Below are 72089 nucleotides of genomic sequence, written 5' to 3'. Positions count from 1 at the left end.
AATATTATTTTTTTTCTTTTTAAAAAAAGGAGCCTCAAGGTTTTTGTTTGTTTTTTTGTTTCTCTTTTTTATTTTTGCACTGACGAAATAGTCTTGCCTTCATCATTCCTCGACTCAGATTTTGGCATGTCTTCTTTCCTATCCGCCCCATGCTTAGCTCCTGTTTTTGTGGTGTTCTTAATTTGGATATCACCAGCTCACTTTGGTTAATATCTTAGATGTTAATGGAGAAGAGACTTAATATTTCTTTAAGCACGAGGCCGGCAGAGGGTAAGAGAAAAAAAAGAGATGGTTGAATTAATTACAAAGTTTTATTCCTATCCCCATTTGAAGGTGCTGCACTTTGAGCCCTTATGGTTAAAGGCAACTAGGCTGTGCTCGGAGTAGCACAATAACATGATGCAAGAACAAAGCACGGGACACGAGGAACAATGAATAAAACGAAAGAGCTAGGCCTTGCAGATGGATATGCAGAGTAATAATGGCAGGGAAAAACTCTGCTGAGCTGTCATGCATCAGATCCTGCATCTGTTATGGAAATCACAACCCACGGGGCTCTTTTGTTCGGGGTAAAGCCCTCCCAACAGGGATTTGGACGAAGTAGGTTTTCTTGTTATTAAACATGATTTCTGGCTAGTTGAGAGCAGATGCAGTTACAGCAGTTGGTACTACTATAAGCTAACCTTCAAGCACGCAGCACCCTTTCTGGTGCTCATTGTGGTTTGAAAAGCTAGCTTGGTTACAAAGAAAACACGCTCTGTTCAGTCCCTGTTTTACACATGAATGTATCTGACAGTCAAACATCCTGGTGGCCTTCCAATGCCAGCCAAGCAAGAGATACATGTCCTTGATCACTTGTTCCTTAACAAAGATAAAATGGACAGATTAGAAGATCCAGAAAACAAAGGCCTTGCAATCAAGGTGAGTAGGAATGTCTGAGTTATAACAGGGTAAGGAGAAAATTCTTCACTCAGCCTTGGATTTCAAATAGAAAGCTATTTCTGTTGCAACGATCATTGACATTGTTTTCAGTCTGCTCCTCAAACCTTGCTTCTGTTCCTTATTCAGAAATGGAGAAAAACCGGTATGCAGTTTCAATTCAACCGGGCATCCATTTTGGATCTGGTTTCTAAATAAATCCATCTTTTATTCCGAATGACTCTTAATGAGGGATGCCCAGTCAAGGTTGGTCTTGTTTTGTGAAGCAGTTAAACTATTGGGTTGTTTCTTAATATCTAACTATCTTTCTATCCCTCCAGCTAGAACTTCCTGTGCTACAGTAGAAATGATGGAGAACGTTATGAGTAAAACAGAAGTAGAACAAGCAAGACGTAATCTATAATGTGATTTGCCCATGTACTAGTTACTCAGTTCTTAACATCTTCTTTTAATGAGAACAGAGGTATCCTAGCTGAAAGTCACTATTTTTTTTCTATCTTGAGATATTGTACATTTCATCTGCTAATGTTTTTTATTTAAATTAATCTCATAATTTAGCCACTTAACAGAGATTTAGCTTTATGAATATTTACCTCCAGATTTAGTCTGCATTAATAATCTTTAAAGTTATATGAAGCATGGCCAGCCAGAATAATATGTTAGACACAGGTTTTATTCCCAAATATTTTCCTGAACCACTGATGTAATGTTTCATCTTCTCATATTGTGCTATGAAGTCAATATTCATCTTCTGCATTTATAAGCTATTCAAGCATTAGGGTTTCTATATTGTATTATTTCTCCATGGAGTGGCATTTATGCAAATAAATCCGATTTTTACCAGTTTTATAGAGATCTTTGACAGATTTTACAAATACTCATTGAAAACAATCACAAAGCACTTGAAGAAAATATGTTGGATTGTTCACATTGAGTGCAATTCAACAATAGTCAGGTACACCAAGGATCTAATTCATATTTTAGAGCTTGTTTTGGGAGCTGATAAAAATTCAAGTCTGTAGTGATTACAGTGTGCCAACCATCATTTTTTCAATTTCACCATGTAAACTGCAACCTGAAGGGTGATATCCATATTATATTTCCTCATTCATTGCAATCTAGTCCTACACTATATTAGTTACTATGGTGTGTAAAAGCATTCTACAAGGGTTGGTTATTTCAAAAGCTGAGCTGTATTATACAGTCTCACAAAAATCAGCTATCATGAACCAAGATGAGTTATACATTAAAGTCTTTAATATGTGCTGGTACAGCAGGGACTTTGAAGCATGATGGGATATGCATGGTTTTTTTTTTACATTCTGCTGATTTCTGTGACAATGCTCTGTGATTAAATCACTACCTATGAGGCATAAAACATGGCATTAGCAACACCAAAAGAACAACTTCTCTATGACTACCCCATCAGGATTGCAATAATGGAATCAACACTAGAATTGGTCTCTCTGCTATTATATAGTTGTTATTTGGGGTTTAGTAGCTTATATTTAATAGTTCTGTACTCAACTCTATAAAATTACTGCCCACATTTTAGCAGTGAGGAACTCTGGAAATGATAACAGGAAGGAACAAAAGAAGAGTAATAGGAACAACTGAATAGCTTTAGTTATTCTATTAGAAGTTTTTGGCCAAAATTCTAGACCCACAGCCAAGATACTGGAGTAATATGCCACACTTCACAATGATGATTGCTAAAATGAATACATTTTTGTTGAGATTTGAAATGGAGGAAAAGTAAATTAAAGAATGTATGGTAAAATGTATGGTTATAATATTCAAATGGATGTGTATGAGCGAATGTGATTAAAAATCTTAAATTCTCAGTGTTACAATTTAAAAGAAAGGTTTTTTTTAAAAAAAACAAAACACGATGTACCAGTGGTGTATGAACCAAAGAAATTGTCTAAGATGTATAAAGCTAATTCTAACTACTGTTGAAAATATAAAAATCATGAAGGAACGTTTTATCAGGAAAGTGACTGGAGTCTAAAACATACTGTATAAGGAACAGTTGCTAGATCTGGTCATATCTAGTTTAATGAAAAGAAGGACTAGGGGTAACATTCCTATATCTCAGGGCTTGCCACAAAAAAAGGAGTCAATCTATTATCCAAAGCACCTGAAGGTGTGACAAGAAGCAATGGATGGAAACTAATCATGGAGAGAAGCAACATAGAACTAAGGAGAAATTCCCTGATCTTTAGTACAATTAACCAGTGGAACAACTGACATCCAGAAGTTGTAAATACTCCAAAACTGGAAGTTTTTAAGAAGATATTGGATAACCATTTGTCTGAAACAGTATAGGGTTTCCTGCCTGAGCAGGGGGTTGGACTAGAAGACCTCCAAGATCCCTTCCTATCCTATCCTATCCTCCACGGTGGACTTATAAAAAAGCAAAAAGAAAAAAAAATAATACAAATACATATGGTGATAGAGAGAGTTTTAAAAATTAACTTTCAGATGAAATCGGGATTTTCTTATTAGGATTTATGGATATTCAACTAAAAAGGACTCATGGATGATCGGTTTTATATATTGTAACTGCAGTGAAGCCATTATATTCACAAAGATGAAAGACTACAGAAACACAAAGAAAGAATGGATTATAAAGATGGCTGAATTTGCAAAAATGGCTAAATTAAGTAGTCTGATTAAGGATCTAACTACAATTAGTTTTATAAAGAATTGGAAACCCATTGTGGAGATTTTACTAAAAACAGATAAAAATAAAAAAAATGCTGATTTGGGGATTTATTGATTAAAAAAGTTTTGTTTATGAGAAGAAAGGAATTATGATATGCAATATGGCAGGGTGGACATGTCATGTTTGTAACTGCTGCAGAAAAGATTGGAAATTGTTTCTCCGGCTATCATTCTTTTTCTTGCTTTTTGTTATTCTCTTCTTTTATCTTTTTATAACCCTTTTATGGGCTTTCCTGCTTGAGCAGGAAGTTAGACTAGAATGCCTCTAAGATCCCTTCCAACTCTGTTATTCGAGTTCTCCTTCTATACTTCTGCAATGTTTAAAATCTTTGTACAATTCTTTTTTAATAGAAATTTTTTTTTAAAAAAAAATCCCCACAAAGTAGAAGATGGTTGGAAAGAACATGAGTATACTATACCTACAAAAACATATAACCATGTTTAATTATGTTTATAAAATTAAAAGAGCCCAACTTCCTCTTCATGGTAGACATTCATGAAAATCCCATCCAATCATTATTTGCTCTGCCATCAATGAATTTTTACCGCATCCACAAATGACCTAGTATTTTCATTATAGCTTTTGAGTGGGGAGTGAATGAAATTCTACATATTCTCAGCAATCTATTCTAGGAAGGACAGAAACCAAAGAATCATTTTCACTTCTCATCATAGAAGAATGAACTATGAAATCAAAAATCTAGACATGGGGAGATGGTGTGGACCTCTGAATGCATTAGCCCAGGGGTGTCCAACCTTGGCAATTTAGAGACCTTTGGACTTTAACTCCCCAAGTTCTCCATCCAGCCATGAAGTTCTTTAAATTGCCAAGGTTTAATACCTCTACTTAGTCTCTGAACTTCTCACTAGAAAAAATGTTATTCAGATTTTTTTAACCAAAAAGAGTTCACAAAATACCAATTTATGAGCCATGGTGTCACAGTGGTTAGAATGCTGTATTGCAGGCCAACTCTGCTCATTGCCAGGAGTTCAATTCTCACCAACTCAAGGTTGACTCTACCTTCCATCCTTCCAAGGCGGGTAAAATGTAGACCCAGATTGTTGGAGGCAATATGCTGACTCTGTAAACCTCTTAGAGTAGGCTGTAAAGCACTGTGAAGTGGTATATAAGTCTACATGCTATTACCAATTTTACAATTTGCTTTATTTTTTTTCTTAATGTAATTTGGCTGCTAAACAATTATTAGCAGACAGGACATTTCTTGATAAGGTATTTCTCTGCATTTCATTGTTTTTTTTTTTTATAAAAAATGAGTATTATTTAAAATAAATATTAAATAACTTTATTCCAATTCGATGGTCTTAGACATGAGCCATTGATAAATTAAAATTTGTTGAGGACATTTAATTCTCTGTTTAACTATCCAGCCTTGCCTACAGAATTAAAATATGAATAAAATAGTAATAATATTTGGAAAAATGTCAAATAATGATAAAATCAGCCTGGGCAGCTTTCAAGCCCCCTTGAAAGCAATGAAAATTACTACGTGAGATGTAAAACCAGAAGATCTTATACATTGAAAAAACAATGAAATATTGTATATTTTTAATATTGATGTTCCCACCAAAATCAAAGCTTTTTCCCAAGTTTTTCTTAAGTCTTAGTATTTTATGCATTTGAAAACATATTCTGAATATTGTACCTGACCAACTTCAATTAGAATGGCAACAAATCAAAGTCATTTGTAAAATAACAACAAAGCATGGTATATTTGATTATGTTCCTGCTGTCGTTATTGATCGTTCAATTTCCTGTTCAATAGCTACGTTATCAGATAGCTTTACCCACAGTAGTTGGTATAAAACTCCCATTATCCTTGACTTATACATTGACAGTCAAATCATTTTCCAAATATAGATCTGTGGCCACATGGCATGAAGGAGGATAACAGTAGACTTTAGAGAGTTCCAAAATTTGAAAGTATAAAGAATGTACATATGACACACAGAGAATAAGGGAGATATACATAGACAGGCCCGTGACAGTTGAATATACTTGTTAGTCATGAAATGATGGTTGATTGTTCAGAAGTACAAAGGAAAAACGGGGAGAACAGACTGAAGTATCTTGGAAAAAAGATATTTCAGTAGTTTATTCTTATTCCTGGCACCGATTCTTGACTTTAAGCCATTAAAACCTTGGGACTCTGGGGAGAAGTTTTCCTTCCAAATGTGCTGAAGCTGAGAAGTAGTACAGTGTTTCTCAACTTCAGTCATTTTAAGATATTTGGACTTCCCATTCCCAGAATTCCCCAGCCAGCAACATTGGATGGAGAATTCTGGAAGTTAAAGCCCACACATCTTAAAATGGTTGAGGTTGAGAAACACTGGCTTAGCAGAACTGAAATTTCTCAGAAGACATTTTCTGACTAAATTTGTCTATTTTCTTTTTTCTTTCTTTCTTTTCATCCCTCTAGAAAATGAAAACCAGGTTGAAAAAATGTGTACCAGATGTCAGGTTCTTTTTCCTCCAAATGCATTGTGTGGGACTCTGTAGAGGTTACAAAATGATAGCCGGAATGCCAGTGAAATTACTAGCAGCTTGCAGACTAAGGGTGGAGTGGGGAAATGTAGCAAAGAGGAAAGCAGTTGTAAGTCATCAGCATTTCTAACAATGAATCTCATCCACATCACCAAAACGGGAGGACTTCATAAAAAGAGGAAAATGCTGTCCATTTATGTTCAACTATGAACTCATCAGCTTTATGGGACTTTTCCCCCCTAATTTGGCAATTGTGCTTTTTAGAATAAAATCATTCTTTTAAACACTGTCAATCAGTTCTTTAAATGATAGGCAATACCAACAACTTAAAGAGTGTTGAATAAATTTTGGGCAACCCCAGGAGCAGGAATAATTGAACAAAATGAAGGAACGCTTTTCCCTTAAATGAGGTTTAAAAGGGCAAGGAAAAAGAAGGGGGTAGCCTCTGTTGATTATGTCGAAATTTGTACCGCTAGCTGGGCATTTCTAGCCCATTATTCATCTAGAAAACACAATGTCCTCATAGCCACCAAGATTGCAACCTTCATTTAACACAATCATGAGTAAGCTACATTGAGAAAGTCAATTTAACACTTGCTGAGCAGTGTGGCTGGCAGTGTTTAATCATGAAACACAAATCCATCCACTTAGATTTGTATTTGCCAGCCATCCTTTTGTCCGGTGACATTTCCTATATGATTATGCTCCGGGCTTTTCTGATGCTCAGATAGTTGTCAACACAGTGTCCCATTCAGCATCCACAGTGAGTATCTATTGACATTCTGAAAAGATGTAATGCCATCTAAACCTGGATTCATAAACTGGAAAATAAGAGTTCCTGGTTTAATAAAACACACAAAATATTATGGTGTTGGAAAATATGAGCACTTCAGCCATGTTTATTATAGCACCATAACATTGATTCTATAAAAATGGAGAAAATTGATCTGTGGTGATGGTTAGTGATAAACTTCAAACTAAGCACACTCATAGCATATTTTCATGAAATTCAGCAGAAATTTAAATTGGATCCTGAATCAATATTGTGGCAGATATCAAATTTCATGTACTTTATTAATAATAAGTCTCCTCATTCCCATATTCTCTTTGACGAATTCTATCATGTATCATCTAATCCTGTGATGGTGAATCCATGGCACGTGTGCCAGAGATGGCATGCAGCCCCCTCTCTCATGGCATGTGAGCCGTCGCCCCAGTTCAGCTTACATGCGCATGTGCCTCCTGCCAGTCACTGGTCTTCAGGTCTCTACCGTGCATGTGCGGGGGTGTGGCGCATGAGTGGGGTTGGGCACATTGCATTTTGGGGGTTTGGGCACTCGATCCGGAAAAGGTTAGTCATCACTGATCTAATCCTTAAATTCCAATGTAATTGGCTGCCATATCTTGCTTATGGACGGGAGAAAAGAACCTCAGTTTGGCATATTCATTTAAGCATTTTGTATGTATTTAATACACATTATTTTGTCTAATCTTGGGATGGTCTTAATGGATGCATGGAGCAATTCAACTGATAAATGTTTTCTCCTTGGTTATTCAGGAATCTTGAAAGTGAATAGAAACACATTCTGAATTTGAGCTCTATTTCTGATGATTATGTGGACATAACCATGTCATTTTCTTGGCATCTGTGGAATAGATCTATCCGTGCTCCTTCTGGGATGTTCTTCTGTCTAGCCCAGGAGTCTTCAAATTTGGCAACTTTAAGACTTGTGGATTTTAACTCCCAGAATTATGCAGCCAGCCATGCTGCCTAGCCTACAGTCCTGGTATCTTCAGCCAAGTACTAACCCAGCCTGACCCCAAGTTCAAACAATAAACAAGATAAGCAAGATTATTACCTTCTGAGATCAAGGAGAGGAAAGGAGGAAAAAGAAGGAACAAAAATTGGCTCACTTCTAAGTATGCATATTAAACCAGGGGAACCAAGTTCAAAACTTCACGTAAGGATAAAAAGCTGATTGAATTATCTTAACCCAAAGGGATGCCCTCTAGAAGCAATTCAGAGTTGTCTTGTTCTATAACTCCCCTTTCCATTAATGGGACACCAAAAGCAGTTAACAGTAATATTTGTGACAGTTAAAATCCATTTGAGAGAAAAAAAACAAAATTAAAATATGAGTAACTTACACTGAAAAGATCCAAGTGAAGAAGGAGGTGTGTGTGTGTGTGTGTGTCTGTGTGTGCAACTCCTGAGAAGATTCTTTTTATAACCTGATACCCTGTTACTGAGGACAAATAGGTGTCAGGCCTGAAAGCCATCTTTTGCATGGGGCCTTCTGGCTTGCCACATTTAATGCTGTGGGAAAATGGGAGGGGGATTATATGGAGTATGGGAGTTATATAGTCAAAATAACATTCCTTTCTCAGTCTAGGACACCTTGATCTGCAGCTGCTATGAGGTGACTGGGAGGCATCTCCAGTTTTGGACGGTACTTGATTGGATCATGTGATGGGCATGTGGGTGCTGGGCAACGACCTGAACTTTCTTTTGGGTGTGGAAAACTCGGAAACTTTCAGATTTGGGTTTTTCCAGATGTGCCAATATGACATCTCTAATAAAATGGAACTTTGAAATATCTCAAGCCTTCTTTCGTTGAGGGTCTTACTTGTAACCCTGACATTAGGTTTGCCTATAATACTTATTTTTTTTAACAATGGGTGGAAAACAAGTAGAATGAAGGACAGAGATAAGGGTAAGAGCTGAGTAACTTCAAGAATATTCTGATAATGAAGGATGATTCAGAACAAAAGGAGTCTTTCTTTTCCAGCAGTGAAATGTTCCATTAAACTTCCCATATTTTAGTGGTCATTAAACTTTCCCCATAATTTTATTGTGCCCAAATCTTTCATTCTTCTTCTGCCATTTAATTGTTAGTTTGTTCATTTTGCTCCATTACTACAACAGCCCCAGCAAAAATGTTTACATTTTTCTGGTTTCTGCTATGGTGGCTTTTCTTTTTTGAAATCAATGAGTTTTGATAGCTCTTCCTGTATGATACCCAATTTAAATTTCTGATCTACCATTATACCCATAAGAAAAAAAAAAGAACAACTTGCTGCAGACCTTTTTTTAATGTGCACAAAGAAGGCAAGTATGTATTTGTGAGTTCCATGTTTTTTTTTTAAAAGCCAACACATCTGACATGAGTATCAAATCAAGCATCTTTCTTTAGTATGACTTCTGCAAAAAAAACCCACCAATATATTTTCAAATGTACGTTCCTTATTATAATGTCCCAGACGTGGGTTGCTTCCAACGAATCCCATGATCTAACACTTTAATGAAAAGTTGACAGAAGTTATTATTAGCTTCTCTATTGTCTATTCTACTTTTCTTAGATTACATAGTGGCTCTATTCCTAGGACCTAATATTTAATCTGTCTACTCATTCTTAGCAGCCTGGCCCATTTAGTGCTAATGCATGAGTTTTGACAATGCATTCTTCATTGTTTGGCTGACTTCTTAAAGGGTTTTGCTGACTGCTTGGGATCTGTTCCAAGACCCTCTTTCTATTGGATTCATCTTTAACTTAATTCCTTCTCAAGACAGGTTGCATTGAGTAATTACTATGCACTATTACTAATGGTATTTAGCAAACTTGCTGCAAAGCCATGAATCCATTTGGGTAGCGCTCTAGTCGATGGGGTTAATTTGATGAAACTGCCATCAAAGGACACCTTCTTCTCAAACACAGATAGTAATGCACACTTTAGTCTTCCACTCATCCCTACCCTTTCAGGTTTCATCCAACCTATCCATTCCCTTTGAATGCATATAATGTGGCTTCTAGCATCCCACAAATACAACTATAGCAGTTTTCAAGATGATCACATGCTTGATAGCATAACACATATATAATACATTGTTTGGTGGCGCTGGCTTCAAAAACAATTCAGGAGACACACTACGAGACTCATAAAGTATAAGTACTGCATATCTCTTCTTTAAAGTAGTCCATCTTTTATCAGGCTTCTGAGCCCAAGACAGTTTTCTTCTGAAGCAATTTAAAAGCTTGCACAGCCCTACTGTGTTACATAGACATAAAAAGATGCAAACGTATAAAAGTCAGCATATTTTTTAAAAACGCAGTACAAACATCCAATAAACTCTCATTGAAATTAGGCAAACATGGTTAACCGTGTTTAACTAGCATTTTGTGGATTTCTATATATAATTGCATTTTTCAGCTCCTAATTTTTCAGGTTTTTTTAAGGTTCCCCAGATTTTTTTTGACTTTATACAATTGGTATATATGTAAATGTTGATGAACTTCTTCCTTTGTATCCCCTTCCCTATATCTGCTTTGAAGAATACAGTATGCACAGACATAATGTTTTCTGTATTATATCGGGCTAGGCTTCCTGTTCTTTTGATTTATATAAATCAGTTGAACATCTGGATCGGATGAAGTAAACTGTTTTCCAAAAGAGTCCAATATCCAGCCTATTGCAGTAACCCAGGTAGAAGAGAATTAACACAATGTTCACTGCAACTGGATTATCCAACCAACTCCAGAACAGTTAACACAATCTTAAGTTCTTGGAGGCCACTCAAACATCTAATGATAATGATAGATTCAAAAGCACCCCAAACTACATACTAAGACAGGGGTGTCAAGCTCATGGCATCACATTGTCATCACGTGATGTATTGTGACTTTTTTCTCCTTTGCTAAACTGGGAGGGGGCAGTGCGTGAGGCATCTGGCCTGCGGGCCACGAGTTTGACACCTCTGTACCAGTGGTGGGATTCAAATTTGTTTACTACCAGTTCTGTGGGCATGGCTTGGTGGGCATGGCAGGGGAAGGATACTGTACAATCTCCATTCCCTCCTTACTCCAGGGAAGGGTTACTGCAAAATCCCCATTCCCTCCAGATCAGCTGGGATTCAGGAGGCAGAGAATAGATGGGGTCGGAGCCAGTCAGAGGTGGCATTTACTGATTCACCAAACTACTCAAAATTTCCACTGCCAGTTCTCCAAAACTGGTCAGAACCCGCTGAATACCTCCCCTGCTCTGTACTAAGACTACTGTACTAAGCACAAGGAGAATGCCATTGTTGAGAATATTGCACAGACCTCCACTGAAATTTTATTTGAAAGTAAAATTGGTCTATTTCAAAGTAAAGTTGAAAAGGATTGAGCTGCCTGTTTGAACAGGTTTGCTCTCTATAGAGATAGGGTTAATAGGAGTGCTCTGGATGGATTAATATATTATAAATCATTACATGTACTGTAGCTTCTTTTTAAAAGCAAAAGATCACCTGTTTGTGATTCTCTGTTGCTGATTGAAATTGATTATTCACTGCATGGTGGATGAGAGAATAGGTAAAATAATTCAAAAGGTCCACAGGAACTAAAAGTGTCTCATACATCATTCGATTTTTTAAATATAGCATAAAGGTTGATAGCCTCTTTCTTTTCTCCAGCCATCCTTTGAGTGTCAATGGCTCAAAAGAAACTGCATGATTAATGCAGTTTGGTGAGTATAGGAAACTGAATTAGATGATAGGTAATGGGTGATTATGATGTATATTACTAAAATAACTCAGAAAGAATTATTCGATTTTGAACTATTTCATATCTGAGCAGATAAATCTCTACCATGCTCAGTTAATATAGTTGGATCATGACATGCCTAGAATCCAATCCAGGGCAATCCAACTCCTGCAAACAGACAAGGTCTATATTGACAACTTTAAGACCTGTGGACTTCAATTCCCCCGCCAGCCACCAGCCTTAAAGTTGCCAAAGTTGGACACCCCTGGACTACATTATGTTCCATCCCAACCTCTCCCCAATAGAAAGACATGAGAGCAAAATTATTCTATTGAATTTGGTCTTTGGGGTGTTTTCTTTCTCTTTAGATTGCCATGTAATTCTTGGGATACATTAGAATTTCCTTAACTGATATTGAGTTAAGTGAAGGTAGCTTTGTTTCTTTTCTATTGTATCCCTGACTGTCCTCTGTCTTGTGGAGTCTCCATGTGTTTCAATAATCTCTAGCTAGAAAAAAGCCCTTTAAAAGAAAATTCTTTCTGCTATCTTTCTTTGGGACCCATCTGAAGTATCACAAGACTATGAAACTGTAGACTACTGATGGTAGAATGACAGGGCATTCCTATACAGAACAATCAGACAAATGGCGTATCCAAACCATGATAAATTCATTGAAATTTTCTTCTTCTCCTTTTCATGCTTTTAGAAAGTTTCAGCTGAATACCTAAAGCAAACCTTAATGCATGAAATATGGTTATAAATAGAAAGATATAAAGATGATAGACAGATAGATTGATACATAGAGATTGATAGATAGGTCGCAAAGATATAGATACCAAAAACAAATAGATAGACAGAAAGAGAGGTGATAGATACAATGATAGATAAATGATAGATAGATGGATGAATGGATGGATGGATGGATGGATGGACAGATAGATGATAGATAGATAGATAGATAGATAGATAGATAGATAGATAGATAGATAGATAGATAGATAGAGGAATATATAGGTAAAATACTGCAGTCTCAGTATACCAATTTAGTATTAAAATGATTCCTCCTCCCCCTCCCCCTCCTCCTCCTCCTCCTCCTCCTCCTCCTCCTCCTCCTCCTCCTCCTCCTCCTCCTCCTCCTCCTCCTCCTCCTCCTCCTGACATTTTACCCTTGTTTGTTTCTGACCAAATGCTTCAGGGACAAGTAGAAGCCAAGCAGGAGTAAATCACTGAGTTAAGTGTTTACAGTAATCTAGAATTTAAGAGAATGGGCAGTGATTGGAGGAAGGAAATTTGTTACTCTACCTTTCTCACTGTTCCCCCAGGATCTCCTGACTACCCAATGAAGAAAGCAGCCATTTCTTTGTGGTTATGGGATGGAGGGAATGAAATTGATAATCCCTGATTACTACTTCAGGTTTGATCTTCAGGCTTTGCAGCCCTTCAGCATACCCCTATCTAATATGACCAATTGATGATCTGAACAGGAATGGCTTAAATCTTTATCATTACAGATAATTGTCTAAATGTATGCCTGGAGAGAAGCTCCAAACAACAAAAGCCAATTAAGGAGAGTTGTGACATTAAAGAGGCCTCAGCCAATTTAGAGAGAATTGGTTTTTAAAAAAAATCAATGATAGTCCCTGTGCATATAGAATCTAAAATCCAAATATGTTAACAATTGAGGAAACATATATACTAAAATCTTTTGATGTTACCTGAATCTAAAAGGATGCTTACACACACAGTACTGTAGTACAAAATGTCTGCTTTGCAGCTGCTGAATGATAAAAACCCATCTTTAAGGGAAAGATTTGCCATGTCCCCCTAACTGTGGATGTGTAATTACTTCCTATAACTAAAACGGGCTGCTGTATAAATGTTTTAAATAACTAATGTCAATGGTAAAGCACCTGCTCTTTAAAAGAGAATATTTGTAGGGTTGAAATGAAGGATCTTGGGTGCTCTCTGAGCTTGGTTGTTTTCTTGTGGACATTTCATTACCCAAACTAGGCAACATCATCAGTGCTAGTCCTGATGATGTTGCCTAGTTTGGGTAATGAAATGTCTGCAAGAAAATAACCAAGCTCAGATGTCTATGGAGAGACTCACTCATCCAGGTCAAGACTGTCCCAAAGGGGCTTTTTGAAAAGGCAAGTGGGCTTTGTTTTTCCTTGAAGATGTTTCGCTTCTCATCCAAGAACCGAAGAACGTTGGGACAAGCAAACTCAAAGAACACCAAGGGAACCCCCACCCCAACACAAACAGTGGCTTTCATATTTTTGAACTGAGAAGTCCAGATCCAAATAAGCCATCATGGTAACCGTCTTGTCCAGGGATGGGGTGGGTTCCTGAACCAGTTAGTACTGGTTTAGTTTGACTAAAAATCTCTCTGCACATGCACAGAACCATGCCGGCAACGGCAGAAGACACAGTAGAACCGGTTCAGGGACGTGTCAGACCTGGGTTGCTGCCGGTTCTGCGACCTAGGCCTGAATTCCACTACCGGTTCATCCGAACTGGACCGAACTAGCAGCAATCCACCTTTGATCTTGTCTCTTCCAAACCTGAACTTAGAACAGCTTTACAGAACATTGATGGTAACATCAGCCTCAAAGAGATTCTTCCTCTGTCTTCAGATATCAATTATCTTCAAGAGATGAAGAGTGACAAAGATACTTCTGAAAGTTAGACTATCAGCACTAGTGAGGAGAGTATACAATTATTTCCTGGCTCATTAAATCTGCATTTTTTTTTAAAAAAATGGGCTTATTTATAAATAATGCAGAATAGACAAATTAATGTATAGGGAAATTCCTATGACCCCGTGCACTTTGTTAGGGGAAAAACTTACCTAATTCAATTAAACATGCACAAGTCATTAATATATAGCTATATACCTTTAACAGCTTATGTGTAGAAAAAGTCTTTGTGCAATTTTGGATACTACTCGTAGTTGATATTACATTTAAATGTATATACGTGGAATCATGAAGTTCCTATTATATTCCTATCAGGGAGAAATTATTTAACTTTCTGAGTTGTTTGTCTTGTGAAATTTCAATGTGACTAAGAAAAGAAACTCAATGCACTTGGTGCTGGTCAGCAATTGGAAAACAGATCAAGCTTATTCAGCCATAATTTTCCTGGCTCAAGCATCCTGCTGGACAGGCAGCAGGAGGATCAACTAGCGTTGTTATGATAGTCCTCAGATGACTTCCAATTGTTGACCCCTATAGTTCTAACTCCAGATAAGAGACTAAGAACAAACATTAGGCAATAATATTCATATCATACGATTATGATCTTCCCACTAACTTCTGGCCACTTACTGAAGATAAAGAGTTGGCTACGTACCTTGTTTGATCCAGTAAAACAATAAAAGAATCAGATGTGAGTGCGTAAGAAGGATGTGTTCCTAGCACAGTTGTTCTCCTTAGCATTAGGAAAACAAGCAGAAAAACAAAATCAGGACAGTTCCCTTAAGGCTAAAGATTGCACTGGGAATTCTGGAGGTCTTGTTTTCAATTCCTGACAAAGGAAAAGGCAAACACAATGGTTTAATTGCAAGTTTGCATGGGAATCCCAAAATCAGTTGAGCTTCTCATGTTAAAAATAAAAAAAAAATGTTTCTTGCATTTCTTTTTCTTCCCCTAAAAATAGTTTCTTTAAAAATAAGACAGGTCATTCAGTTGGGAAAAGAAATTTGTGGTAAACCTTTTTTTTTTTGCAACTTTAAAAGCAGGGAAATGGTTGATATTATAACCTTCTTTGGTTCTAGCCCAGAACCCCACAAAAATAGGGCTGACATAGTTTTTCTTGACTTGACAAAAATATTTCCGAATTTCAAAAAATCCACACAAACACTTCATAATTCAATTGTTGCTTCTCTGATTTTTTAAATTATAAATAATTAACAACATTAAAACAGTTGGAAGTCTCAGAAAATTCTAGTGTTATAGTAATTGTCACCCTTGTTATAGAACTCTTTCCATTTGCAAGCAGAGTATGTTTTAGAAAGCAGGTCAATACATTTTAAAAACTTGTTCACCAAAAATGTCCTGACAATGTAACTGCCAATGTCAATTTCCCATGTTTACAGTACCTCAATGCTTTTGGATTTAATATTTAAAAAATTAAAGTGCTTCTGGATTGCATTTTTGAAATGTCAATGTGTTTTTTTTATGAAAAGTGAGTCCTTCCTTTGTTTCTCTCTTTTTATTTTATAAGACTGAGGTGCTTTGCTGATTGAGTGTGTGTGTGTGTGTGTGTGTATGTACTGGGTCTTGTTGTATTCGGGTCTTTTCCCATGTAAGATTGAGATTGTCTTGGCAACGTTTCGGCAAGGTCTCACAACCACACAGCCAATCAATCCACTTACTGAAACAAAGCCAGCACTCCACACCCACCCACTAAGAAAGACGGCAGCTCTGACCACACTTTAAACCGAAAACACCAGCCTTAAAATGGCTAGTGAGACCTCGCCAAAACGTTGCCAAGACAATCTCAATCTACACACACACACATACACACATATATTCAAAATCTAAAACTTATAGAAAAGCACACCCAGTGACTGTGACTGTTCTCAACACTCTTCATTTTAGTCCTTCCAAATCAAAGTCCAAACTGGGGTGTTTTGCAGCCTGAGGCAAAAGAAAGGATGGCACCAACTCATCCCACTCTATCTATAGAAACTGACTTGACTGCTAACTGAATGTCATGTCAAAATTGTTGGCACCACAAAATTCACCATCACACCTGAGGACTTTGGTCTAGCCTAAAGAAGGCAAAGTATAACCCAATACTCTCACTTTGCAACACTTCCAGTATTGCCCAACCACATTTTGCTGGTTGGTAGGACCTGCCCTGACCAATTAACCTTGAACACTCTTCTTCCTCTTTCTTCTCAACCTCCATCCTGATATATTCCAAGCTTTCTTCCTCCTCCAGTTGGTTTTCATACACGCTCTGCTTTAAATCTCCTTTTCCCTCAGGCTGCATATCAACTCTTGAGGGCCTCAGCATTTATTCCTCTTTTGCTCATTTCTTGTTTTTATGCCTGGATTGGCTCCTTAATGGGGAAACAGCTTCAGGTTAAGAAGAAGTTATTTCCTCTTGTTGTATTCGTATTCTCTCTGCCAGCGGCATAATTGGGATATAGCGGTTTGTTTCATAAAGCACATAAATCTATTTTCTTGAAAGCCTTTGTGTAGAGATAGTATGCTCTGTATGGTCTCCATCCTTGGGATCAAGCTTAGGATTTTGTCCCAAATGACTCCAATGGAAAACGGGTAAAGTAGCAGACCTGAAAGTGTCTTATCAACCGGCTGTAACTGGATCAGATTCAAAACTCCTAATAGGTTCCAGGGCTGACAATAGGATTTGGGAAAAACATTTTCCAAAACGTTTCCATCATTTCATCCAAAGAAGTGGTACCTGATGGAGTCTGTTCTGACTTAGCCAGAAGCATCCCTTGATTACTAAGCGAAGTAATAATGTCTGGCCATCTGTGATTACCGATGATTATGCAAACCCACTGTAGATTATGATTAATTGGCCAACACACAACTGCTCTACCTAATACTGTATCTGGCGATGGAAGCTGTTATGTTGGTAATAGTGCCAGTCCCTAGGGTTGGCAAGCTTTCCTGTTTTTATATCCTTTTTCCTTGACGCAGATTTAGACTGTAAAATGGGTGGCAACCCACTTCCTTGCAAGGAAATTGATGGAATGGAATCCCAACAGGTCATTTCTTCCCATTTGTAGGAGGAGGGGGTGACGGCGGAGTTAAGTGCACCGTTAAACTAATTTGCATTCCCTCAAGCGCTCCAAATCCAACCTCTTCTGGATTCCATTGAGCCTTATCTAGCGTCCATTTAGTGTTGAACTTTAGTTGATCAGATTCTTGTGTAAAGACTTGAACAAATCTTCTGTTTTATTTTTTATTCATTTGTATCCCACCTTTATTATTGATACAAATATAACATACAGCTTTCTCCTCCTATTTTCCCCATAACAACAACCCTGTGAGGCAGGGCAGGCTTAGAGAGAATGATTGGCCCAAGATCACTCAGCTGGCTTTCATGGCAAATGGCTAATGTGTCATGGCTAGTCTTCTATGCTGCAACCTTATAAACAGCCCTTCCTTTCTTTGCAAGGAAATCGATAGACTAAATCTCAATGAGTCATTTCTCTCCCTCACCCAACTCAAAATCATTGAATGGGGTGGGTGGGTAGAGAAGCATCCAACAAGTTGATCTAAAAAATATAAATTAAGACAATGGGTTTCCAGTGAGAAATTATCAGTTCTATTTACAACCAGCAATGCTTCACAGGGACTTTAAGACTATGGCAGGTGGGAGCTGTGATTGAGCACTTCTGAAGGAGCCAGTTTGGACAAGGTGATCTTGACATTTCAGGGGCATAAGTATTATTATTTTAATTACGAATGTCAACTATGTGTAATAGCCATTTCTAATCTTTTCAATATGTAAGTTACTTTTCTTGCATGGATGAGGTAAGTCATGAGCAAAGTAAATAAACTGATAATTTGCAACAGATCAGCAATTTTTTCTTCTCCACTAACCAGTCTTACTTCATAATACAGCTGTACTACCAAGCCAACCAAGACAATACATAATTCATGTAATTAGCTGAACAATTTTTAAAGGTAACTTTAGGCTCAAAGCAGCTATTCAGGAAAATTACAGCTTCTCAAAATATGATTGCGTTTGCTGTCATAACTTCCCCGCTCTAAAGTTTCACCACTCAGCTTACTAGAGCTGATAGCACTAAGATAGCACTTCTTCTGCTTGAAAAATCCCACAGTAACAAAATAATTCTTATTCTCCTTCTCTACCCATTTTTTCCATAATTGTAAAAACAACAAATCTCAAAATCCAACTTGCTACCATCATTATCATCATCATATAAATTTCATCACCATTTATATGAAATGAAATTTTTTAATGTTTACTGAAAAAAGATCCGAATCCACTTGTAGGCTTGGTTCTCTACCTTTTCCCAACATCACTGTCCTTCCTTCCTTCCTTCCTTCCTTCCTTCCTTCCTTCCTTCCTTCCTTCCTTCCTTCCTTCCTTCCTTCTCCCTCCCTCCCTCTTTCTTTCTCTTTCCTTTCTTCCTTTTTCTTTGTTTTTCTTTCTTTCTCCTGCCTGTGTCTTTCTTTTCAACAGCATCTATAAAAATCCTATACCAAGCTGCAGGAACAAGCAAAAATGCCAAGCATTTACCACAAATTAACTAAAGTGTTCTGGTGTGGTCTAAACATTCTTACATAAAGGAACCAGACTGCTTGCACCCACCGTCCTGACCTCTCTTCAAACACTGAAACATTTATAAGTTTCTCTTTGATCACCGATCCAAGATTTTTATCTCCGGGTCATCCAAACTGGTCTTTCTGTTCTTTGCCCCTCACAAATATCAGTGGTGGGACAGTATAAAACAACATAGGAACACAGATGTAATCAACGACTAAACATTTTTTTTATTTAAAAGAAAAATAAATACTGCAGAAACAATAACCAAACATACAAAGTGACCATCATTTGTTAAAAAGTGATGTTCTGCTGAAACAGTTAACTCATTTCTCATTTTACAATACTTAAATACGGAAAGCACTTGCCAGCTTTTTTTGTTTCGTTCGCTTGTTTTAATACTGCCATAAGCATACCATTGCGTCAATCAAAAGCGTTATCACGGTGGCAATAGATCTGGACCTTTCGTGTGGAAGTGCTTCAAAAATGAAGCATTGGAGAAAAACGCTGGCTTTGGGCAAGCTAGAGAGACAGCTTCTCAGCAGAGCTCTGCAGCGTCTTCCAAAGCGCAACAACATCTGCAAACTATTTTTGAGATTGGCTTAGTGGATGTAACAATAGTCATCAGTCAGGGAAAAGGAATTTGACAGAATCTGGGTCACCCAAGTAATGTTTAATGATCACTGTCTGGATATGCTTGCATTAGACCTTCAGGATTAATGCAATATCCTGTTTCCACATGGGACCTGTTAAGGCTCCACCATTCTTTGGGCTCCTCCTCCCCCATTTCCTCAGAGTGCTTATTACAAGTAAACAGAAATGTGTAATAAGAGACGGTCATCCATACGCAGCCTTTCTCTCCCTTTCTCTCTCTGAGATACATTTTAATGGAGCTAATTGGAGAAGGTTGGCTCATGTGCTAGCCGAAACAGAAAATACCCAGGACAGAACTGTAGAAAAGGTCATATAGCAAAACAGCACTTAGTCTCTTACACACAGTGCTGTGGTTGGCCTCCTTCACACTAAAAGAGCGGGTTAGGAGGGCAGTAAGACTACGCTCTTTATAACTAACTCTTAGCACCATTTGTTGGATGTTGTTACTCTTCCATCTATGCTATTCTTGTTGTGTACAACTCCTGAAGAAGCCATTGAAATCCAACTTAATTTTCAGCCCATTATCCAAAAGGATGGGTCAAGCATGAAGAGAAAGGTGTCATATCCAAGACAAAGAGATGAAAAAAGATATCCTTAAAACCCTTTTCCTTATCCATCCGTGTTTTCATAACAATAGCTTTTAAAAAGTGTTTAGCTTCCTCCTTCACTCTAGTCCTCTCACACAACATATATTTTTAAAGTCTAAGAGCATTCTTCTCCAGAATAACTCTTCCTATTTTTAAGGTTCAACTAAAAGGCAAAGATATATTCTTTGGAAAAAACTAAAACTGCATCACAAGGCCAAAATTCACAATGAAAGGAGTAGGAAAATCTTGACTTTAGATCTGAGAGTAGATCTTTAGATCTGTTGTTTAGAATGTAATCAGAATCGAAGTTGGTATTCAAAACAGACTGAAAATAAGCTTTCTCCAGAACATCATTTCCTTGGGTGCTACTTAATCCTTTAGCCACATTAACACATTCAAATAGCTTCATTCATATTTGGTATTTCATCCAAGTAGCTTCAACAACCCTTCAGGATCCATCTTTTCCCACTGATTCCCTACATACTGACCCCTCAAGTACAGTTCTTGCCTACTAAGGGGAAACGGTGGCCTTTAAGCATTGGCATGCCCATACAATAGGCCACTTTCACTGGGCACTTCTTGTTGAGTTATCCTCTATCCCCCCAAACACATGGTCCTTTGCCATCTTGAGTGAGAAACTTGAGTCTTCACATCACTGTACAGCTCTTTGCTTTGTCCTTCCGCAGATCTGTGGTGACTGTAGTGAGTTCTGGCCGGCCTGGCATGTGTGAAATTCGTTTTGTTGCCCTCTGCGACTTGTTCCGCTTAACATTTTTATTAGTTTTGTTTACACAGGCTAGGGTCGCCACATGAAAAATGTCTCGTACGCTGTTTTCGGACTGCAAGGCTGAGCATTCAATATAAGTGGCTGCTCCAATCTGTTTGGCCATGTTTGCACCCTAGGAAGAAAAACAAAGGAGAGACAGGTATTAGCCCTCAGTAAAAGTCCGTTCAAACCTAAACCAAGTCCTATTTGCTTTTGGATGAAGCATTTAGGCAAATAAAAATAGACTTCTACACCTGGCTGTCATTCAGATGTGTTAGGACTACAATTCCCAGAATCCCAACCATCACAGCCAATTCTAGGAATATTAACCTCAATGAATTTGGAGGATGCTCAACCAATAAAGGCTGATCCTAGGTCTTATTGTTCACATCACAACCTTAAAGGATCTTTGACAATTTGGACAGTGGAATCTTTAAGCAGTTTGGTAGTCTAACAATAGCCACATTTTTTAAAAAAAGCCCTTACTGAACCCTACCCATTTCAAGACAGTATTTATAGAGAAGTAACAGGGTCAGATGATAAGCAACAATCATCAGGTCCTAAATTCTGGTTCAATGATCTGAATATTTCATGTTCCTTTCAGCAGTCCTACAATGCAGTGTCTGTGTGTCCAGAGCTTGTGGAATGGATTACATATGATCTGCAACAAGTAACAGTGAGGGGAAAAGGAACTAAAGGCTCCTAGCACAATTTTGTATGATATACATAAACCCAACACAGCAGACAAGACACATTTCCCTTCCCATGCTGAGCAAATTGTTTTAACTACTGTGGTACAGACTGCTCTTTATGTAGCAACCAATGTAGGCTTTTGGGTTTGGGCTGTCTGCTACCTTTCCCCCTAAATACAAGGTTGAATAGTTCAACTAGTTCAGATTATGACCTATAGTTGTTGACTTTAAAAACCCAACGGGCTTCAAAAGACGAAGCAAGCCATCCAAATGTGGTGAACTTAAGCCACCTTCTCTGTTCTCTTAAAGAAATAGGGTAGAACTGCTTGAGCTAAGATTCTGGACAGCAGATGGCATCTTTTTTCATCGCTAGTCAAGACTGGTAAAATCTGTAACCTGACTCTAAAATCACACGTATGGGCTTCGACATAGCAAAGTCTAGTATTATACTATGTAGGCAAAGAACAGTGTTTTCCAGAAACCCTCAACTTTCACTAAGCCAACAATTAATAAAGAAACAAACAAACCATAGGTTGTTAATTGATAATCAGATCTATAATTTTATTCCTCTGAGCCATTTAGTGCCCTAAAGCATCAGGGAGGGATACAAGCCACTTAAAACTGGAAGAAAAACAAATATTTGATTTTCCTGTTTGGTAATAATGCTTATTTGCTCAACCTGGACAGGGAAAAATGTTGTTCAACTAGAACTTAGAACAGTTTGCATATTCCGGTTGTACAAATACGAGCCTCACTACTGACGTTAGGAATGGTCTCTTGCACTTTGTCACTTCGTGCCTAATGGAAATGATCTGGAAGACATTCAGAAACCAAAGGTTGTTGGGTCTTTAGATAATAAGAGCTGGAGCTTTGAGTTGACTCTCAGAAGGAAAGCTGGATAATTTTGTGCAAGCTCAATTTTGGCAGAAAAATAAATCAAGATAATTAAATGGCTTGTCTCATTACAACTGAAGGGGCAATCAGATAGTTTCTGGATTATCCAGGATAATCAATCTGCAGTGAGAAAGTTAAACTCACCAGCGCTACATGGGAAACCACAGAGAAGTATTTGTTTCATATGTTATTTTACAAAGCTCCAATTTGGTGCCCACAAAAATGTAGTCCTGAAAGGCATAAGATTGTGGTTGTGCCGTATACCATAAAGCCTGATTCAAGGCCGTATGATTCTAGTTTGAAACTACTATCAAGATCAACCCACCTCTATGAACCAATAAAAGACCCTTTCCCCATTTTATCACAGTATCCATCTATGTTGTCAACTGTAGGTGTTTACTCCTATTTATTCCTATAGATTCTGTAGAGGAAAAAAATCTGTTCATAAGACGCAATCGCAGCTTGATAAAGTTTAGAAAGCAAATGCTGTGTGGGAAAAAAAATCCCAATTATTTTCTTGACAATTCAAATGGAACTAATTCCTGTGTCTTCGGGACAAAAATGGTTTCGTCTGTAATTTTTTTTTAAAATAGGGAGGACTAATACATAAGCTATGTTATTGTTTTGCTTCTCTGCTTTTAGCGGGTATCCCTTTTGAGAAGTAAACATTGGGGGAGGGGGGGGCATGCCAACATTTCATGTGAAAGTTTTGTGAAAACTCAGCACTGTCTAACAAGTCCTTGCAATGATATTGCCAAGATCTCATCAGATGTGATAGACCTAAAAAAAGGTTGACAAATATCCTGAAGCTGTAGGATTTGGAGAAACTGTAGACTGGCAGGGAACCATGTTGTTTTCCAGACATAGCTGGACTGCATCTCCAAACATCATGACTATCAACCATTTGGCTAGGGTTGATGTGTTTTGATGTTCAACAACAAACAGAAATCCCCATATTGTAAACCAGTTGTATGCCGGCTGAAACCAAGTTTTCTTAACAATATAATGACTGTTTTCAATGCCCTTTGAATCCATTTGCCTCGGGGAAATGTTTTGGAAGTGGGTTATTTGATGCTTGTTGTGTTACATCAGATTTAGGTTGATGCAGCTTTATAACAATACAAAAGAGTCCTCTGCCATCTTCATGGGGGAGAAGGGTGGCAATTCCCAGTTTGAGACATTGGTTAGACGCACTCCCTACTTTTTTTGCTTTTTTAAAGAAAAACAGCCGCTTCTGCTTTATTGCTTATCATGACAAAAGGAAATACACATTCAGTTCACTCTTTCCACAAAGGGAGGAGAACCTTTTAAAGCCAAATGGACTCCTGCCCGGTTTAGCTATCCAGCTTCAGCAACACAGAAAAGTGGGAGGGGGACAGAAAGCCTGCAGTTGTTGATAACAAATTCTGCAGATTGTATTCTGAGTTATCAAGGGGAGCAACCCCTATTCCTTTTGAAGAGATCTCTGTTCACACAAAAGCTCTTCCGTGAAGTCCTCAGTTGTGAGTAATTGGATTCCAGTAGGATACGTGCAAACACATTTCTGCTGTTTATGCTTCCTTTATGTATTGCATAGCTTGATTTCAACGCAACATGGAACAAGCAGCAATGGGTAGGTTCATATAAGCCACGACTAGGTTTCACCCAACATGCTAATGAGTGCTGGCTCGCAAATCATTCATGCATAAGACTATTTTATTTGAGCTTCACTATCTATGTAGCGATACTAGCATTGTTCAAGACATTCCTATAAAAGATCATCCATTCTCTCTATCATGTCTTCTGGTCCAATGTGGAGCCTCTGGCACAGGACTGCCTTCCACACTGAGTCAATCCATTACTCCATTTTGCTAACTGACTGGGCAACATTTCATTGGGAGCGTTTGGGCAACCTGCAGCTCAAATTTACTCTTCTCCAGGACTTTATTTGCAGCCGCCATTAGAATGAACGGGACCAAAATTGTAGACTTTCATTTGGGTTTGGGGGAAGTCTTTTAAAGGACAATGGGGATCCAGACCCATGTCTGTCTCCCAAGCAGAACTCAAAGAAAATTTGCAGGCACCCAAATGAAAAAGACTATCTACTGTTGCACTCATAGTTCAGATTTCATTTATCTTGACACTCTACAAATTGAACCTGGGTTTTCTTAATTGCAGGATGAGCTCTGCAACTATGGTAAGCAATGACACTGCGAGCACCGTGAGTCACTAATTCACATTTTCTGGTTTCACAAAATTCCCACTGCCTGTAGTAATTATGAATGATGAAAATCAGTGTAGCGTATGTATCTGTCTTTGCTACACTGTACTATAAAAAGTCTGAAAGTAACAAGCAAAATATGGAATTGTCAGAACTTACCTGGTCATATGACACTGGTGTCTGTCTGTGATTGGACAACTCTACAAGCGTACTAACATCTGTGCGCAGATCAGACTTGCAGCCAACCAAAAGCATTTTGGTGTTGGGGCAAAACTCTTGAATTTCTCCTTTCCACTGTAAAAATAAGACATTCATGATCATGCAATGCCATAATGCAATAATAAAGTAGTGCATCTTGCGCCACTGAGAAGTTTAAAGTGTTAATTCCTATCATGATTAGTTGTACACTTGAAGTGCTATGTAACAGTAAAGTAAAGCATCCAATTAAAGTATTAAATAGTATCGGATTGTAATCCTACACGCCCTTGTCTCTGAGTAAAATCAATCATGGGTAATAAAGCTTTTTTTTTCTGAGCATAGATGCAAAGGATTGTAAGGTTCAGCTTTACTCAGGACTCAAGTCATAAATGCCTTCATTGTGATGTTAGGATGCAGATTCAATCATGTTTACATCATTTACATCATCTGCATCTGCAGATGTCGATCATTTAAATCCTTTTCTTCCAGTCAAATTTATATAAATGCTTAAGTACGTATGGACTAGATCTCAATAGCCTTTCCCCTCCACCCCAGAAATTGAGCTTCTCAACTGCAGATATATAAAAGAGTGAAGGATTAATACAGTCCATGGACCATATGTGGCCCCAATAGCATCCAGGGGAAGAGACAGAGATTTTTAAAAAATCCAGAGTAGTACCAGCATGGTGAACAAAGTTTTGTCCCTGTAAAAAAGGTGGCACTTTGATTTATTTTTTTATTCAATTTAAATGCCATCTATCACATTATCTTGACTGACTCTATGTGGCTTACAGTAGTATATTACTGCTTTGCCAAGACGTCCCTTTCAACATTTCCCCACTTCTGGCCACAGATGTGACCCTAATATCCTTTTTTTCCTCATCTTCTTCCTCCTTCTTTCCCCCAATGTAAAATCTCCCAACTATGCACATTGCCAAATCACAGTAGTAGATGGCTCTAAAGGGGTATATGAAGCCTCTTATAGGTTTGGAAAAGTAAATTTAAAAAAAAAACCTCCCTAAAAATGAGAAACATGGACTGAAAATTCCAAGGCAGCCCTGCATGATGATGTCATTATACCTCTTTCTTTTGCTCCTCCCCCTCTCCCAAAGGGTGCAATCTCGGCTGAGTTTGATCATGCTGTATGTTGGAGGAAGCTCTGAAATGGGGATTTTATTTCCCTAACCTTTGTCCCGGGAACAAAAGTGAAGGATGGCAAGAGGTCTCCACTGCCTCATGAAGTGATGAGAACCTTTAGATTATCAGGAGGTTAGGTAAAGATTCCCTTCGCACATATGTGTAGTCATTTCCGATTCTAGGGGATGGTGCTCATCTTTCAAAGCTGAATAGCCAGCGCTGTCTGATGATGTCTCCGTGGGCATGTGGCCGGCATGACTAAATGCCGAAGGCGCACGGAACACTGATACCTTCCCACCAAATGTGGTCCCTATTTTTCTACTTGCATTACATGCTTTCAAACTGCTAGGTTGGCAGAAGCCGAGGCAAGTAATGGGAGCTCACTCTATTACGCAGTGCTAGGGATTCGAACCGCTGAACTGCTGACCTTTCTGCTCAACAAGCTCAGCGTCTTAGCCATTGAGCCACTGCATCCCTTAGCAGGAGGTTAGAGATGTAAAAGTGTGTGAGAGAGAACGAGAGAAAGGGGGAGAACTAGTCTATAATATCTTCCACTTTCTTTAATTATCCTTAATACATATGTACATCCAAAAGCAGAGAATATATACATATATATGCTCAGGGTTGAACTCTGACGTCTTTGGTGTTCACTGTAGCTAAAAAGCTACCACCCTACCTTGGTGCTACTGTATATACTGCAAATACCACACCTACTAGCCCTGATAATGTTATCTAATTGGGTAATGAAAACAAACAATCAAGCTCAGAGTCCACCAAGGACTACACACACACACACCAGACAGAGATCAGTGGTGGGATTCAACATTTTTTACTACTGGTTCTGTGGGTGTGGCTTGGTGGGTGTGGCATGGCTTAGTAGACATGGCAGGGAAAGGATTCTGTAAAATGTCCATTCCCTCCCCACTCCGGGAGAAGATTACTACAAAATCTCCATTCCCTCCCAATCAGCTGGGACTCGGGAGGCAGAGAATAGATTGGGGTGGGGCCAGGCAGAGGTGGTATTTACCAGTTCTCTGAACTACTCAAAATTTCCACTACTGGTTCTCCAGAACTGGTCAGAACCTGCCGAATACTACCTCTGGTCAGACAGTGTAAGTTATTTAATTGGGACTTTGATTAACTGTCACTAAGGAGAAGCATAACTCAGTCTGATAATTTCAAATATTAGACCACACTTTTATATTCCCTTTCACATGTATAGGGCACTTTAACCACCATCCACATCCCAAATGCCCTTGCCCACCGGTTAGCTTTGCCTGTAGCTGATTATCTTATAGAGCTTACTCATTCTCATAATCGAATTACATAAATCAACTTTTCCTTTTCTTGTGTATTTGTCTTTCAAACTAATTTACATCTCTGAAGTAATCCAGTGGTGGGATTCATTTTTTTTTACTACCGGTTCTGTGGGCATGGCTTGGTAGGTGTCCTATGGCTTGGTGGGCGTGGCAGGGGAAGGATACTGCAAAATCCCCATTTTCTCCCGATCAGCTGGGACTCGGGAGGCAGAGAATAGATGGGGCAGGGCCAGTCAGGGGTGGGATTTACTGGTTCTCCGAACTACTCAAACTTTCCGCTACCGGTTCTCCAGAACTGGCCAGAACCTCCTGAATACCATCTGTGATAGAGATGTGTGTGTATGATATTTACACCTAATATCTCTATATATTTATGTATATGGCACTACCAACACCATTGTGTTTTAATGCAGAGTTGTCTTTTATGGTTCGCCAAAGATCAGAAGCCATCTTAAGGTGAATGGCCTGTCAGGACAAGTCTTGCATCAAAATTAGTGCTGCTAATTTTAAACCCATCCAACTCCAGAGGGCTGAGGAAGAAAGGCTGGCTGGCAACATGAAGCTCAGCATCCCCTGCAGACAGCCCAGCTGCCCTGCATCTGAGTCATCACATCAACCGGCAGCACAGATCTAATCAAGGGAGTTTCTGAGAGAGCAAGTTTCAACTGCTCCTTAAATTTCATGTAGCGTAATCGTTAGATTAAACTGTGGTCCTAACCTGTGTCCCGCACAAAATGCGGTCTGTACTGTGTGAAAATGGGCTTGTTTTTGTCTTTTTAATATAAAGCAGCTTAGCACCAAGCCTAGGTGTGTATTTGCTCCCACTGCAGAAGGTGGAATGGGTTAGATCAGCAGCAATTCTAGAAATGGGCTACCTTCAAAATGCGTATCAGCAAGTCAGTGGGGCGGGGGAGGAAGAATGTAATCTAATTTAGTCACAATTAACCACAGAAAACACGGTTCAGCTACTCCTCGACTTACAACCACAGTTGAGCCCAACATTTCTGTTGCTAAGCGAAACATGTGTTAAGTTCAATTTGCCCTGTTTTAAGACCTTTCAGGCCACAGTTGTTAAATGAATTGCTGCGGTTGTTAGCAACGGAGTGAATCTGGCTTCCCCATTGACTTTGCTGATAAGAAGGTCGCAAAAAGGGATCACGTGACCCCGGGACACTGCAACTGTCGTAAATATGAGTCAGTTGCCAAGCATCTGAATTTTAATCACATGACCAGGGGAATGTTGCAATAGTTGTAAGTGTGAAAAACCATCATAGGTCATTTTTCTCAGTGCTGTTGTAACTTTGCTGTTGTAACTCAGTGCTGTTGTAACAGTCACTAAGTGAACTGTTGTAAGTCGAGGATCATCTGTAATTGAATTGCATTTAAGGCTTGGGCAGTTGTTCTTTTAATATATGTAGAAGATCAAATGTGCATTCCCCTACTTCTCCCTATAGCTGAAGGTTTGCTTAAAACTAAAGGATACCTAATACACATGAATATATTGCTTTTTCAAATCCTTTAGTTCCTGGGATTCCCATCTATTTATATGTAAGGCCTACTGGATATAATAAGCTCAATTTGCTTGATTACATTCCCACTAAAATATCTTCAATTGAGGGGTCATAACTTAAAGGAGTTTAGCACTAACATTTCTCTAAATATTTCTTTTTGGAAAGTAACGAGAGATCTACTTCCATATCAGGCAAGAGGAACTGGGATGCTGTTGAACTGGAATTCTTCACCACACTACTTCTTGGTTCAGCTTGCTTTTTAGGTCTTTGGGAAGCTGAAATTCAGTATCATGGAAGTCTCAAAGGTGCTTTTTTCTTCCAAAGGCAATCGGAATGGGTTTTTTTTCCCCCTGAGGAGGAAGAAGAAAACGTTTTGTTTCTCATCCAAGAAGCTTTATCAGTTCTGATGGAGGGGTGGGGGGTGGAACTGATGAAGCTTATTGGATGAGAAGCAAAACATTTTCTTCTTCTTCCTCAAGGAAAAAAAAACAGTCCAATCACCTTTTGAAGAAAAGAAAAAAACACATTTGAGACAACTATGACCAGGATTGCTAAGAATCTCGACAGAATATCATCTGGAAAAACACAGGTTCCTAACCATTATCCTGTTTCATTAATAAATATAGGAGAACAGTGTTCTTAGGCAAAGGCATTCAAGAAAACTAGAAAATAATGTTTCAAGAATTTCATTGTCTTGAGATCCCACCTTTACACAGTTTAACAAAGACTTGATTAGACATCCCCCTTCTCCTTATAAATTGCATAGAGAAGAGAATCTTCTATCTTTTTTTAGACGGGTTCTTCAAACAGTTTCTTGGTCCCTCCATAATTCAAAGAAATAAAGATGGATCTTTCTAATTTTAGTCCCTTTCAATTACATTTCTGTCTGCTCATATCCTTTTTGTGTCATTTCTTTACTCATCTTCAATTATTTTAAATAATCACCAAAAGCAGACATTCCTTAGTATGTTTTATTTATTCCCACGTTTCCCGTTAGCCTAATATTATATCAAAATGTTATAAAATGTTAGGAAAAAGATAGGCATCAAAATATAGAAAATTATTGAAATTCGGTGGATTGTCAATTTTTCCTAACGTATGAGATGAGAAACAAGTCAGATCATACTGCAATTAATAAAGATAAAATTCTACCCAAATCTAACAGTGGTTAATTTGGGGCCTAGGCTGAGCACTTTCTTTGACTCAACCAAATTAGTTCAGCTTCTGAGACCTTAATTCATGGGTTATTTATCTGATTTCTGTAGCCACCCACCTGAAACAATGACTCTGGGGTGGCATACATCAAAAAATATAGAAACAATTAAAAACAAATGTTATATTTAAGAAGGAAAGATGAAGAAGCAATTTCCTTTAAGAAATAAGCAGCTGTACAAAATTCACCATGTTAGTCAATTAAAAAAGACACGGTTTGCAATTTGTTTAAGAGTCAGATATTAATCTCACCATTCTCCTCCTTTTGAGGGCAGCAGCTGGTTTTGTTGTCAATAAATAGTTTAATAATAAAATTGCTTTACACTAAACCAGAACCAGTGGGAAACCTGTTCCTCTTCAGATATTCCTCAGCTATAATCTGTAGCAGTTCCTCTCAGTTTGGCCAATGGCGAGGATGCTGGGATTTTGACAATCTAGTTTTCCAAAATTCAGATTATATGATCCCCTACTGAGCTATGAGTCCTGGCCAACATATAGATCAAAGAGATAAATATGCTTGGGAAAACAATGAACTATTCTTTTTTTAATATTTTCATAGTAGTCTACATAGTAGCTGCATTTTTCCAATCCCCAGCCTGGATAATATATTTAAATATATATAAATGAAAACCGTAGCGTTTGATAGACATGCACATTTCTAAAACACCTACCTTTTTCAATACGCTGTCAAGAGTTTCTGGACGGCTGATGTCAAAGCAAATTAAGACGGCATCAGAATCTGGATAGGAAAGTGGGCGGACATTATCATAATAAGGAGACCCTGTTAAGAATAAATTAATTCAGGGTTATACAATAGAAAAACACATACATATCACAAAAGTATGTGCCCCAAGAGTTTTAATCATGGCACATGACAATCATTTCTAATCCTGTGCTCCCCAAATGCATTAGATTTCAGTTCTGATGACAGTTGCAACCCAACCCAATTTGGAGAGATTAGAGAACTCTCATGTGTCACAGGTATCATGATTTCCCGATCCTCAACTTCAAGGTTCTTTCATCCATTAGAACGGGGTGTCAAACTCAATTTCACTGAGGGCCGCATCAGGGTTGTGTTTGACCCCAGGGGGCTGGAATGGGCATGGCCAGGGTGGGCATGTTCAGCTTGTTGTCACTCGTGTCGGAGGAGCCTGTGGTGGCCCGAGCACTCTGCCAGAGAAAACGGACTCTCCTCCTGTAACCCTTGTCCAGTGTGTGGCCCTCCCGAGCTCTGTTTTCTCTGGCAAGGGCACCACAGGCCAGTCTTTCACTGTTTCCTGGGTGGCCCCACGGGCCAGATCTAAGCACCCCGTTGGCCGGATTCGGCCCCCGGGCCTTGAGTTTGACACCCCTTCATTAGAATCAGTAGAAGCCAATATTAAAGATCATTTCATTTAGGTCAGCTTCAGCTGAAACAGCCACCATCTTTTGAACTTGTTTTACATTTACTAATAGAGAAGGAATAACCACATAGGGTAACCAATGGGCGTTCAGATCCTCTTCAGCCCATTTCTTATGGGTAAGTCACCTACACATAAATAAAGCATGTGCTTACATGGCTTCCCAGAAACAGCTCTCACGTACAGTTTGGAAGGGAAACAACAATTTGAAATTGTTCTTGTTTCTCCGGAGAATTAAAATATGATTAAGCTCACTAAAATCTCTTACACTTATGCCAAGAGAGCCCAGGAGCTGTCTGCCTTCTTTTTAAAAGGACTACAGCTGTAGTAAAATGACACACACCTCTAATTTTCTGTTCCATGACTAATGTAGTTAGGTTCAGTTTGTTACCTCAGCATTTTTCAGAACTTGATTGAATTCTAGATCTAAACACTATATTAGGTTCACTTTAAGCCTGAACCCTAGAGAAATATATGCTCAGCATTACTTTCGCAATACCCAAGGCGGCCAGTCAGCCAAATGTTCCGAAATTGGAAAATATATACAATGTTTTAGCCTATTCCCATAAAGCTGTCCCCATAAAGCCTTCCCAAGCATTATCTCCCTATGAGATATCCAGCTACTAAACTTTTCATCACTCCAGATCTGCTGGAGTGCTGGGAGATCAGTTGGATGGTTAATTAACTATACCCTGTTTTCATGCCGAATTCATTCATTCATTCAGTGACTGTTCAATAGCACTGAACAAGAGGGACTTACCAGGGGTCCTGCTGTAGCATCCCGCAGTCATGTGACTGTCATTGACAACCTTCACTGCCAGCTTCTGACAAGCAAAGTCAATAGGGAAGCTGGCAGGAGGTCACAAGTAACAATCACGTGACCAGGAGAGGCTGCAACCATATGGGATTCACCTAATACAGCAACTGGGACTGCCACAACTGTCGTTACAGGTTGGTGCAGTCATGTGACACTGCACTTTACAACTGTGTTGCTTAAGTGACGGAGTTGCTGCTACCAGTTGCCATTGCTAAGCAAAGACCTTTCCTTGTAAAGCTCTAGGCACTTGCACCTTTAGCTTGTCACAACTTGTGACCCAATAACGCAACCACCAGAAACTCAACAAACATCTCATTTATGTTTCCTGCCTATGACTGGTATCAACCTAACCAGAGACAACATCTACAAAAGGGAAAAACTCTCTACAGATACAGAAAAGGCATGTTTCACTGGGTTCCACTATATCAGGGGTCCCCAATCCCCAAAAGGTTGGGGACCACGATACTAGATGATAGCCTCTGATCAATGACACCTGGAGCATAGCCCTCTTGCCTGACTTAATAAGAGGTAAAGATAATGAAAGTACAGCATCCCATCTCCACTGTTGAGTGGGCAACAAGAAGCAATGTGTTTGGGGACACAGAAAATAGGACTTCTCTGCTGAAGCTCAGCAGTTAAAGTCAATCAGAATTGAGCTGAAGGGAATTTGGAGGTCTTCTAGTCCAATCTCCTGTTCAAGCAAGAGACCCTATACCATTTCAAACAGGTGGCTGTCTAGTCTTTTCTTGAAAAACCTCCAGTGATTAAGCACCTTCTGAAGACAAAGCTGTTCCACTGGTTAATTGTCCTCACTGTTAGGAAGTTTCTCCTTAATTCCAGGTTGCTTCTCTGTGTACAGTTGACTCTATACTAGGGGTGTCCAAACTTGGGAACTTTAAGACTTGTGGACTTCAACTCCCAGTCCCCAGGCTGGGGAATTCTGGGAGTTGAAGTCCACAAGTCTCCACAAGTCTTAAAGTTCCCAAGTTTGGACACCCCTGCTTTATACAGTCATCATGACAACACTGATATAATGATCAGACTACCCACAGCTTTGTGGATCACCAGATATGCAGCAAGGGTATAACTAAGTCCCTCCACTAAGCAGTTATCTGGCCACAGTCGCCATAAGTCTGGCCTGCCTTTACATGTAACTATTAATTTTCTCCGTCCTACTGTAGGGTCACTTCTATCCTGCATCAGTAAAAGAATCCTTTGGAGCACCCGCAGTTTAATGACCTGCTCAAATCTATCAGAGGTCATTAGAGGGAATTGGTCTTCTGGAATGCAGAATTCCACATCGCCTCCAGCCACACTGTCTTTGCAAGCAGCTCCCATGAAACTTAAAAGCCTGATAGAACTGGCTGTTTCTTGAAGAAGTCAATGGCTTAAGTATTTTTTAAATGGTTGAGTGGTCTTCCTCTCCCAGGAATCTGAAGAATTGGACTGCATCCTTAAAAACACATTTACTCCTGTTTATCATTGACCTGCCACAAAACAGTGTAGAAATAAAATGTCCCTTTTAGTTTAATGACCTGCTCAATCAACCAGCAGGATAATCTGTTCCATAACTCTCTCAGATCCTTTTCTTAACATAAAATAAATGACAATCAGCATATTACTGCATATGCTCAATCCCAGACCAGCTATATTTTATTTCCTGATAGATCCTTATTTTTCCTGATTTTTGTTTTGTTTTTTTGTATAGCACACCCTAGGGTTTTTGAGAGCCAGCCAAATCTTAGCAGGGATGGTGCCGGGCTGACAACCAGGGGGTCTTCTCTTGGCAGACATTCTCTATCACTGTGCTGGATAGTTGGCTGCATACTGTGTGCTGGAAGAGGGGACACAAATATTTGGTGATCAGATCGCCTTTGGCTTTGGGGAACGAGCCATGTTGAATACTTTAAACCTGCAGCATGCTACAGATGAGTGAGGGATTGCATTGATAACTGAGCAGGATAGAGAGGACTCTGCAAAATGCGCCCCCCCCCTTCCTGCTGTTTCAGGGTGTTTAAGGTAAACTGCAAAAGGAACTCATCTGGGGGAAAAAGGCAGCTGGACCAGAAGGAAGGAATTTGAGGAATGCTGCTTTTGAAGGAAACAGGAACATATGGAGCAAAGCTCCGGCCAGGAAAAACTGATCTGCAATTTCCTTTCAAGTTTAATTTGGGGCCTACCTTATGTATTGATTGGAAAAGGTTGCTCCTGGACATAAGCTAATAGATAAGGCACCTCTCCCATGCTAGGAATTGAATGCTCAACAAGCTAAAGTTCTAGAAGAAGAAGGAATTTCCTTAAGGTTTTGTGGGTTTTTTCTCCTACATGACACAATTCCATTAGCCCTCATTCAAACACTACATACAGCAAGGACCAGTTGATGGCACAATTTCCTCATCATTTCTTGTAGTATTACTCCAGATTTTGGATTAGGGAACGGAGAAGCGGTACCCCAAAAGAGAAGCATATGAAGTTGGGCATCTCAAATGATCTTCTACAAGATGTATATTTATACTGTCAACACCAGAGCTAACTTTTATACAGGAACAATAAACCTATAGCCTCTCACTGCTGCTTCACTGGCTCCTGCTGGAATCTGGCAACACGGCCAAACACTTCAGAGGTAGAACAGTTATTACTGCAAATAGGGTTGCTAGAGAGAAAAAATGTGGCCCCCATCTGCAGTTTCCCCAAAGCTAGACTTTCAGGTGCAACTTCTACAGTGACTTATCCCAAATCTAGATGTTCTCCAGATGTGTAAACAATTCCCAGAATTTTCAGGAATGATCAAGCTGGCCAAAGAATTCACATCTAGAGAAGAAAGCCTATGCCGAAGTAACTCCAAAGGGGCTTACCACATTACAATTATTAATGCAATAGAAATGTTTAATAGCCATTAAACGTTTGTGGAATAATGCATTTAGTTAAGCTTAAATGCCAACAGTGAGACAGACAACTCATCCCTCTCTAGGTATGTTCTGTGACCTGACATGGAAAGTTAAAATATAGCCCTCACTCCCAAAAAGGTATTTACTTTTGGAGGATACCGATTGTCTTAAATCAAATGAGAATATTTGCCCATCTAAACTAGGGATGGGCAACTATGGTCTTTTTACAATCTGTGAACTACAATTCCCAGAATCCCTAAACCAGCATAAACCATAAAATGGCCATAGTTCCCCACTCCTGATCTAAAGAAACACAACTAACCCTGCTTAGCACAAATTTACCAAGGACATCTTGCCAAGTTCTTTTCCATAATATGCCACCAAATTCTTTCCCCTTGGATATGGAAGTCAAAGTATTTTGCAATTAAGATAGTGCTATTCTGACCAGAGATGAACTGAGCCAGTTCTGACAGGTGCTGAAGAACCTGTAGCGGAAATTTCGACTAGTTCGGAGAACCGGCAAATAGGCTGGCCCCGTCCCCACTGCCTCCCAGCTGATCTTCTTTTGTTGCCCTGAACAGGAGAACGGAGCTGGAAAACAAGTTAAGTGGGGTGGGAGGGAATGGGGATTTTGCAGTATCCTTCTCCTGCCACGCCCACAAAGCTACATCCACAAAACCATTTCCTGCCCACAAAGCCACGCCCACAGAACCGGTAGTAAAAAAAAAATTGAATCCCACCGCTGGTACTGACCCTACTTTTAAGACATATGTTCTTGTCTGGCTCTTCCTGATGAGATTACTCATCAGGCACCTGCAACTGACATATGCATATATTGTATTCAGATGCAATATCAAACCATGGTTTCTTATGATGAACTCAGCCTCAAAGTGGCCTCTCGTGTCTGTTTTTCAGTAGTGTGGTTGTGGAAAGTTTCTGATGACCTTTCCTGAGCCATAATCAGAGAGCAGATGATCATTCTTTGCTCCTACCAAGGGTTTCTTTCAAGAAAAAGGCACAAACTATTGGATTTAGCCATTACAATCTGTTCTGCCCACTTTTAAAGGGCAAAGTCACTGGTCCCACCTGCCCTTTTCTGATAAAAGAATAGGCAGCCTTTAAGCAACATATATATAACTCAATAATATATATATATTGCTGGCAAGGCCATGGATTGGTGATCACTAATTAGCTGGCCAAAATCTAAGTTGTGCTTTTATGGCACACCTACTGTCTAAAAATGTAACCATGATCACAGTTTTTAAAGCTGGTATTCCAAAACCACTGTTCTCTCAAGTGCAACCCACGGATAACCAGATACTATGCTTTATCACCATGCTATAAAACCTCGACTAACTTCGGGGAAATGCACAATATTTTAATTTCCAACCTACAGCTATTGTGGTAGCTCTTAGCATGGGTGCCACCTTCTCCACATTCTTGAGACAGGCACGGGCATGATGAACCTTTAACTTCCAAGGTTCATTAAACTTTGGAGAGAGATATTGCTTGCATAAGAGAAGAATAAAGCACCTCACCCCAAAAATATAATAACAATTCTTTAGACACATACCTAAGTGTTCAGTCATCACCCAGGAGATCTACATACCTTATATGTACATGTCTATGAATGATATACTGATACGCCAGAGTCACCTTATTTAATTATAAATTTGCTGAATCCAATGATAGTGGAAACCAATCTGGCGTTCTTATCTGGGGGAAAATGTGAGGGAATGACTGAGGAATGTTACTGTATGCTGCATCTTTTAAGAATATATAGTTACATTTTGCTTCCCAAGGAATGTATTTTCTTTCAATAGCCATCCTTTATCTCTGCCCAAGTCAGTCAGCAGTTAGGAACAAAAGCATCAGGATGGAATTCAATAGGGCATTTTATCTTCGCAACCTTTTTTACTTAGAACCAAATCCTCAGAGCTGAGGAATCTTGAGAATGTGTGCAAAATCTAAAAAGTCTCTTTTCAAGAGAACTCAATAGCGGTCTGTTCAATCTTTCCCCAAGATGGTTTTCAAAAACCCTGAAACCCTGCCCAAAACAGAGAAATGGCACAGATTGAGGAGATCACTGTACATCCGATGAATATTTGGATTCAGAATGTATTACATCAATGAAGTTCCCAGAGATTAGCAATCTGCGTATAGTGTCTATATGGTCTTATGAGGCTAAAGTTTACTGCTGGGAAGCTAACATTCCAAGTCAAGCTTGCCTCCTTAACACATTTGTTTCAGTAACCATTTGGGGAAGGGGTGGATTAGGGGCTAAGGTGGGTTCCTACCAGTTTAGTGGTTTGGCAGCCTGGATCGCTGGAACTGGCAGCAACCCAGGCCTGCCACATCCCTGAACCTCCAGTCACCTCCGCCATCTTGTTTATCAGTTCTGCGCATGCGCAGAACAATTTCTATTGCATGCGCATGCAGCGGGTATCAAGTGTGTGTGTGTGTGAAGCACACACACAAGTGAAGCGCGGACATGAGCAAACCAGCAGCAGTGCCAGCCGGAACCCACCCCTGGGTAGGGGGTTGCTCTAGGCAAAAATCATTCTCTGTCCAATCTACATCATACATTGTACATACGTATTACAGGTAGTCCTTAACTTACAACAGCTTGTTTAGTGAGCTTTCAAAGTTACGATGACACTGAAAAAAGTGACTTAGGACCATTTTTCAGAGTTACCTTTGCAGCATCCTCACAATCATGTGATCAAAATTCAGATGCTTGGCCCTACTTGATTCATACTTTGGACCATTGCTGTGTCTCAAGGTGATGTGATCCCCCTTTGCAACCTTCTGACAAGCAAAGTCAACGGGAAAGCCTAGATTCACTTAACAACCCTGCTACTAACATATCAACTGTAATACATCAACAAGCTAGAAATTTCAACGTATTCTGTAATATTTATCAATTGTTTTAAAACTGTTTTATCTAATGCGAAATTTTAGATTACATTTGTACTTTGCTGTTTGATCTTTGGGTCATAAATAAAATGACTACCTGAACAATTTTTGATAGTGAAGTTGTGGTATGACAGCACAAACTCCCTTCTTTATGTATTTGCATGCCAAGTTGCAACACAAATGCGAGTGAGTATATCTTGATCACAACATGCATTCCATATGTTGATATCCTTGTTATTAGGAAAGGACATTTAGGCTTCTCTATACTGACACCTTGATCCCACTTGTCAACCTGACATGGCTAAATGCAGGTTCTCTAGCTTCATGCCAACCATTTTTCTCCCAGGTTTTCCCTCTTGCTGCCTGATGAAAGTTTCCCCTTGTTGCCTTATCAAGGTTTCTAATAAATGTTCAAAAGCTTGTTCAATATTATAGGATCATTGAAAAATTGGTCTAATAAGCACAATAGCAAAAGCACTTAGACTTATATACCACTTCACAGCATTTTACAACTCTAAGCTTTTTACAGAGTCAGCATATTGCCCACCAAAATCTGGGTCCTCCTTTTACTGACCTTGGAAGGATGGAAGGTTGAGTCAACCTTGAACCAGCCAGGACTGAACTGCTGGCAGTGGGCAGAGTCAGCCTGCAATACTGCATTCTAACCACTGAGCCACCATGGTTAATTTTAAACACAAATGTAAAATGAGCACTAAGACCAGCAGAAAATACCATTGCTGCAGAAGTAGTGCCTGATAGTAACTTGTAATAACTGTTAATCACTATTTTGATCAGGGATCTGCCACTGATTTAGAAATGAAAGGCTGACCCATTGCCTCAAGTACCAGTTCCCTAAGCTGAGTGGTGATCAGTTTATATGCTTATCTCCCAGATGTCATTCATGAAAAAGCTTCTTAACCTCAATTAAGTTATCATGGATGGCTTTTATAATCAAATCTAGCCTATATAACAATCCTGGTTATTCAAAGGAATCAGATGGTCTTCACCATATTCTTTTCCGGAAACAGAAAGAGTTACCCAGTTTGAGTTTATTAAGGCCTTTTCTCCAAGACATTTTGGAAGACTGACAATCTGCAATGATTAATATTTTATCTGGGAAACTAGTGGCTAATTGCTAAACTGATCAAGAAGATGAAATGTCCCCTGAAATTATATAATATTTGCAGGCTACTCCAACATTCCAAAAGGCCACAGAATGTTTCAGAAGACAAATTACTTTGACCTATGATAATATTCTTTGAGGATTTATGGGAATTGGAACCCAACCTATCTGGGAAGACTATGTTTGGATTACCCTAGTAGATGAATATCAAAATCAATTAATCTGAAAGTTGTCAAGGCCCCTTGGTATGCCTTCATGTTTTTCTTGTAATTAAAGTTAATTAAAATTCACATATTAGCCACCCTCAATGTCCTATGATTTAGCACTGGGTAACCGTATAACTGTGAAATCTGAACGTCTGAAAACAATTTGAATAAGAGATTATAAAACACATCTGCTAGATGTGATGGATAAGCTATTTAACATAAGAGGGGGAAAACCCAGTAAACAGACATATGGTTTTCATTGGATACACCTTTCAGGTGCTTTGAATTCTTAATAAAATATTGCAAAAATAAAGCTGCTAAAATGAGCTCATTTTCTGTGGCAACAAGCTATATAAGACGACTGTGAAAGAATAAATAATTTGCTACAAATTATTTTCCAGTAACTGCAACAAGGAAGAGTGTCATTGTTCAATCTGGCTAATATACTTCATGTGCAATTTAGATTAATGAGACAATAGAACACTCTCCTATGGTGGAGTGTAAAATTAATATTTTAATGCAGTTTACAGATTATGGCTTACATATTTTTTTTCTTTTTGGTACTTTTGCATATCATGTTGACTCCTCATCACTGCCTGAGCAAAGCCATCCAGTTTTCAGGCAAGAATTTGGAAGTGGTTTGCCCTTATTACCTTCCTAAGGTTGAGAAAAAGAGTGACGGACACAAGGTTACCCAACTGGCTTTGTGGCTCAACTGGGCCAAGAACAGAAGGTCTTCTAGTTTCTAACCTGATGCCTTAACCATTACACCAAGCTGGCTCTCATCTTACAGCATATCAAAAGTCAAGATTGGCGACTTTCAACCCCAGGGTTGTATGCAACTCCAGAGTCCACTTTTTGTGGGGGAGTCTCCTCTGGACAAGGCAACACAATTCTGCACAATTTTGAGTTGGGAAATAATGAGAACCTTAAGGTAAGATATAAAAGAAAGCAGAAGATGGTTTAAAAATAAACAATAGCATTCCCATCAAAAACCAAGGTCACACACATGAATAATGGAGCCTGGTCAACTTTGCTATAGATATCTCTCACCACACTTGGTCTCTAAAGGATTGCCCACCCCTGTCATAAGGGGGTCAATCCGAATCAGGAGCACATAATCAGAGGCTGGGTTCTTAATGGGAAGAGAGAGTTGCTAGGCTGTGTGCTCATAGTATAGATCAGGGGTAGTCAACCTTTTTATAACTACCGCCCACTTTTGTATCTCTGTTAGTAGTAAAATTTTCTAACCGCCCACCGATTCCACGGTAATGGTGATTTATAAAGTAGGAAAGTAACTTTACTTTATAAAATTTATAAAGCAGAGTTACAGCAAACCCCTACTGCCCACCATGAAAGCTGGAACGCCCACTAGTGGGTGGTAGGGACCAGGTTGACTACCACTGGTATAGATGCTTTAAGCATGTCAGAATACTAGTGCTGCCTGTTCCCTAATTTACTAGATTTATGACACAAAAACACTGTGAAGGCTGGACTGCACTCTCTCTCATTTTAAAAATGAGACCTTGGCTTTCACAAAAATGGCTCTAAAGCAACTCTATAGATTCCTATTTGAATGTTTGTAATCCCAACAGCTCTAGGGATAGATTAAAGCATAAAATATTCAGATATTTATTGTACTTGTTGATTTCTAAACCTTTCCATGAATTTTAACCCCAAAGCCAAGATGTGGTCAAACAGCAATTAACCGCTGTTAATTGAGAACACTACTCGTTCAGGAATGCTCATCCCAAATGTACAGTGAAATAAAGTAGACCCACTCACTTAATGAGAACACACGAGACTAAGAGTCATATTGAAATGTTTTGGGAGCCTCAACCAATATTTGAAGGATGAGCACTACCCAAGTGGTATCATTAAAAGTGAAGCATTATTTTCTTGAATTGTGTTCAATTAAACAGTAGACTAGTTCTGGTAGACATGAAGTCTATAAAAATTCACTGCATTTTAGCAATTTCGCATAGTCGTATGCTGTAAATAAAATACATAATGGAACATCACATAATTTTTTCCATACATAAACTCACCCCAACTTTGGGATTTCCTAATGGGAGATTGTCCTTTTGTTCTTTTTATTCTGTTTTGCCATCCTTTTGCCCCAATTATCATCTATAGTCAAGCACCCTGTGGTTAACAGGGTTGATCATGTAACCCTGTAGGTGCTGAAAACCCATTTCCTAGCCAGCACAGCCAGTGATAAAGATGACAATGAAAGTTGGATTCCACTATGAGGATCAAAGGTTGACTACTTCAGACCATTATATTGATATTTATTGCTACTCTGATGTTTGAGCTGATGTTTGATGTTTGTCCTACTCAAGCAGTCAGTCTTTAATGCAAAGTTTATGCAGTTCAAACTAGGCGTAGATTTTGACTTGGAGTCATGCTGCAATCCTATAATCTCTAGATGAGGATAGGTCTAGCAAACAGAACAGTCCTTTCCTCTATAGTAGGCTTGCAAAAGATATGCTAATCTCTAACAAAGATGAGAAGGATAACTTCAGACTACCCAGTAATTCACATGTGTGAGTAATACAGATGAGAATTACTTTTTTAAAGAGTTATAGCCCCTACTTATTGTGCAGCTAAAAAATACCACAGGGCAGTGTAGAAGAGATCTTAGGACACAGATGAGCAAAATAACTCAACATACAGAAACATAATAATTAAGAATTAAGGCAATCTCCTGAAAGTTTTGAAGTCTGTTTCATCATATCCTGTTGGAATTGGAAGGCTATGTTTGATTCATGCCAGGAAAAAATTGTTCTATTTTGTTTAGCAACATAAAAATGCTGGGATAATTAACCCAGTAAATGCCAGATTTTTTTAAACTATTAATTCTCTTCACCTCCAGCTAATAGGGCATTAGGCCAAGAGCAGTGAGAACCACAGCCCAAAATATCTAGGCAGCTGATACTTGACAACTAATTTATAACTCCAAGAATAACTAAAAAATGTCAGTAGGATCCTAATCTGAAGTGGTTGGCTTAGATTTAAAATAAGGCCCATTGGTTTAATGGAATTTAACTCTCACTCATAAAGTTTAAAAACAAAATTATTCCACAGAGCACCCTTAACATGTACCATAGTTTAGGAGATCTCCAACTTTGAATAAAAGCCTAAGTTCTGTGATTTTTTTGTGTTAATTTTCCTTCACTCCCTTTCTCCATTTCATGCTCTTTCTCCTGCTATGGGGTGGAAGGAGAGAATTAAATTTTGCTCTCACAGTGGAGGGAGAAAAGCAGCACGCATTCCTCTGTAGGGGGAGGAGGAAAGAGAAAGAGAATCAGAGCTGTGGGCCTCCCAGCTGTCATCCACATCTGGAAGCTTGCATTCCAATGATGCCAACAGCAGTAATGTGCTGTGAAGATTGCTAAAGCAGAAAGGACTTAATTGTGGTGTCTTCAAAAGAGCTGTAGAAACGTTGCCCAATGTACAAGACAAGCAGACTTGCCATTTGGGGCTTTTATTAACATCCTTTCCCCATCGGACCATTCTTCGTGCCGCAATGTGATTTCATAACGTTGCTTCCAAATGGCAAACAAACATTTGTCCTAATACTTAAAAGTGTTTTTAAAACCAGAAAGAACTTTGTACTTTGTGTGTTAGGCTGTAAAACAGGCAGCCTCTTCAGCAACTCTTTGGGTTTCTTTGCCTCAGAAGAATGCTAACCCACTGGGTGGTCTTACACACACCAGGCTGAAGGCAATACAGACAAGAGTTCAGATTCTCTTGCCATTCATTCTCATCATCCTGTACCCTTCTTTGTCTCCCACCCCTTACCTTCTTTAGTGGCATATTTTTTTAATCATCATAAATAACAGTGAACCAGGAAGATTTTATTTGCTCTGCACACATAATTTTATAGGCCTCATCTCAGTGATACAAAATCAGTCAGAAGAGCAGGAGAGAGAGAAGTAAAATTTCTTATGCCCTTAGAAAAGGCTTCCAAGATACTAATATATCACCTGCATATAAATTTAATGAGTAAAATATTGAAAGAAACAGATTCCAGCATTCCCTGGTTTTGCTCTTTATGGAATGCTGTGCTCGAGCGAATGTATTTCATTGCTAAATGGAGCTGATTTTATTAGGCCATGACAGGCTCTAGGATTTGCAGTGGTTCTTGAGAATACAAAATCCAGCCACTTCTTTTAGAAGAGAATTCAGCCTTATGCAAGTGCTGAGGGGCATCAGTGTAACTATGTACATTGCTTCTAGCATCTCCTTGCACAGTTCATTGCAAAGCTCTTTACAGATTTGGCCTGAAGGTCCAAAAGGAGTTATAAATTTGCTCTATATTTACATGAAATATAATCATTTAGCAATGATTAGATTTCATGTAAATATAGAGCAAATTTATAACTTCTTTTGGACCTTCAGGTCTAAAAGGTATAAATATATACAGTATAAAACCACCAGAAAACACAGATTAGTCTCTTTATACGACTATTGTTTCAGTCCCTCAGAAATGATCCAGGTTACACTTTTTCTTTAATTTCTCCCACCATCTCAACATTATTGCCTTAGGATAGAATATGGGCTGAAATGACAGCATCTGCAAACCTAGCATTAAATCACAGGATGGCCTAGAAGAAAGGCAAAGTCTCAAGAGGATTATTTATGGGGCAGAAAATTCATTTGGAAGACTGCGAGACAATCTGGTGCACAGCAGAAGGGGGGAAAGAAGCAATGGTTTCCAGTGTTGTAATTTAGCAAGATGGAGTGCAGGGAAAGAGAAGGACCATCATTCAGGAGTAAGTACAAACAATGGATGTTAGAGGCCCATGGTTCAAACGCTGATATCCCCATGTAAGGTGGGAATGATTTTTGTTTGAAAGCCACAGGATCATTGCTAGTCAATTCAAGTTATGTTGATCTGCCTTGCAAGAAAACAACGGTTCCTAGACTTGGTAAACAAGGCTTAAGGATTCCTACTTTACTTTAAGCAGCAAGTAAAAGTGACCAAATTATATCAGGTGTACAACAATGATGGCTCAGTTGAGAGGAAATCCTGTCATTTATTTTCCTCAAGAAACCTTACATACTGAGGTGACCTGAATACGACAATTTCAGGTCTACATCCACATTACTAGAGATCCCAAGACAAATTTCACAGAAGAACCCTTTTCTTACCACTAGTTAAAACAATTGGAAGGTATAAAGTCTGTTCATCTGCCAAAATTCAGCAACTCCACTCCTCAATTGTCTATCTTGTCACTGCCCCTTTTCTCTAGAATTACCTAACAGCATCTTAAACTATGCTCAGGCATAAAACTCACATTTGCCTTTAAACTTCTTTCAGCTTTTTGTCAAATTCCATTTCAAAAGCTTTTCCACCCCCTGCTGGATGTATTGTCAAATCCTCCAGGGATTACACCCCCATGCCAAAATCACCTCATATCCACTAAGTGAAGGACTTCCTACACCTTTTGCTGTGGAGAGTATTTGGGGGAAGAAAATATGTGGGAAATGCATGCCAAAAACGGCAGGGGGGAAAATCAGTGAGAAACACGTACACACCCCCAATATATGCCGGCATATGTGTATTTACTCATTTTCTTGTGGCTGTATAAATTACATATTACCAGAAGGAGAACACATGCCGGCTCCCCCCAGCCGTGGAGGCAAATATTAAAAAGAATGGCTCACAATAGGCCAGTATAACCTTCTCCCATCTGTTCAGCTAATTACCCTAAGACCCTTGAGAGAATTAAAAATAAGAGGGAAAAAGGAGGGGGGGAGTCAGGTAAACATGATGGAAGCATTAACCACACTGCAGAAAGAGTTACAATTAAAACAAAGGAAGGAGGGAGGAGGGGACACAATACTTTATGTCAAAATCTGACACGTACACGCACATATCCCTCTGAAAAAGGCAGCTTTCTAGATGGCAAGTAATTACTTCATCAACAGGGTGTTAACAGAGGTTTGAGTGAAGCCTTATAATTACGACACAAGGCAGCTATGAGTCACTGGAATGGCATGGAAACAGAAGGAGAGAATTCCTGCTACACAGCTAGGCTCTTACCCGAAGTGTCCCACAGGCTGAGCTCTATCCTCTGCGTGTCTATTTCAAAACTGGCGGTGTAATTCTCAAACACAGTGGGCACATAATTCTAGGCAACAAAAGAAAGAAGAACAGTGTTACGGTCGCTTGAAAGTGAACACCACATGGCTTTTAACATTTTTTTTTTCTCCTTCTTGGAAGATTCACAGACTTGGAAAGAGACACAAATCTTTCCCTGGATCTCTCAGCCACCGGCCATGCCTTTAATTCTATACCACTTTCCTTCATTGCTTTACATTGCGGCATCAGGCTCGGTTCACCTCCCTCCAACCAAGTTTATACTTCTCAGATCTTGAAAGTCAAACCAGCCTTGTTCACACTTGGTCAAAGGTCAGGGTAGATGGGGGAGGGGGGAACTAATGGGAGTCATTCTTCAAACGTTTCGTGGGCACCAGCTTGGGGAAACACAAATTAAAATGGATTCCATTCCTGGATGAGGAATGCAGTAGCAGAGGGGGAGGGGGATGCCCCCCACCCCATTGTTCTTTCCTTCCCCATCCCTCACGAAATATCTTTTCAGGAGGGAAAGATACAATAGGTGTAGCTTGTCAAAGTCCTGCTAAGAGTTTTTCTGCATGCCCAAGTATGCTTTAAACAGATTCTTAGGGCTTCAGTCCCTCAACTTAAACAAGTTAAATGTATTAAATCAAGGGGCCAGGGGTCTACTAAATTTACTAACTCAATTGTTATACATAAGTTCAGCAAAGCTTTACTAAAGAGTGGAGGAGGGATAAAGGACAGAGGCTAGAAGTTGCGGGCATCCAATCCATTTCCTCACTAGTGATTTATAAGGCAATGAACCAGTCCCCGGGCTAATATATCAGCCAAGGAGACAAGCTTTATGTCACCGCCGGGGTGGCTGGGTGACACTATCAATCACGAGCGAGGAAGCGGCTTTAATCCGGATAGTACATTCGGGATCCAGAGCTACACTGAAGTCTCTCAGAAGAAAGACTTGGAGAGCAGCTTCACTGAAAAGCTGAGATCCTGAAGATCGCAGTGCTCCCCCCCCCCCCCCCCCCCCCATCATCACCTTCACCATCCCCAACCCGGGTCCGGGACAGGCTAATTTCTCGACGGTGGGATCCGGATCAGGTGGCATTTCTTTGGCATTCCACATTAAACCGAGCGTCACGAGAGACCGTTCCCCGGGAAATCCGGCTTAAAATAAACTTCCGAGAGGGATCCCCCCAAGCTCGGCGGGTGGCAACTTACCTCGGGAAAGCAGTCCTTGGCGAAGACGTGAAGCAACGCCGTCTTTCCACACTGCGTATCTCCCACCACCACTATTTTGCACTTCACATTCTGATTAGGGTCCATGATCGATTTGCTGGTTAATTTCTGGCTAGCTCTTCTTTCCTTCATTGAGATGTCCGTAATCTTTTGGTTTCCTCCTCTCTCTCTCTCGGATTAATTTTTTTGAAAAAACCCACGCAAGTTATCAGTTTCGAGGAGGGGGGCGGGGGTGGGGAGGCGATCCAAAGCGCAAAAGGAAAATCTCCTGCCAAACTCGGGGCTCGCTCGCCGATCCTTTGAATCGCAGCTATTCGGCTCCCACCTCTCCGCGTCGGATCCTAAGGCAAACTGCTTTGTTTCACTCCGCCCTGCCGGAATTTATATGCCCCGCCGCCTTCCAATCCGAGGCTCAAGGAAAGAAAGGAGCGATCCGCCTCCTGCCCTTTTATGGTTGCTAGAAGCCGGTCAGGCACCGACGGCAACCGGCCGAGACGCGCCCTCTAGGGGAGAAACAACCGGGAGTAACGCGGCGACCGCGGGAAGGAGAGATCACCCCAGCCCGCTAGGAAGCGGTGATCACATGCTATTTGACAAAGGACCTCGCTCAATACAGCGGTCCTCGATTTACAGGCCAGTTGAGCCTGTGGTTAAGTGAGACATTTGTCAGTGAGATATTTGTCAAATGACTTTTGCCCCATTTTACGACTTTTCTTGGCCTCAGTTGTTAAGTGAATCATCTCAGTCGATAAGTTAGTAACCCAGTTGTTAAGTGAATGCGGCTTCTCCACTGACTGCTTTTTCAGAAGGTCGCAAAAGGGGAGCACATGACCTTGGGCTATAGCGATGGTCATAAGTGTGAACCAGCTGTCAGCGTCTGAATTTTGATCACGTGATCATGGGAATGCTATAACAGTCATAAATGTGAAAAATGGGTCATAAGTCACATGTTTCAGTGCTGTAACTGAACGGTCACTAAGTGAATTGTTGTAAGTCGAGGACTACCTGTGCCAATTAAAGTCACGGGTACTCCTCGACTTACGACCACAATTGAGCCCAAAATTTCTGTTGTTCAGCAAGATAGTTGTTAAATGAGTTTTGCCACATTTTACAACCTTTCTTGCCACATTTGTTAAGGGAAACACTTTGGTTATTAATTTAGTGACAGGGTTGTTAAGTGAATCAGGCTTCCCCATTGACTTTGTTTTTTCAGAAGGTCGCAAAAGGAGATCACATGACCCCCCAGACGCTGCTCACATATTTCATCCCAGAAATTCCCTTGCAGAGAGTGTGCTTAACATACAGAGGTGTTTAAAAGTTTGTAGACTCACTTGAATTTTCAATATTTTCTACATAAATATGATATAAAATGTATATGTTCTTCACACAAGCCCTAAAACAAGTGGACGAAGAGAGCCAACTGAAGAAATGAGTCAAAACTATTATACTTCTTCATTTGTTTACTGATAATTTTTTTTCCAAACTGATTATGTGGACATGGAGGGAGAATTTCTTTCCATCTTAGACAAGATGAAAACCACACCTTAAGGGAAGGAATCCACAAACATTGGAGCTAACGTCATCCTTAAATGATTTCTAGTCCAGCCTCCTTTTCAGCAGCATGAGAGAGAGAGAGAGAGGGAGGAAGGGAGGGAGGGAGGGAGGGAGGGAGAGAGAGAGAGAGAAAGAGAGAGAGAGAGAGAGAGAGACCCTTGCTAGAGGAAATTGACACTTTGAGGAAGTTATGTCCTTGGCAGCATTACAGAAATAATTTGCCATTGCTTCTTTCCAGAATGTATTTCTGGAAGACATTCTCGAAACAGCAAGAAGAGAATCATCAGTCTGATTTTGGGGTAGTTCTCCCATGCAAATGCTAAGCCAGAAGCATCTTGCTTAGTTTTCAAGCTCAGACAATACCAGCTAAATGAACCACTTGCTTAATAGGTACCAACATACAAGATGGTATTGTCATCTGCAGTTGATTTCTAATACACAAGTGTATGCCATAGCAAATGTGTTTAAAATATTGTGTGTGTTTTTTCTATGTACCTTGGTCAATATGACTTTTGTTATTGTTGTAACAACTTCTAGACAACTTGTGATTACCATGTCATTATTTTAAATTGAAGATGAATAAGGTAGATATTGTTCTCATTTGACTTAACTGTCCTTCATATTCTCTGTCTCTAAGATTTCCAGATTCCCCCCCCCCCACACACAATTTTCTCTGCCCACAAACTCAGGGCATGATTGGTAATCAATTCACATTGTGTCTATTTATCTCTCACTAATTTTCATTTGATGAATAACTCATAGGATCCAAAGACCTTTGAGAGAGGAATATGTGTCCTTTATTTAAGTCACATTATATATTACTGCAATCTAAATCAAATTATGAATGTATTTTTTTTCTCCTTATGTACACTGAGAGCATATGCACCAAAGACAAATTCCTTGTGTGTCCAATCACACTTGGGCAATAAAGAATTCTATTCTATTCTATTCTATTCTATTCTATTCTATTCTATTCTAATCATCTCCAGGTAGATGTTCTTCATTCTCCTTTCTTTTCCTCGATCCTAGTCTGAAATAGTGCTATTCAATCTGCTCTGGACCTTCTGGGGTATTATCATGTTTTGTTAACATCATAAGGCTGCCTATTTAAGCCAGAACCCAGTTCAAACTACTTGTCAAATTCTTCTTCGTTCCACCTCCATAAAAGCACGATTTTTTTTCTAGAGTTTCTTCACCAAAATTTATTGAAAGAGGATAGGTTATCGAAATGTCAGCAGTTGGATTGTTTCCCCCTTTAGAATTCAATTTACTGCCTATGTTCCTAAGGCAGAGACTTTTCAATATTTTATTCATGGCTCCTGTGTGAAGTATGAAGATCACAATTCTGGAACATAGGTTAAATGTCAAACTATAGCTGATTCATTGAGGCTGGAAGGAAAAAATAGCTAGCATTATACATAATATGAAGCCATTGATAATTCTGCCTGTGGTTCATTGACTCAACCACAATAGCTAGATGCACACTTTGGACTAAAGCCATCAAACATGATTTAGAAACCACAATGACTAGGTTTCCAGAATCAATTAAATCATATTCTTAGTGTGATGTGGAAACCCTGAGAGACTCTGTGTGTGTGTGTGTGTGTGTGTGTGTGTGTGTGTGTGTGCGTGTGTGTGTGTGTGTTTGTGTGTATGTGTGCGCGCGCCTGCCTGCACAGGATAGGAGAAGAATGCTTCTAGTACAGACCTTTGCCTAAGCTTAGACTTGGTAGGGTGAGACTCCTGGATTTAGCAAAAAGATTATAAAATCGGGAAGCTACTACAGCATTAGATTTTAAAAAGAGAAACTGGAGTGTGTGGTTATTATAGTTAGGCAGGTAGCTCTGTTTCAGGATCCCTCTGGATTAGAAGATAACTCGAGGCTTGTGAGAGGAATTGGGAATATGTATACAAAGTCTCTTCCAGTTATTGGATTTACTGGAGGAAATAGAACATGGAAATGAGAAACTATGTGACCATTTCAAGAACAGTTTTATATCAGAAGTGCACCTTGTATTGCTTCATGAATCAAAAATAATAATAAAAGGAAGTAAAATCTCCTTCAGGTCAAACATAGTGACTTCATGTTCATATCCATGTTGTTTTTGCTGACAGAATTACAAAATAAGTTTGTCCTTCAGTTTTCCTGGGATGTCCTTTGGGCTTCCCAATTTATTCCAGGCATTTCTAAGAGGTCTCTCATCCAAATACCTACCAGGCCTAACCCTGCTTAATTTCTGAGTCCAGACATGGTTGGTTAGATGATGCACCTACAGAGATGTTGTAACATTTCCCTCAGAGAGCTGCAGAACTCCACTATATAGGTGTGATATGTAATGCATTCAATTAATCTAGATATTGAAGGCTAGAGAAGAATAGAATGAAGAATTACAATGAATGAATTAACATTTAGCATTAATGGGCCAATGTAGGTGCAAAAAATCAGGAACCAAAGTCATTCAAGTGAGTACAAATTTATTCCATATTAGCTCACTACAAGAATCTGAACTACTAACAGTCAAAACAAATTGGCAGTAGATAAGAGTCCATTCAAGGAGGGCTGGACTTAGATATCTTGTGGATGCGAAGGGACTCCAAATTGGTGATGTCTTTGACTCCTCCCTCGGTTTCAGCCTGATCATCTCCTATAGCCACATTACTATAAATTTAAAGGTACAATTGAATCCAAAATTAATTGGAGGCTATTGGAGACTTTAGGGAAAAAATGGTAGATTTAGCTCCTTATTGGAAATGTGACATTGGTTTTTACAATATGCTTCTTTACTTATAGTGGTTCCCTTTTGAACATGCTAAAAATTGAGAAATGAAACAGGAGATAACATAAATGCATATTGTACGCTTTTATGATTGCAGTAAATATTATATGAATACAGTGAGAGGTTGTCTGTTTTCTATCAAGCTCACCTCTACATATTTAAACAAGAATTCTATGGCTCAGAATCCCATTTGGAGAAAATTAAGGCAATATAAACGAATTTGTAGATTTGTTTTCTTCTTTTCAACTATTTTTAAGATAACTGATATGAGAGACAGAGAAAAGGGGGGGGGGTCTTGCTTTTATGCATTTCTCTTTTTCTCCACTGTTTCTATATCATAAACAAATTAAAAGAGAAACTGTGGAAAACGTGAGGTCTGCTGATGGTTGTGCTAGAGGGACTCTAGCAATTGAAAGTTGCCATTCTCTTTCCTCAAAAGTTGAACTCAGTAGGAATGTTTCCGAAAAGATAAGATTGTACTGTTGGTTTTGAATCGAGTTCCCATATCAAAAAGAATAGAAGTTTGATCATGGTCAAAAGTATGAGAAATGCTATGAAATGCAGAAGGAAATCTTATAAGGAAGCTGGAGATAGATTGTCTTTCTCCTCCCAAAGAAATAACTTTGAGTGGGGTGTGGTGGAGAATACAAGAGAAACCACTCTGCTTTGTTTCCAAGAACTGTTTGCTTTTTACTTTTTAGTATTTGGAGGAAGGGGGGAAGCAATCTCGTTGGCATGACAATGCATACAAGACGCACTGCCAAGATGAATGAAAGGCACAAACCTTTGTGAAGATAAGGAAAAAATTGGTTGGCGTCACCCCATCCAGGAAGTGTCTTCAGATCACCTCCGACTATTACAGATCAAAGGACAAACTGGAGTTCAGTTCTGTCAACTTGTTTCTGAAGGACGTTTCACAAGAGGCCAATTACAAATTTGCTGGGTAAATGCCGACATCTTAGTACTCTGCTTTGAATTGCCGTACGGATATAGGTTTATTTATACATGCACACAAGTGGCCTCACAGATGAGAATGAGGCCTGGTTAAAGGAGGGGTGGGGAACTCTGGTCCTTTTACGATCTGTGACCTTCAACTTCATGCTAACTCTGGAATTCTGGGAGTTGAAGTCCACAGGTCATAAAGGGGGCCTAGTTGCCCACCCATGTTTTAAAGCAATGATAAGTATTCGTGTACCTATTGGGAGGGGAGCAGAGGTGGTAATCTGCCGGTTCGCCCCAGTTCGGGCGAACCGGTAGCACCAGCAGGAGCCCCCCCCACACCCGCCCAGACGTCATCATGGACGTTCTGCGCCTCTGCAGAAGCACCGCGCACAAGTGTGCACTTGTGGTTCCAAACCAGAAGAGAAGGTAAGAGGAAACCATTACTGGAGAGGAAGGATCCACACACTTCAGACAGATGGCAGCATGATTAATGGGGTCCTTAATCTTAAACCTTCCCACATAAGGAGAACTGTAAGCATTACCTAGGAGGCAATAGTGCCCTCCTCTCTTATTTATTTATTAGAATAAAATAGAATAACAGAGTTTGAAGGGACCTTGAAGGTCTTCTAGTCCAACCCCCTGCTTAGGCAGGAAACCTTACACCACTTCAAACAAATGGTTATCCAATCTCTTCTTTAACACTTCCAGTATCTGGAGGCAAGTTGTTCCCCTGTCAGGAAATTTCTCCTGAGTTCTAAGTTGCTTCTCTCCTTGATTAGTTTCCACCCATTGCTTCTTGTTCTGCCCTCAGGTGCTTTAGAGAATAGCTTGACTCCTTCTTCTTTGTGGCAACCCCTGAGATTTTTATCCTGCCTTTATTACTTCACAGATAACTCAAGGCAGTGAACACGTGTAATGGTAGCCCTCCCCTTACAACCACAATTGAGTCCAAAATTTCTATTGTTAAGTGAGATATTTGTTAAGTGAGGTTTGCCCCGTTTTACAACCTTTCTTGCCAGGGTTTGTTAAGTGACTCACTGCAGTTGATAAGTTAGTAACCCGGTTGTTAAGTGAATCGGGCTTCCCCATTGACCTTGCTTGTCAAAAGGTTGCAAAAGGGGATCACATGACTTTGGGACACAACAACGGTCGTAAGTATGAATCGGTTGCCAGGCATCTGAATTTTGATCATGTGATCATGTTGCAATGGTTGTACCTGTGAAAAACAGTCATAAGTCACATGTTTCAGTGCCGTTGTAACTTTGAACAGTCACTAAGCGAACTGTTATAAGTCAAGGACTACCTGTGTTAATTACAGTTACAGGTAGTCTTTGACTTAATGGTGATAAATGAAGTGGTAACTATGAAAAATAGTCATAAAATGGTCGCTTTTCAGTGCTGCTGTAACTTTGGTCAGGAAATGAACTGTTGTGAGTTGAGAACTACTATATTACATTGTAAGTTGCTCAGAGTCACCTCAAACGGAGAGTTGAGCGGCATATAAATTAAATAAATAATCTCCTTCCTGTTTTTCCCACAACAAAACCCTGGGAGGTATGTTGGCTTGAGAGGGAGTGACTAGCTCAAAGTCACCTGGGATTTCATGCCTAAGGCTGGACTAGTACTCATGTCCCCTAGTTTCTAGAGCCAGCAATTTAACTACTACACCAGGCTGGCTCACTTAACCATGAAGTTTATTACTTCAGGTGAGTGCAAGTGGTGTTTTGAATGCTGCATCTACCAACAGCTGGTGTTTTCTGAGATACTTGTACTACCTCTAAGGTACAAGTTCTTCTCAGGGGTGGGCTGCTAGGAGTTTGCAGGGGTTCGGGAGAACTTCTAGGTAAGATTTTTGTGCAGTCCAGTGAAACCCCAAATACCACTCCTGGCTGACCCCACCCACCCTGCCCCTCCCAGGAGTCTCCACACAGCCCGTGCAGGGTGCAGGGCAAAGGATGGGCCTACCGGAAGTTCGGGAAAGCTCCGAAGGCCTCCCAGAGGGCCTCCAGAGTCTGGGGAAGCCATTTTCACTCTCCCGGAGGCTTGAGGAAAGCCTCCAGAGCCCCAGGAGGGCAAAAACGCCCCCTCCCCCACCGTGGTGCAGGTGGCTGACTAGACCACACACACCATGGCCATGCACACCCAGCAACTGGGCAGAGAATCCCTTGCTAAATTTTTTGAAGCCTACCCGTGGTTCCTCTTTATCATGGCATAGGATCCAATCCTTGAATCATCTTATTCTATAGATGATTCAAGGTTAATGATTCTACATTAACTACAGGTCTTCTTGTACAAATTCTCCAATTATCATTTTAACATATGTAATACTAATTTAATCAAGGGAAATGCCACTAATTAGGTTAATAACATGTGGCCGTCAAAATACACATACCACAACATATTCTGTGTTTTCTTTGTATTGCAACACAGGTCATATACATCATTCGGAATACATTCTTCCAGTCATTTCTGGCTTGGTGTTAATTAATCATTTCTAAGATAAATAAACCGGTAACAGAATCAGTCACCATTTCAACAAAAACATGCCGGCGCTTTGTTTTCCACGTATGTAATGTGCAATCTGTTTCTTTAGTCGCTTCAAAAATACAGACTGCATTCTTATTGTGCAACAATTGTCTTCGAAAAGGGTAAACAATAAATCAGTTGCAGAATTATTCATGATAAAAGAAAATCTATATTTTGGGTTTTTTTAAAAATAGTTTTCATTGGATGTGAACAATACTTTAAGCACTTTTAAAGTAGAGTCTTCCTTAATTTCAACCTGTCACTTAGTCATCTCATGGATATAGACATAGCCATGGCATTTATAACTAACTGCAAGATGCCAAACATGATATCATATTCATACCAGGACTTTGAGTCCCAGCAACTCACACAGGAGCTGTATTCACCTTGTACATTTGCGTGATAACATCATCATTTACCACCTGCAGTCACCCATATACACACATGCAGTTTTCTTGCCAATGTTTCAGAAATTGTTTGCCCGTGGCCTGTTTCTCAGCTTCCTAATCAGCTGCAAAATATAATATTTTCTGGGGATTTCCTAGCTAAATAGTAAAGGGTTAGTAATAGTGAAGAAGCAGGGATAGCTCTGCTTCTTTCCGAGTCCAAAGAACACGACCAGGTTTTTGACATCTGCTGAGATCTTTAATTGCCCTAACCTAGATAATGTTTAAAAAATTGACAACCCTTTTTTAACATTATCTTTCTTACTTCAGAAAAAGAAAAAGGAATTTTACCAAAGATTGGTTCAGATGAGTTAGGGTAAACTGCATAAGGCCAGTTGCCAGAAAATTCACACATGATCTATTTCAATCATGGTTTGTTGAACGAGGTCATACATTACATACAGTTCTGTAGGAAATATAATGAGCATATGGAGGACCCTAAAGGATAATGGGGGGGGGGAGTGGTGGCTCAGTGGTTAAGACGCTCAGCTTGTTGATCAGAAACGTCGGCAGTTTGGTGGTTCAAATCCCTAGCGCCTCATAACGGTGTGAGCTCCCATTACTTGCCCCAGCTTCTGCCAACCTAGCAATTTGAAAGTTTGTAAAAATGCAAGTAGAAAAATAGGAACCACCTTGGGAAGGTAACAGCATTCCGTGCACTTTGGCATTTAGTCATGCTGGCCACTTAACCACAGAGATGTCTTCGAACAGCGCTGGCTCTTCGGCTTTGAAATGGAGATGAGCACCACCCCAGGGGTGGGTTGCTGCCAGTTCTAACCTCTTTTATAGAAGAGGTTCCACAACCTACAGTGCCGTTTAGAACCGATTCCAGTTCCCTCCCCCCGCCTATCCTCCCATCATCAAGATGAATAGCGGGAGAAGGAATTCTGGGAGTTGAAGTCCACAAGTCTTAAAGCTGTCAAGTTTGAACACCCCTGGGGTTTTTTTTTCTAAAGGGTTAGGGGTGTAAGGGTCTTGTAACTTGACAGATTTAAGACTTGTGTGCTTCAAATGCCAGAGTTTCTGAGCCAACATTTTGGTTGCTAAGCAAGAGCGTTGTTAAGTGAGTTTCACCACATTTTACAAGTTGGCCACACTCACCCAATCACATGACTGCCAAGCCACTCCTACAAAGCAGGCCACACCTACAGGAGAGGTTCTAAAAAAATTTGAAACCCACCACTGCACCACCCCCTACAGTCAGGAACAACTAGCACATACAGTATGTGTGAGGGGAAACTTTACCTTTACCTTAAAGGATAATGTGGCTTCTTTAAGATGTGTTATGTCATGATTTATGGCTTAGTTCTATATGTGCACACGTAAAAAGTAAACACAGATTTGATTGTCACTGCTTTGGTTGCCAACTTGTGTTGTATTTTTTAACCACATTCTACTGCCAGGTTTTCAGCCTTCTGTTATTATATCCTGCACCAATAAAGTCAACTCATGCCTTGACTGTGATTCATTTATAAAATACCAGTTATTCTGGAATTTGGTTGGTTTGGTAATTTTTTTTAAAGAATCTAAGTACCAGAGAGGGCTGGCTGTTGGTCCCAGGACTGGGCCTTCTTAACTGATACCACAAAAGGACCTGCCCAAGATCAGAATGGTTTTGGAAAGACATTAAGAATTTGGCTCTTCCAAAAGTATGCACATGTGTGTACATGTGATTGGAGTCTTTGTTCCCTTCAAGGAAGAGATTGTGAATTGCCTACTGCTGAGTGTGTGATTGTTACATTTAGCATTGCATTATAGACTTCTTTTCAGCCTTTTTTTTGTTATATCTGGACTTGTAAGCTTCTGAGATTTGCTTTCAACTGAAGCTGCATGCAAGCCTGAGTCAATGCAATAAATAACCAGGGTGTCTTTCTTAGGCAGGTAAGGGTTTGAAGCCTGCATTTTAAGCCATGCTATTCTAGCCAGATGCTTTCTGCATTCATTAGATTACAAGTTCCATCCTCCATGGGAATCTTGAACAATAACAGTATTAGATGGGGATAATGGGAGCTGTAGCTTCCCTGAACAAATGTTTGGAAAAAATGTGGAAAGTTTCCCTTTGATTGAAAAGAAGAAGAAGAAACTTTTTGCACAAACAAAGGGCTAACGAGAGTTCCCCTTGCTCTTTTGGATCTAGATGAATTTAATTAATTTGAGGTGTCCAAAATTCATGTTTAGAATACCTCAGGTGTAGGCGTTGGAATGGGAGGAGGAGGAAAAGGAGGGAGAAGGCTGTTTCTTGAATCTTTTCCACAATAAGGAGAGCATAGACAAAAGAAAGACTTTACTACATCCATCCTGTGATTTTCTGAGTTATGTAAATTACAAGCCAAACACCTTGGCACTGGATTAGGCTAAGGAATGTGAAAATGATATGTAGCTATGGCAATTATTGCCTAGAGTGTATTTAAAGGAAATAGTCCTATAAAGTACATTAAGAGGAACGGCTCCTTAAGCATAATTACATCTTTATTTTCTAGGCCTTTCCCATTGTTTGGCAAGGGAAGCTTTTTGGCTTTCTCCAGAAGTATGCTGTTTACAGTCATATGTAGGCAAAGAATGTTTTCTTTACAGATTTCATTTTGCATACTCATATACACCCATGTGTGTGTACAATTGAATTTTATTATGGACAATCTCCTTGTTGGAAGTCCCCCTGCCTGAATCATGCTAGGGAAGCACACAATCATATTGGTAGACAGCAGTTCCTCAGATCTCTCCTCATGAATCATGCTTTTATCTAATTACATCAGGCAGGCTTTTGATTCTCCATCACGGCCTACAAGAAACAATCCAGAAGGATACCAGAAGATGTAGCAGGTTTATAGCTACTACACAGCAACCATCTTGAGGATGGGATAACAGGATGAGTTTGATGTGTGGCGGAGGCAGGAGAACGTGCCTGTCATAATAAGATCTTTGGTTGCCTCTTGAGTTTGTACATGGTGTTATCTCTTGTACAGTCTCTAACTGGAAAGCTAAGTCATAGTATGGTTTCTAGGGACACTAGGATTGGATCTGTTTTTTTTGAAGGCTATGTGCATTGCAGTGGTGTGTTCCAGACCCTGTCGCAACTGGTACGCTGCGATGGGGCCGGGAGTCCAGCACGTGCACGTATGAACACCTGCGCACCACCACCCTGTGACGCTCCAGCTGCTCAGCAGAGCGTCACACAGGCGGCGTACACTGCGTTGCATATAAGCAAATGCCCTGGTCAGTTCAAATAAAGGTAAGGAGAGCAGGCAAGCGGGTGGGCCCTCTGCAGCACAGTACCGGAACGGTGCTTCCAGCACCCAGCAGGCACCAGTTTGCTTTTACCGGGGCGTACTGGCCGAAACCCACCACTGGTGCATTGTTTAGTTATCTCAATATGTACACATTGGATGCAATGGTCACTCTCTTAAAGGCACAGCAGTATATCTCCATGTCTAGTGCAACATATTAATCTTGACACAAGGCCTAGGCAGAAGACCAGCAGAATATTCACAATTGTTGACAGTTTACATCTACTATGGGTTGTTGGAGCTCACTTTAGGAAAGCTGCACATAAAGTTGGGATTCACAGGCTGCCCTCCTAAAGCTCCTTGGATGTGCATATTGTTTTAATATGACTCAATTAAAGCCCCCACTGCCAAAATGGAAGTTAAGATTTCTAGCAAGAACAGCCAATCCCCACCCTAATAAACAGATGGAGAACGAAGGAGGAAAAGTCTCTGAAGGAGAAAAAAAGGGAAACCAGGAAGATGGACTTCAGCACGAATCTGAAAGCTCGGAAGACAAAACCTCTGGTCCTGACATGGATTGGATCCTGCAACATTATCCTGGGACACGTATATTCACTTTCATTTGTGGAAAAAGGAAAAATATGTCGGAAAAGGGGAACTATTGATAAATTAATGACTTCAAACATGTTTGTTCTGGCTCTACCACCCACTTCCATCCAGCAGTCCAATGGAGTTCTCAGAGAGGCTGTTGGTCAAAAACACATTTAGAAAAATAAAGCTGGCCATCTATGACATAAAAAAATAGCATCCCAAACTTTAGAAAGTAAATTGTTATGCAGTTTTGGCAAGGAGTAGCTTTTCTAAAAACTGCTCTTTCTTTTAATCCTCCCAAAAATTCTTTGTTATCCTATAAAGACAACTATAAGAGCAACGGTGGTGCAGTGGTTAGAGTGCAGTACTGCAGTCTACTTCAGCTGATTACTGGCTGCAGCAGTTTGGCTGATCGAATCTCACCAGGTTCAAGTTTGATACTTCCGAGGTGGGTAAAATGAGGACCCAGATTGTTGTTGACTCTGTAAAAAGCTTAGAAAGGGCTGTAAAGCACCGTGAAACGGTATGTAAGTCTAAGTGCTATAATGCTATTGCTATAAAATCCCTCTAAAAGGAGGGGAAATGGACCTGGATTTTTGAGAAGAAATTTAGGGGATCTGAAGGATTAAAATGGGGAGGGAGTCAATGTCATTTGCCCTAAGCAGAGCCTTCCCATTCCTGGTCATCTGGTATTAGATGTGCATCAATAGTAATCCTTCCCTGTCTTCTCCTTCATTTCTGAACTGATTGATGATACAGAACACTTCTGAAAGAAACAAAAGTATATTCCGAGAGAAGCATGTTTATCTTCAAAGCATTTGGAAAAAGTAAGGAAATGTTCACCAAAGGTCATCCTTGAGAAATTTTCATGTGGGGCACGGTTGTTAAGTGAATTGCTGCCGTTGTTAAGTGAATTATGTGGGTGTTCAGAATTATGGAATTGTGCAGAAAACCTGATCCCCACTGTGGTCATAAGACTAGGACTATCTGTAGGTAGTTCTTAAGGGTTATGCTTATTTGGATGAATAATATTGATTGATGATTACTTCTTTGGACAATAATAATTGTAAGGTTTAGTATCCATTGACATGGCCACATTTCCATGGGTCCCTGAATTTTTTTCCTTGGAAACTCTACTCCTTGATAACAAAGCTGCTAGTAGAAGACTAACTACCTCTAGTTTGCATCTAAAATCAGTAAGCTCCTGTATTCATCCTGTGCACTCGCAAAAGCATTCACATGGAAACAATTATTTTAAAATCATTTCTTTATGAGACTTTTTCTGTCTTTATCGTTTAAGCTAAATAATGAAGAAACTGTTGCTACTTAATAAGAAAAAAAATAGTATTCTGCTGGCATTACAAGCCTAATTTTCATTCACTGGAAATTTACATTTTTTTTTTTAAATGATGCATTTATAAAGATAATGGAACAATCTATGAAGAACTGCTGGAGGAAAAATAATTAAAATGTTTTTTTTTCCCCTTGAGAAGAATCAGCTAAAAATAAGATGGACGGGATGAAGTACAAAATCATTATTTTTTTTAATTCAAAATGTTGCAGAAATAATAGAACTATCACAAGAGTAAAGCAATATTCCAAAGTTCAAGGGATTAGTTTTTAGTGACATTTATATACAATTTCTGTTTCATCTTTCCTTTTGTCAATTACTGTTAAAATCATTGTGCAACTTTGAGAAGCATTTCTGGCCCCTCAACCAATACCTTTGGTACGATGAAGAGTATGGTCTTCACTGTAGCCAGAGAGAGACTATATTCTTGACCAAATATATGGTCATATATATACCTATGTTTTATAGAATAATAGCCATAATACTGGCTATGATTTTATACTTGTATTTGTAGGAGATGACCCTGTATAGGAGGATCCCAATGGAATCAAGCTTTCATCATCATTTATAGGAATATAATTTGAAGTAAAGGTGTTGAATTGGTTTAAGGTTATTTGACTCTGAAGTTGACTCTTCTTTTGGAGGAAGATCAGTCTCACAATGAGAAAATAAGATTACTTAATTAAAAAGGAGAATGTACAAAATTCCTTTATCTTGCTTTCAATAGCTAGAGATAAATCATTCAGTAGCAAAGGCAATAAAACTACAGGACTGTTCAGACCACAGATTATGACATCAAAAGATTTCCTGTAGAAAACTAAAAAAAATACAATTAATTTTTCGGGGAAAATTCAAGGTAAAGTTCTAGAATCTAAAGAAATTTGGTTGTAAAAAGGTTCCAACTTGCATAAAACCACACTTTTTTTTCCAACATGTACACGGAACTCTAAAATATCAGAGACCATTAAGCATTAACCAGCAGAGACAGAAAAGAAATTAAGCTTAGGGCAGTTCTTAGTTAATTTCTCCTTGCTTCTTTAGAGAATAGATGGTCCTGGAAACAGATGTACCTTATGCTAATTTTACTACCTGGAAAATCCAACTTTAATTGGAGGTTGTGTTGAAAAAGCCTACTAGTAGCCAGCTTCTTAGGAGACGCGGCGACTCAGGGTCTAAGACGCTGAACTTGTCGATCAGAAAGGTTGGCAGTTTGGTGGTTCAAATCCCTAGCGCTGCATAATGGAGTGAGCTCCCATTACTTATCCCACCTTCTGCCAACCTAGCAGTTTAAACCACATAAAAATGTGCATGCCCAGAACAATTTACAGTCAACTGCACACACGTAGTCACTAAAATCCAAAATGGTGGCAGCCCAGTGGCGGCAAGGGAACAGGTTCGGGGGTGTGGCAGGCCTGGGTCACTGCCAGTTCTGTGACCCAGGTCTGATTTCCACCACCTGTTTGGCCGAACCAGCAGCAACCCACCTCTGGTTTAGTCATGCAGGCCACATGACCATGGAGACATCTTCAGACAGCCCTGGCTCTTTGGCTTTGAAAGGGAGATGAGCACCGGACCCTAGAGTGGGGAACGACAAGCACATATGTGTGAGGGGAACCTTTATCTTTACCTGGCTTCTTGTCATGCTCTCCTGCTTGATTTTTAAAATCTTTTTCTATTTAGGAGAAAGGAAGGGGTTGGAAAATGCTGGTTGTGGAGGTGCCAAACCCCAATTGTTTCTGCTTGAAATGCCTGGCCAGAATCGGCAGGCAGGATGCTGAGAAGGAGAGGAGAACCAGCCCATTCACTACCAGGAATAAAAATAATGGTAAAACAGTTGTCTCATCAGTTTAGTGAACATGGATCATTCTGCATTCAATAAGAGAAAATGAGGAATTCAGAAATCCCTGAAGGAATTTAGCTGGAGGGAACCTTAAACACATCCCTAGCATTTTGTATACAGCCAGAACCTAGGGGTGAATGTTAGATACATTCCATCATGATTTCACACAGGCAAGTCCAGACAATGGAATCTTGACGTTTCGGTTGTTCTCCGTTGTATTTTATAAATTTTCAGCTGCATCTAAACCTCCTCTCCTGTAGCCACCTTCTTACTTCTGGAACTTATTTCTTACTCATTGGAAGCCCTTGATGAGACTTTTCTGATTGAAATCAAGACCTTGAACAAAGATATTATATAATAAAAAAATTGAATTTTGCATTATCTTCAGCATCCTCCCAGGAAACTCTTTAAGATAAATGTATTTATGTGGTAAAGCCTTCAGATTCAAGTGGACTGTGGTTGTCATAGCAATCCAACTCTTCAAACGGAAGTAAGAAAAAGGAGGTGACATTTCCTAGGCCAGCTTCTGTCCCATATCATCAGTTTCAAAATTGGATTTTAAAGAAAGTGGAGAAAAGGAACAGTTGTAGATGGTACACTATCTGAATTTTCTCACGGCTGGGTAACTAAGGATGTCACCAACTTCATCAGGCAGCAAATATTCTATATACAATATATCTGGGAGTTATAAAGAACTTGCATTTTCCTTCTCTGATGGTGTACATAGCCTACAAATTATTAGCTAATTAAGTAACAAACTGAAGCAAGAAAAAGAGACCCTTATTGTATTTGGTAGTTTCAAAAGGAAAAGAAAAAAATGAACTAATTGGAATTATTGTCCCTTTCTCTTAATGACCCACCTTTTAATGTTATAGCAAATATTAGTTGAGCTAGGAAAAAAATGAGCGTGTTATGTCGGAAGAAAAACAAGAGCTTATCTAAATTAGATATCAGAGATAGGAATTTGTGCAAGTTAAAACAGTGAATTGGGAGCTTGCCAAGGATCCATTGGCACCTTGGAAAAATTTGAATAAGCTTTGATACTTAGCTTCTTCATTGCAGCATCGTAGCATCTGTAATGGATTGCCCTTCTAAACATGAAGAATTTGCAAATATCTTGTTTCCATGAAAATAAGACTTCCCCGGATAAAAAGCCTAATTGGGCTTTTAAGTGTATATGCTAAAATAAGTCCTCCCCCCAAAATAAGCCCTTTCCGAAAATATTGCAGCACACCAGCAGCCATGATGTGACCACGCTTACTGCCTCCTGCACCACAAAAATAAGAAGACCCCCCCGAAAATAAGGCCAAGTGCTTATTTGGGGGTCAAAAGAAAATACGACCATGTCTTATTTTCGGGAAAACACGGTAACTTATTTTTTTGGAATCCAAATGTCTCTGCATGAAGCTGATGGCAGCATCATATTGTAACATTTATCATTACCATGAAATTAAGGTGTAAGTATGTAACTAAGCAAAAATGCACAACAACATCTAAGATATTAAACTACAAAAAATTGAATTGCTGCACAATTCTGCTGTACTAGAAGGGGCAATGTCAAAACAGACAAAAGATGGCAAGCAGACCATCCCAATCATAGCCCTACCCTTTTCAACATGTCAACACATGTAGAGGAGAAGCTCATGATGCTATAAGGGCCGTCCTGTCTGTTTTGACCTTTGCTGCAGATGCCAAGAGTTTGGCACTGCAAAATGTTTATAAAACAAAAACCAATCACTTTGTTCAGATTCTCTATCATATTTGTTTGCCATTGTGTGGGCAGATTCCATAAGCTATATATAAAGAAAATACTGCATTATGGATTTTATAATTAACTCAGATGACTAATTGACTACACACACACACACACACACACACACACACACACACAACACACACACACACAATCAGTGGCATAATTTTTTTTCACTCTATGGATGGTCTGTGTCTATCTTGATCTTGGGTCCTCTACAAGAGCCCTGGAAGCTTGAGGGATTTGTGTAGAGTCTTAACTGTTCCTAGCACTGCATTCTGCTTGACAGAGAGCTCTGATGCTGTTCCTGGGATCTGTTTGAGCCGCTTTCTGAACTCGAGAGAGTATAGGTGGCGCAGTGGTTAAATGCAGCACTGCAGGCTACTGCTAGATCAGCAGGTCAGCGGTTCAAATCTCACCGGCTCAGGGTTGACTCAGCCTTCCATCCTTCCGAGGTGGGTAAAATGAGGACCCAGATTGTTGGGGGCAATATGCTGACTCTCTGTAAACCGCTTAGAGAGGCCTGAAAGGCCTATGAAGCGGTATATAAGTCTACTGCTATTGCTATTGCTATTGCTATATACTATATTTTTCTGTTTATGCCTCTGCCTCCCAGCAATTTGCCTCTTTGCAGCAAATAGCCCGTTTCAGTTTCAGTTTCAGCACAGCCTGATTAGCACAAGCAGCTGATTGTCTGTTGCATCGACCTCCCGATGATCAGCTGTTTCAGGCTGCAGGGATTGTCATAGCCTATTGCTGCCTCCCTGCACCCCGTTTTTGGCCTCCGCATCCCATTTTCAGCCTCCGCACGTCCTGTTTTTGGCCTCCCCATGCTCTGTTTTTGGCTTGTTCCAAGTGGCAGGGATCAGAATGGGCGGAAAATGGGGTGCACAGAACTGAAACGGAAACAGACTGTTTGCTATTTGCTGCAAGGAGCCAAATTGCTGGGAGGTAGAAGTCAAAGATTGGGGCCCAGTGGGTGGGCAGGGCTACATTCGGTATGTAAGATGCACCCAATTTTCCACCCTCTTAGGGAGGAAAAAAGTGCATCTTATACTCTGAAAAATACTGTATATTTGTGTGTGTGTGTGTGTGTGCGCGCACACACACACACACACACACACACACACATATACAATTGAGATGTGGATTAACAAGGTCTCTTCAATTGGAAAATTTCCCCTAGAAATATATTATTTGTAGGTGGCCATGTGTGGGAGAAGGTTGCTCATTCGATACTACAAGGTTGGAAAAGATACTTCTGAGATCATAGCCCCTTCTTTTGCAAGCTTATTTTTCAGGTTATGATCCAATCTGTTTATCTCAATGCTCACTTGATGTGATTCTTGAAGATCAGAGATTTCCATAAACAAGCTCCACAGCAGACACAATGCTTGAGGCCGAAGCTTTATGTGGACTTGATGGCCTTTAATTTCTACTTGCTTCAGTTTATGTTAATAGTCAAATAGAGAAAAATTATGAGAGTTCATTAGGGAGCAAAAACACGTTTTTGACTTCTTTGGTACAAATGCAACAACAAAAATCACAAGTACTTCCAAAAAGTAAAACAAGAAAATAATGCACAACATACTGCATTAATCAGCAATGTTTGATGCAACATATCAATTTCTAAAATTCAAAGACTTGTGTTTCACACTAATCCCCACACCAATACATACATGGCCTTACCCACTTTAGAGGAAAGGAGAAGTTGAAAAAGAGGTCACATTCCCTCTACGCTAGCTTTTCTCCACCTTATTGTTGTTCAACCATGTGTGAGCCCATGGCCTATACGTGTTTAATGGAGCTTACTTTAAAAGCACTCTTCACAAAGTTTGCATGCAGAGATAACTGCACAAAACAACATTAGAACCTTTGCCAAAGAGTAATAGGGGGGATATATCCAGTATGTATTTCAGGAAGTCACTCTTGGAACTGATGCCTTGAGCAAAGTCAATGGCCTACAAATTTCTCCTTGAAGGTGTAAGCCTAGAAAGCACTAAACTATAAGTTTCTTGGCCATGAATGTCGCCTGGGTGATTCTGACCCAGTGGTGGAATTCAAAAATTTTTACTGCCCATTCTGTGGGCATGGCTTTGTGGGCTTGGTTTTGTGGGTGTGGCAGGGGAAGGATACTGTAGCATCTCCATTCCCACCCCACTCTAGAGAAAGGATACTGTAAAATCTCCATTCCCTCCCCACTCCAGGGGAAGGTTACTGCAAAATCCCCATTTCCTCCCAATCAGCTGGGACTCAGGAGGAAGAGAATAGATGGGGGCGGGGTCAGTCAGAGGTGGTATTTACTGGTTCTTTGAACTACTCAAAATTTCCGCTATCGGTTCTTCAGAACTTGTCAGAACCTGCAGAATACCACTTCTGATCTGACCCAATTGTTCTCTCTCAGCCCAACCGAATTTACAGGGTTCTTCTGGTGGAGGCAGGAATATAAGACATGTCCCCAGCCTTGAGTTATACACAAAATAAGATGGGATAAAAATATCATAATAGAAAATGAAGAAGCTAAAATCCTCTGGCATTTTATAATTCAAGCAGAGAGTTAGGCCACATAACATATTAGATTTAACCATCGTTGATAAGAAAGATAAAGAAGTCTGGTTAGTGAATGTTGCAGATCCTGGAGACAACAAAATAAAGAGAAAGTACTGGAGAAAATCACAAAATATAAGGAACCCGAAAATAGAAGCTGAACGTAGCAAATGAAAACAAAGATAGAACCAATAACCAAAACAAATGATGCACCACTGGAACATTGTTGGCATCAACAAAATCAATCAATTGCAAAAGGTAGGTTTACTTGGAACAACTTACATCCTGAGATGAGACCTTTTAACACCAGCAAACAACATCTATCCAGGTGCTTGAGTAAGATTCGATAGTTGGACAAAATGCTAAATCCAGCCTGTACATCTGATTGACTGTGCAACCAACCATAATAATAAACTGTTTCCTATCTGAGAGCCTCACAGGGATTGGTGGTGCAATGTCCAGGCATCCCTTTTCTAGTCTAGCATCCAGGACAGATTCAGCAGGTTCTGAACAGTTCTGGCGAACCGGTAGCGGAAATTTTTAGTAGTTCGGAGAACCAGAAACTACCACCTCTGACTGGCCCCACCCCCATCTATTCTCTGCCTCCCAAGTCCCAGCTGATCAGGAGAGAATGGGGATTTTGCAGTATCCTTCCCCTGCTATGTCCACCAAGCCATGCCATGCCCAAGGCACGGCCACAGAACCGGTAGTAAAAAAATTTGAATCCCACCACTGATCCAGGACTAGCTGATGAACCGTGACAATGGCCTTTTGGTGTGTGATCTTTTGATATTGATTAAGTATCAGATATAGAATTTGGAAATAACCAAGAAAGAAAGAGAGAATTAATTAATTCATAAAGGATAAGAAGAAGGCCTTTCAAGTTGAAGTGTTTTGCTATATCACCCTGTGACATAGGCAGGAATGTTACTTCCTCCCACATTCACTGTTGTGTTCTATCATAGACCTTGTCACTACTTTCATTGTCTGATGAAATTCCTGACGTGACCTTGCAATTAATCATTGTGGAATGAAAGCCTATCATGCACTCTGCGAGGGCCTAGCTCCCAAGGCAATTATGATCTCCCTGCGACAAAGATCTCCATATTCCTGTTTGAATTATTCTGTCAGGCTAGGTAGGCCCCATGATTGAAAACCGTCTCTGGCATCCTAAGGGAAATGCCTTTCTAGATTGGCTTCATTTGTTGTTGAGAGACTACCTGGGAGGCACCAACTTTAAAACATGTTAACTTTAAGGTTGCTCATGTTATAACACATGGAGAAACCTGGTGCAATTGTTTTGTAGTCGGTCCCGATTATTCTACCTCAAGATCTCTGAATGTAAATATTACCATGTGAGCTGCACAAACCCGGCCAAGCTTGTCTTGAATTAACTAGGAAGTTGTTTGATCGGAAGCCAACTCCAGGGTTGGAGAACCTGGGCTTCTTTACATGTTGCTGAACTTCCAGCATCCCTTCGTCTTCGGCTGTGGGCTTGAATTTCAATAGCCTAGCTAAAGTCAGGTCCTACCCCAAAAAGGCAAGATTATTGCTGAATCCCGTTTCCCTACAGGTACATCCTCTCTTTTAACAAGATGCGCAATTAATTGATGTAACTTACTTCTTCTTGGGATTGGAGCTCTTAATTCCCAGTTTATATATCTGCCACATTTTCCAAACCCAATTTAGATATTTGTTCTGCTGATAGTTATTATAGATAGCTCGATCACTCTTTCCCTCTCCTTCTCCTTCTCTTTCTCTCACCCTTACCCCTTTCTCTTTCCCTTCCTCCTTCCCTCTCCCTCCCTCCCACTTTTTCTTTCTCTCCCCCTCTCTCTTTCTCCCTCCCTCTTTCTTGCTTTCTCCCTCTTTCTCTCTTCCTCCCTCCTTCCCTTTTCCTCCCTCCCTCCTCCTCTTTCTCTTTCTCTCTCTTTCTCTCCCTCTTTTTCCATCTCACACTCTCTCTCCCTCTTTTTTTCTCTCCCTTCTTCTCCCTCTCGCCTCCTCTCCCTCTCCTTCTCTTATCTGTCTGTATGTCTATTTCTTTGACATTTTGACGAAGGTCCAATGCCTTCCCCAAATCAAACACTGTATCTTTCTATCATTTAAAATAATAATTTGCAAACTAGTGTATTTAATGATGCATCATTAAATGCATAGGAGTAGTATAGGATGAGATTATGTTTTAGATTGCTTTTCAAATGTGCTTTCTGTCTCTATACTGCCTAGGTGAGAGAGTGTATCTTCTTTTAGGTAACCATGGGGACCATAAGCCTTATGTAAATAACCAATAAGGAAGTGTAAACCTGCATTTTCTTTTAAGGAATGATATGAATTTCCCTGTGAACAGGATTCAGAGGATGGTGTGCTATGCCAAGAACCTACAAATTCCCCAATATTTGCCTGAGATGGTGTGTTGCACAACTATTGAAATGTATCTAAGCCCTGGAGGAGCTATTAAAAATCAAATGGGAAGTCAAATGAACCAACGTTTGGAATTTTGCACAGAACAGAAACAAGCTCAGAAATAGAGGAAAAGCAGAGCTTTTCAAAGCTAGAGCTATGGCAAAGTTAATGTGGGAGTTAAACCCCATTAAAGATGGTGGAATGGAAATACAGCTTTTTGAAGAAGGTAATTTTAAAGTCAATCTTTCAGTAAGCAAGTTGAATGTTTTGATAGGTACTCTTAATTTCAGTTGGTTAAAGGATAGAGAGGGCTGTTTAGAAGAGATCAAAGTAGTCAGAGTTGTTATCTTGCCCATTAATTCAAAACCCAGGCCCTCTTTCATGAGTCACATTGATGTGAAAATGAACAGGGGTTCGGTTGCTCAGTTGTGCTTACTATATTAGCTTTATTGGTCCCTCACCCTGGACACTCTTGGGATGGAATAGACTTAGAAATCACAGATCCAGCAGATTCTTTAGCCTGAAGCTTTCAAGGCATCATATTGCAAGGATTCCTAATTACAGTTTTTTGAGGATAATCCCAGTTGCAATCCATGGATAAAACCAGACAGTTTCAGAAATGGCTATATTTATTGGTAGTTTTTTTTTTTCCAGAGAGAAACCTAACTGAACTCACTGGGGCTTACTTAAAGTAGAAACATGAAATTCAGGGCATGCACACTACCACAGGTTCCCTCAGGTCATCAACCAATGTATGACAGTGAACCTCCCCCCCCCCCGCTTTCTGAAAGAAAAATAAACAGGTAAATGCATTAAACATCCCCAAATGTAACGTTTCTATTTTAGCAAAGAAATAAAAAGGCTTTTGAAATTCCAGTCCTGCCATCCACCAGCAATGGCACTCACCACCACATCTCCTGTGACCTCGGTAGCTAAAAAATCAATGCAGCACTTGGTTACAAGAAGATTGCCTGCCTGACCTTCAAGTTAATATATACCAACTCACAATGCTCCTTGCCATGATGTTTCTTTAGAAGGAGCTTGGGGTGGTTTTTTTGTTTTGTTCTGACTGTCAAAAAAGGGAAACAGATCCTCCTGCTGAGCAAACATGATGATTCTTGATTTGTTGTCTTCTTGAGATTCTGTTGGTTACCTACAGCTTGTTTCCTCCTTTCCAAACTCAGGAAAGTAACATTTTAAAGGGCTAGGAGGAGAATTGTTGCAGCATGATTCTGTAAGGAAGTGAGGCCTTCTATAGTACTATAAACTCATCTTGATGCTATAAAAGATAATTTGAGGGATAAAAAGTTACAGAATTGAAGGAGAGAATTTAAGGTAAGGCGAGGGTGAGGACACGGTGGCTGAGTGGCTAAGATGCTGAGCTTGTCAATCAGAAAGGTCGGCAGTTTGGCAGTTTGAATCCCTAGCATCGCGTAATGGAGTGAGCTCCTGTTACTTGTCCCAGCTTCTGCCAATCTAGCAGTTCAAAAGCATATAAAAAGGCAAGTAGAAAAATAGGAACCACCTTTAGTGGGAAGGTAACAGTGTTCCGTGCTGTTTAGACATGACGGCCACATGACCACGGAGATGTCTTCAGACAGTGCTGGCTCTTCAGCTTTGAAACAGAGATGGCCACTGTTCCCTAGAGTTGGCATGACTAGCACATATGTGTGAGGGGAACCTTTACCTTTAAGAGTGAGGAACTATGACCTTTTTATGACCTATGGACTTCAACTCCCAGAATTCCTGTGCCAGCATGGCTGGTTATAAAGGGGCCACAATTCCTCACTTCTGATTTAAGGTATGAAGTCAAACTCATACTGTGTGCATTGATATAATCTATCCACAGCAGATTACCTTAAATAAGGAGAGTTCACCATCTTTTGGTGGAAGTTGGCTCCAATCTTAAATTACTCTCATTCTTAGGAATCTTTTCCTGATATTCTACAGGAAACTGCCTTCCTCTCATTTTTCCCATTATTGTATGCCCAGGATTCTGCAATGATGGAGGAGTAATGTTCTTCACTATCTGTTGTGTGGTGTCTTTTTAGACATTTGAAGACATTTGGTCTTTAAGTAAGGTGACCAGATTTTCAGATTGGAAAAGAGGGACACCCTTGACCGGGGGGGGGGGGGGGGGGGGGCTTGATTAAAAAAATTTTTTTTGTCAAAAGGTCACCCCAGGACACTGAAACCAGCATAAATACGAATCTGTTGCCAAACAAAATTTTGATCACGTGACCATGAGGATGCTGCAACGGTCGCTAAGTGTGAAAAATTGTCGCAACGGTCGCTAAGTGTGAAAAATGGTCATCAGTCACTTTTTTCAATGCCATTGTAACTTTGGTCACTAAATGTTTTCCCCCTCCTCGAGACTCCTCACTTCTTCCTTCATTCCTCTTGCTTATCTACCTTCACCTTATCTGTCTTCTGCTCTTTCCCTCTCTTCCTTCCTTCCTCCCTCCTTCCATCCTCTTCTTTCCTCACTCACTCCCTTCCTCCTTTTTTCTCTTCCTTCATCCTTCCATTCTTTATACGATATAAAATTCAATGAGGGTGAAACACACCAAATCTGGCAAAGCTGCCTTGCACCAACCTGGCCTGCCCATAGAATAGCAGCCACTTTGAGACACATAAACCTGGTCTGAACATATTGCATCACAAAGATTTGCAAAGATCACATTTGCAAAAAGGAACATTTCTTGTAGTAAATACATTTTATAAACAATTTAAAAGTAAAAATCCCCCCAAAATAATAAAAAAGGTATTCTATAAATAAAAGAAATCCTTAAAAACCATTGTTAAGTATTACACCAGCAATAATTTATACTGTCACCATTTCAAACTATCATCAGAAATACGAATCTGTTGCCAAACATCAACATTTTGATCGCGTAACCATGAGGATGCCACAACGGTCGCTAAGTGTGAAAATGGTCGCTAAGTGTGAAAAATGGTCATCAGTCACTTTTTTAAATGCCATTGTAATTTTGGTCACTAAACAGCCATGTTCCTGACTTAACAACCACCATGATTCACTTAACGTGGCAATAAAAGGTCGCAAAATGAGGCAAAAATCATTTAACAAACGTCTCCCTTAGCAACAGAAATTGGGGGATCAATCCTGGTCGTAAGTCGAGGATTACCGGTAGCCAATTGCAAAAGGCAACTTTACTTGGAACAGGTGAGATTGTGCCCGGATCCCTTTCATGCCAACATCCCATCCTGTCCATGGGGAGAACTCCACAGGCGGACAAAAGCCCCAATCCCCTTTCAACCTCCAGCTGACTCTGCCATCCGCCATAACCACACATGCCCCTCAAAG

At 39.8% G+C, this 72089-nt stretch overlaps 1 protein-coding gene across 1 annotated transcript; it reads right to left on the bottom strand.

Moving 5' to 3' along the window:
- Nucleotides 1–19170: 19170 nt before the first annotated feature.
- On the bottom strand, nucleotides 19171–47174 carry RND3 (Rho family GTPase 3). Its single transcript, XM_032211692.1, has 5 exons — nucleotides 46790–47174; nucleotides 45536–45623; nucleotides 30805–30914; nucleotides 24916–25050; nucleotides 19171–21103 (listed from the first exon to the last, which is right to left on the bottom strand). Exons 1-5 carry the CDS (start codon nucleotides 46937–46939, stop codon nucleotides 20852–20854), a joined length of 735 nt encoding a protein of 244 aa, XP_032067583.1. The 5' UTR covers nucleotides 46940–47174; the 3' UTR covers nucleotides 19171–20851.
- Nucleotides 47175–72089: the final 24915 nt, after the last annotated feature.

The sequence above is a fragment of the Thamnophis elegans genome, chromosome 1, assembly GCF_009769535.1.
Source record: "Thamnophis elegans isolate rThaEle1 chromosome 1, rThaEle1.pri, whole genome shotgun sequence".
NCBI lineage: Eukaryota > Metazoa > Chordata > Lepidosauria > Squamata > Colubridae > Thamnophis > Thamnophis elegans.
Note: the sequence above shows the minus strand (reverse complement) of the source record. Positions and strands in the feature narration are given on the sequence as shown.

Excerpts from the sequence above, each read along its gene's own strand:
- RND3 (XM_032211692.1), bottom strand. The coding sequence starts at position 46,939 with ATGAAGGAAAGAAGAGCTAGCCAGAAATTAACCAGCAAATCGATCATG. Across the intron at positions 45,624-46,789 it reads CCAAGGACTGCTTTCCCGAG|AATTATGTGCCCACTGTGTT; the intron begins GTAAGTTGCCAC and ends TTTGTTGCCTAG. Across the intron at positions 21,104-24,915 it reads CACCAGTGTCATATGACCAG|GGTGCAAACATGGCCAAACA; the intron begins GTAAGTTCTGAC and ends TTTTCTTCCTAG.